Genomic DNA, 70,102 nt, shown 5'->3' with positions numbered 1-70,102 from the left:
AATCTAATGGGGTTTGATTGATCAATTACATCAAAAGCACATATTTTAGAAAATAGTTTTTTCTTTGAGTTCACATCTCCGCCCCACAACGTCCCTCCCCACAACACCCCACAACACATCCCTGCCGTGTATTGAGAGCATCTCCCGATGAAGACATCATCGGTTCTGGTACATCATTGGGAGACGTTCCCAATACACGACGGGGATGTGTTGTGGGGTGGAGATGCCATCTCTTTTTCTCTTACAAAAAGCAGTTTTCAACTTATCACAAATAGGAAAATTACGTAACTTGTTTTGAGTTTTTAAATATGAGTTTATTTACACTACCTAGAAATATAAGAGGAGAATATGGAGGCTTGCTACTGCGTAACACACGCGCACAATTCGATTTGCTACTGTCTCATGAGAGGTTTCTTCAGAAATTATTCGTCTCTCTCAATTTTGCTACTGTCTCACAAAAGATTTCTTCAGAAATCACTCTCTCAAATTTGCTATGGTCTCATAGAACAATTTTCAACACATTATGCCCAATTCTTAGGGTTGGGCTTGGGTTGATTACAAACTTAGCTTAACTCACCCGACTTACACCATGATTTGTACCTGATAAATCAGCACCCAACCCATCCCAAGCACAAGCCCAATTGAATTGCATTAAATTTCGTTGTGGGCTAGACCCTGGTTGGACATATTGGGTTTAACCTCAAGTTTGGTCTGGGCTTGGGCCTTAGGTCTAATTCCTAGATTTACGCTTGGGTTGACAATAAACTAGGCTTAACCTACCCAACTCGCTTCCCTATTCGCTTAGCCTACCCAACCTGCTTGTACAGGTCCTTGCATATCCTCCTTCCCCACACCCTCCCCCTCCCCCCCACCCCCCCCCCCCCAACAAAAAAAGGGAAAAGTATGGAAATACACGATGCAGAATTCTGAATTCCAGCCCCACCCTACAACTAGCCCTTTCCCCCCCTATAAACCACGTCCTGCCCATGAATTTGACATCAATTCACGGTCAGGATGCATTCCCCCTGTACTTTGGGCCTAGTAAATTTTGATCTGGGCTGATTGGTACTTCTCCCAAAAAAAAAACTACTTCTACTTAAATATTCCTTATTAGATAGCCCCACTTAACATCCTTTATTCATGAAACATTTTGGGTCTTTTATGATGTTTAATATTTCATAAAAAATAAAAGAATAGGATCTTGACCATATATTTAATGATTTGACCCCTCTTTAATTGGTGGGCAAAGCTCATCAAGAAAGATGATCTTGAGAAAAGCATGATTATGGAACCATGACACATCTGGAAGAATAGAAATCAAAAAACTTTCATAAATAGTTCGTTCCCTCCCTAAATAAATAATTTTGGATGGAGCTGTAAAGTCCCTTTTAGAGTTCTTTTCTCTAAATGAGAACTCAGATAAAAGTTGGAAGTTTATTACGTGGCACCACCCAGACCCTGGAACCATAAAAATAAACTTTGATGCTTCTTGTTTGAGTGATGGGATGTGTTCGATGGCTGCCATTGCAAGAAACCACCTTCGGAAAATTGTGGATTACAAAGGATACTCTCTTGGATTCACTACAAAAAATGCTGCTGAAGCATGAGCAACGTGGAAGCTTTAAATTTCAGAGGTCTTCTGAACATAATAGAAGGGGACTCAAAGCTTGTCATCTCCTGTCTCAATGGCCAGGTCACCCCTCAATGTATCTTTAGGAACGTAGTTCATGACTGCTTGTGGATGAAGGATCAGTTTGAGCATGGAGTTTGGTACAGACATGTTCTTAGTGAAGCAAACCAAGTGGCTAACCAGCTCGCAAGTGAAGCTATGTCTTTTCCTTCAATTGCTACATCCCTTAACCTTTGTAATCTCCCATGGGCTTTAGATTTTATTTGTTTGAATGATTTGTGGGTCGTGCTACCCCCATCTTGTGGAGCACCTCCTGGCTTCTATAAAAAAATGTTCTAATTTTGTCCCCATTTTTATTGAGCTCTAGCTTGAACATTAACAGATTTTCTTCTCTGTATCACTACAACCAATTGGTTAGCTAATTGTAGAAGGACCCACAACAATATTAATAGTCACAACTTGATGTGGGTTGAGCCATTTCAATTTGGTGGTTGTTGGATGCAAGGTTCAAAGCATTGGAAACGCCAAGTGTATTGGAAAGGCAATTTTAAGAGACGTCGGGATATGCCTTGGATACACATGTGTATCAGAGAAAAGCTAAGATATACATAGATACGCTTGGAAATAGTATAAATACTTTAATAAATCATAAACATATATCAATATACTTAACTATAAATTAATATATTTTAATGGTTTTATGAAGAAATATATTTTAGTTAATTATAATTTCATTAAAAATCCTATGCTTAACTATAATTTATAAATTATAATTCTTAAGTTTTAATATTTTACAGGATGGGAAAAACCCAACTCTCCTATCAAACCATAAAACATGCATTGGCACAACTTCTAGGTGAAAATATAATTAATAATTATTTATTTTCAAAAATTATAAAAAATAAATAAATATTATATAATATATTCAAAAAATAGTTACGAAAGAATAAATTTCAATTGCTTTGTGTGTATGATAGATCATCCATAGAATTATAATATATTCAACCATTGTGATCAAATAATAAAATGTAATTAATTAATTTTTAAATTTAAAAATATAAAAAAAATTATTAAAGAAGAAATTTCAATTTCTATGTGTATATGTTAGATAAATCCATAGATCTAAAATATATTTAGTCTTTATAGGCAGAGAAAAAAATACTATTTTCAAATTTTTTGTTAATTTATATTTTCCCCGATATCTTCATGAAATTTCCATAAATCTACTGATAACAAATAAAAATTGTGATTTTGAAAGTAAGAAATGTAGATCAACATAAATTTAGACATTCAAGAAAAAAAAAAGAAATCACATGGTATTATAAAAAATTGAAAAAAACCTATTTTTCCATATATTTTCAAAATTAAAAAAACTCTTCAAAAAAAATTAATGAGTCACACATGTTTCTTACAAATTTTTGCAAATCTAGTACTCTAGGAATGAGTTTTTGAGTTTTAGAGTCATTTGGGGGTGAAAGAAGACTTATTTCAGGGAAAAAAGTTTATTTTCCCCATTTATTTATTTTTTTGTTTTTAGTCGTATCTTTTTCGTCGATACGCTATCAATATGCCCGATACGGGTCTGATACGCATGAAAAAAGACAAAACACTCGATTTCCATGCATATCCTGTATTTATTTTTCAAAGATACAACACGATACACCCCGTATCGTATCGAAATTTTAAACCTTGGTTGGATGGAACCATGATCTATGAAGTTTTATGTTTCCATTCCCTTGTGTAGGTATAGATGTATCAAACTCCATAATTACTACTATTAACTATTAGTTTAAATTGTCTTACAAAATAAAAATCCAAGATGTATCAACTCCATAATTATTATTGTTATTAACTATTAGTTTAAATTGTTTTACAAAATAAAAATCCAAGTATGTTGCACGGTGCATTTTGAATAGGTACCAAATCCATAATTACTATTATTAACTATTGGTTTAAATGATTATAGAAAATAAAAGTCCAACTATATTGCATGGTGCATTTTGAATATTTACTATAAGTTAAATTAAATTTTCAATCAATTATGCAAAAGACATTATTTACTTTTTACTAGTTAATTAACATTTCATAAGATGTACTTACTAATGATGCACAGATTCGTCTACTATGGCTCAAACGAAGCGTGTTGAGGTCGAGTCCCTTTTAAAGGATAGTTGTTTAGTCAGAGTGTCTTGGGGTTTAGACCCAAGGTGAGCACTTCAATGCTTAGCTCAGCCAAGCTAGTTGAAAGAAGAGAGAAAGAGAATGAGAGCTGGTTTGCACTTAGTTGTGCATACCTTGTAAAGGATGATCGAGTCCCTTTTATAGGCTTCGGGGGTCCAAATCTTGTGTGCAAGATATTTAGGGACGTTGGGCCTTACCGGCCCATTATCTTTGGGGCGTGTCTCTTCCGCGTTGATGGGGTCCTCATCCAATTTCTTCAAGTTGTACATAGACTGGAATTATCCATTTCGAATGGACGACGTGCTACCGCCTAACTCAAAACTAATAGGTGCGTCACTCCAGTAAAGGTTAGCCCGCCACGTAGGTTGTCAGGTTGGTACCCTAGAGGATAGTTGGTTGCTTAGATCGTTAGCTGCTCGGGATGGAGTAGTGCAGGTCAGTCTTTGAGGTCCTCAATTTTCACTCTCGAGGTGGAAAATGCCGCCTTGTTGTGGGGTGTTTGATTTCTCTCCCTAGGTCAGAACACACATCCCATGTGGAGTCGAGGTGTCTCGAACAATTCGACATGCCATGTCACTTCGTGACAAGCCGGCCAAATCACCCTCCATCAATTGCCCCCCACTCCTGAGGTCGAGGTCGACGAACTCGAAGAGGGAGTAGTCTGATCCGAGGTAAATCCGATCAGAGTTTTGTCATAGGGTCTTCAAGAGACCACTGGTTCAAGGTCGGACCAATCCAGTTTGTGCTGGACCGTCTAACAGGTCACGTCCCAGGAACATGCATACGTCAAGAAAAAATTAAGCCGCACAGATGTCAAAAACATGCTCAACTGATTTGGCCTCGAAATATAAACTGTCGCAGTCTCTTGGCTGCCAAATCGTTCCAATCTCAGTCGTCCGTAGCTCGGCTTACCTGACTATAAATAGGTCCCTATTGGGGGTCCACTTGCACATGTTGAGAATTATGAGTGAATTTGGAGCACCTGAAGCATCGAGCAACTCGGTGTTCTCGTCCAGTCAAGTCGGTTTTAGTCACCCTTTTTCGGTTCGGTGAGTCCTCTGTGCTTCCTTTTTCTCCTTTCTTTTAATTTCATTTTGTCGGGTGGTTCATCTCAGGGAGAGGACTGGAGGGGCACCCATGCCAAGGAAGGGTCCTCGGTGTTGGAATGGTAGGGTTCCCACAAAGGGGCCTTGACCTCTCACAGGCAACCCTAGACAAGGTCGAAGTTCGGTCCCATTGAGCTTACGAGCGGCAACGTCCTTAGCTTAGCTCACCTCTCTAGAATTCCGGACGAGTTCAACCTCATACTTCCTAGTGATGACCAACTCCCCTAGAACCATAGGAAGAACGAGATTTGTGTCTTTTAGGAGGCCTTGGTGATAGGTCCCAGGTTCCCCCTTCACCCATTCATCCCCAAGGTTCTCGATTATTACTGAGTCACCCTTGGTCAATTCACCCCAAATTCTATTAGAACTCTGGTCAGGACCATCCCCTTTTACCACCATTTTCGAATTCTCCTTGAACCTAGAAACCTTCTCTGAAATGAAAAAAAAAAAAGGCCGATGAGCAATACCGCTTTTATCTATCCTACGGATCTGGCTGTAGGCTGCTAAACGACTTCCCTTCTAAAGTGACTGCACGGAAGAAGAAATTTTTCTTCTTGGCCAATGATGGCGGGTGGCCTCTCAATATAGAGTGGAGGTAGAGTATTAGGAACATCGGGGAGTCGGACCTGGACAAATGCCTACGAAGACGGTCTATGAATTTCTAGCTAAGGAGATGTTGATCCGCGTCGGACTCAGTAGGTCATCGTCACAACGCCTAGGTCACTTTTTTTTATTTTACATCATTTATCTTGACACTTTGGCTAACCTCGTATTTTCCTTGTAGGAAAAGATATGGCTGAATGTAAACATTGCTGGGTTCTTCGCGAAGATACAGAGCAAGAAAAGAAAGACTTCCGAGAAGGATGCCCTTCGAGCAAAGGCCCAAGAGACGACTTGGGCAGCCGATGAGGAGGGGAGCCCGGTTGGGACGAGTCTGGAAGGGAGCCCCATGGAGGGCCAAACACCAAAGGACCATCATACTGCTCCACCGAGCAGGGAGCCTACCATCCCTGGGACCGGGACTACCGTACTACATTAGTGGGTCAAAACTAATGCATTATGAGCAACCTAAGAGAGATTATTCTAATTTGAGCAATTTAGAAATAATAGATTTAAGCTAGCCAATGACCTTCAAATGAAAAATTAAGGTCGACCTGGAGTCACTTCTACGTGAAGAAATGGTGGGACTGATGTGGCCATGGGATTAACTAGACACAAGTAAACTTGAAGATGAATTGAAACCACTTGATGGATTGGAGTTAAAGAGTGAGCTTAGAAATGAAAAGCTGAACCTATATCATGATACTATCCATACCTAAACAACTTAAAGACAATTAACCAAAACCATCTTGGTATCACATGCACCCAAGCCAACCAAAAGATACAATGAACCCTTTCTTGGACGTCTACTCAAACTACTACGAATTGGGTCATCAAAAAGGGCTAAAGTCAACATGAGGGTCATCAAGCTCGAGAACACTAGAATCATTAAGACAATAAACAAGCTACGAGCTGGGTCATTCACTTTTGAAATGAAGCAGAGGGAAAAGACTGTTAGTTTAAGTCTGAAAATTGTGCTTGAAGACCCTAAGTGTTCTAATTAAGACTGAAGTCACTCCAACTGGCAACTTTGATTTCTTTTTATTTGATTTGGACTTTTGCCTTTTAATCCTTCTTCTTTTATCACCATTTTTTTTTAATTCATGTCAATTGAATCATCCTACAGGAGCATTCAACAGTTCTAGTTTCTAAAAGCAAATCTCTAGGTCGTGAGGGACAGACCTATTATATATAACTATGCTCTTGTATCAATGAGCAGACTATGAATATTCTTAAGTAGTTCCCGCTTAAAACTGGATCTGTTTCTTACGAGTTTAAGGTTGAGGCAAGGAGCAATCAAAGCTCGGAATAAGTCTTTTAGAAGGCGGGTACATCTAGGGAGTGATGGACTAATAATTCCGCACTAGGTCCGACTTCAAACCGAACAACCTAAATTGCTGCAATGGACCAACCCAGATTTAATTTACTTCAAACTAATCCTCCCTGTAAGTGGTTGGTCTCTTCTATTAAGGCTGTATTTGGATGCGATGTAAATCAAGAACCGATGTAAAATTTACATCGGGTTGCTTTTGTTTGCGTTTGGTAAACAAATGTAATCATTATAGATGTAAAATTACACTCCGGTTCAGTTTTTCGTGCATTTGGATAGAGTGTAGTTTTACATCAATGATAGATATAAAACCTCATCACATTTAAAGTTTTACATCGATAATTGATGTGAAAACTACATCGATTTTATTGATGTAAAACTTAAACAAATTTTTACATTGATTTCAAAATACAACGGTCATACATATTTAAGGTTTAATGTAAAACGCCATTAGTGTATTTTTACACTGCTGATGTTTTACACCTTTTCCAAATGCAGCGTAAAGGTATAGATTCTTGACAAATGAAACAACAAACCAATCCTCCTACCTATCATAGGATGACAATTGTTTACGGAGAAACAAATCAGACCACCTATAAGAATGGATCAGTCCTATTTAACAGTGAGAGCATAGCTTCCGCCCACTACCTTATAGTATGTAAGGCAGCACCGAGAACGGAAAACTTTGTTTTCTATATTTAGCTTTAACAAGTATTTATAATTACAAACATAGGCAGTTGCGGTGTAACAACCTAGCTAACCAATTGGACTGAAAGTGGGCTAAGTGGTTAAATTGCACGTGGGCCCAAGACTTTAATCCTAACACCCCCTTCAAGTTGAAGCATCAAAAGGCATCAAAATGCTCAACTTAGAGTGGAGGTGGTGATTTTTTTTTTTTTGGGAGAAGAGCCTTTGTGAGAAGATGAGCTGGTTGAGAAGAGCACAACAAGTGATGAGTCCATAAGAGCCATTTTGCACTTGTTCATGAACGAAGTGATAGTCAATTTCAATGTGTTTCGTTCTTTCATGAAAAATTGGATTGGCTGCTATGTGAAGTGCTGCCTTGCTGTCACAATGTAGTTGCTTAGATGACGAAAGTTGAATAGTGAGATCAACTAAGAGACGTCAAAGCCAAACTATTCAGTTGTGACAACGGTCATTGCCCGGTATTCCACCTTTGCCGAGGAGCGAGAAACAATCGGTTGCTTCTTGGTTTTCCAAGATAGAGGAGACGAGTTGAGTAAGGTAATGTAGCCAGTGGTTGATCATTGGGTGACGGGACAACTAGCCCAGTCAAAATCAATGTACCCATTGAGAACAAGACTACTGTTGCTCGAAAGGTATATGGCATGCAATGTAGTGCCTTTGAGATACCGAACAACACATAAGGCAACATCAAGGTGCTCTTGACGAGGTTCATGCATGTGTTGACTAAGGCAATTTACAACAAATGAGAGGTCAGGCCTGGTGACTGAGGTAAACTAAGCGGCCCACCAGTCTTCGACATAGTGATGGATCAGATAGGATGGAGCTAGAGGTTTCATCAAAATGGCATTGGGCCTCCATGGGTGTTGGTGAAAGTTTTCAGTCTTGCATCCCAGTATCAAAAAGAATATCAGCTATGTATTTATATTGACTGAGAAAGATGCCCTCAACAGAACGGTGGACTGCAAGGCCCAAAAAATATTTTAGGGGGCCAAGATCTTTGATTTTAAACTTGTTATCCATGATCTTCTTGAGAGTTGTGATGCATATAGAATCGTTTCCAACAATGAGAATGTCATTAACATAGACTAGTGCAGCTATGAAGGAGTCACCCGATATCAATGTAAAGAGAGAATAGTCGGCATGAGATTGCTTGAAGCCCAAAGAGAGAAGAGCTTGAGTAAAATTTTCAAACCACATGTGCGAGGCTTGTTTAAGACCATAGAGGGATGGTCATTGAAGTTCACCATGTAAAAAAGCATTATTAACATTGAATTCATAAATTTCCTAATTTTTTTTATTCCAGCCATTGCCAAGAGACACTGTACTGTAACTAATTTCGCTACTAGGGCAAAAGTGTCATGGTAATCCAATCCTTTAACCTAGGTATAGCCCTTGGCAACAAGAAGAGCTTTGAACCTCTCGATGGAGTCATTCACTTTGTATTTGATTTTATAGATCCATTTTGAATCAATTGGTCGCTTTCCTAGAGGTAAGTCCAATCCAAGTATTGTTGTACTCTAAGGTTGAGATTTCATCAGCCATGGCTTGATGCCATTGGGGATCACTATTGGCTTGAGTAAATGTGGTCGGTTCAGATTCTATCTATGGAGAGACAGCCTTGGTCCTGTAAATAGAAGTGGACTGATGTGCCAAAGAAGGTGGTAGGGTAATGACATAGTCTTGGAGGTGGGCGGGGGGCTTGGTTGAACGCTTGGGCCGGACAATGCGCCTATGGTATCATGCTGAATGTTTAATAGTATTAAGCAGTGCAGCAGATGGTTGATTGCTAGTTATGCATTGAGGATCAATGGATAATGGACTAGGTAGTGAAATGGGCTATGTTTGGTCAAATGGTTTCATGATAGTGGACTGGAGCTTAGTTTGTAGAGGTGGCGGAACAACTGTATTGTCAAATGTGAGGTTAGGAGATGGGAAAAGGCATGGTTCAAGGATGGTGATGGGAGGTTGTAGGTTCTTGAGAGGGAACTGAGACTCATAAAAGATGATGTCTCATGCAGTAAATAGTTGGTGTGGCTCAAGGTAATATAATTTGTATCCCTTTTGGCCACAAGGATATCCTATAAAGGCACATCTAGAGGTGTAAACTGTCGCCCTCCCTAGTGAAAATTCTAGGGTTTGGCCCAACACAGCCCATGGCCCAAGCCCGTGCGAGCTTGTGCCATGCCGCGAGCCTGGGTCGAGCCATGCTGTAGGCCATGCCGTGGGCTTGGGCCTTGGAACTAGGCCGAACCAGGCTAGAGTGAATGGATATTAGGATATGAATAATAACAAATTTACAATTACCCAAAAAATAAATAAATAAAAGTATAAAACAATTCAAATAGAAATTTCATTTCATTTAAATTTGAATGAATAATGACCCAAATTACAAAGCAAAGCATACAAATATTGAAATTATGAAATATACAATGGTTGGATACTTCATACTTCATACTTGGATGAATGAAATATGAAAGTGGAATAAATTAATAAAATATAAAAAGTACAATATAGTTACAAATTGAAAATACAAAATTACATTAATAGCAAATAAATTAAATAAAATTAAAACAAATTTTACAATAATTTGAAAAAAAAATTGTGGGTTATTTTTAAAATTTACAATTTAAACAAAATTTACATATACATTAACCATTATGGTGAAAGCATTCACACACACTTTCATCATCTACTTCAGGTGAGAAGTGAAATATCTAGTGTATGTAGTAGCACCATGCCCTCCTTTGTCTTGTAATTGTAAAGTTGTAATCTATATTCTGCATGATGATTCATCACTACATCTAGCCAACCCTGGTATAGTGGTACCTACACCTGTAGGTCCTGCACTAAAACAACTAAACAAGACTCTGATGGAACTGTAGCCTGTAGACACCATAGGGGGGTTAGTAGATCACAGATCACATGCCATGGCAGAATGGCAACGAGAAATGTTCTTCGACTTCTCCCAATATTTTTAAAATATATTTTCCATTATTTCAAAAATTCATTTAAATTGTGGGTTATTTCTTCTTCCTTCTCATGTGTGAGAAAATGTCTGGTCAAATGGCTAGTACCACCCATGCTACAATAGCTAAAGTCTTTTCTACATTTTTGGCAAACTACTCTTCTCCCCTTCCCCTCAACATCCTCTATTTTAAATATTCTCCAAATTAGGCTACTAAACTTGGGGTTTTAGGAAGAGTTAGCCATTTTTTTTCAAATTCTAACAACATAAAATTAATTTAATTGGACTTAGCCCGGATTGCCGATTCAGAATCCCAACTTGATTTCAATGGTTAAAGCCTTTCAACGTGACAACGTCCAAGGCTCCAAGCCTCCAGAATTGCTAACTTGGAGAATCAGACAATCAGCTAATCAGACTATGAGACATTGAGACTATCAGAGTTCACTCAGATTAGACTAAGAGAGGGAAGGAAGATTGAAGAGATTAAGAGAATAACTTAATAAGAAAATTGTTGAATGTTGATTGTTGAATTGGTGTGATGACAAGAATGGGGGAGGATAGGGTTATTTATAGGAATTGAAAATAATTTAATTGCCCAAAATACCCTAAAAACTAATTGTTTTTAGTTGTTGGGAGGGGTATTTTGGTTACTATAAAGTTATTTATGGCATTACCCAAAAAGCTCCCCTAAACTAGTTGTTATATGATGGTGCACGATCTAAACACTCCTAGCTGGAAGACAACTCGAACTTTGGTTGGGCGGTGAGCTGGACCGATCTGCAGAATAGTAGATTAGAGAACTCGAGGTAGCTGACCCGGCAAGGTCGCTTTGATGCTTAAGTCAATACTTTTACTATAAATGCGAGCTAAATCTTGAGTGCTTGAATGCTAGTGAGTAAAATAATTACACGTACCTTTGCCTTGAGGTTTCTTGTCCTTATATAATGGATTAGTCATGGGCCCTACGAAAGATCTCTAGGATCTCCGGGCTGTGCAGATAAGGTTTGTTTTGTTTTTGAAAGAGAGTAATATGTTGACAAGGTTTATCGTTTACCTCCAATTCAGGCGGAGCCAAGATGAGTTCTCATTGTGATCTCAAGAAATTCGGGGTCTGTTGGGGAGGCCTTTAGAGTTGGTTATGTGGCATTTCGGCTCATTAGCACTGAGCTGGCACTTTGATTCTTTATTCCTGAACTGTATTGGGTGTCGAGGTGTCTCCACACCAAGGTGGTTTTTTAGGACGAGGTGACTGGATACCCGAGCTTCGAATGTTGCAAAATGGGTACGTTTGGCTGAGTTGTCAACCCTCGAGCAGGTCGCGTCTACGTGTCCCCTTCTTACTAGGTCGTGCCAAATCACCCCTCATCAATTGCCCCCTACTCCTCGTACTAGGGGTCCTAACTTGGTGTGGGGAGTTCATGACGAGTCCAGGTGGATTTGGCACGAAGTCTAGTCACTTTAGCGGGTGAACCGTTGGTCGGGCCTGTTTAACCATTTTGTTCAACCACAAAATTACCCAGGTCATGTCTCGAGCATGCACGAACATCACACTGTTTATAAATTTCGTAGACGACAAAGGACACGCTCAACCGATTTCGTCATTGGGTAGCATGCAACCGGTTTTCATGGGAGCCATTGGATCGTACAAGTCTTAGTCATTGATTGCCGAATGTGGTGGACTATAAATAGAGGGCCAAAGGGCCCATTACCTTCGCCATAAATCTTGTAATTGAGCTCTCTTGAGATCGCATCAAAGTCCTTAAGCTCGCCATTCTTCCATTTGTGTCCGAGGTCATTGTCATCTTTTTGGTGAGTTCGTCTTCCTTCATTAGTTGTTCCACTTTCCTTTTCCTGTCCAATATGTCTAGTGCTAGCATAGATAGGTTACTTAGCGATTCTAGTGAGTCTGAGGGTGCCGAGGTGCGGTCATCGACTCCTGCTAGTGAGGCCAGCTCTTCGCTAGAGAGCTCCTCTTTACACCTTTTAGGGGAAACGCCTTTACCTGACGTTGGGCCATCTCAGCCTGAGGAACTTGAACCTTAGGTAGAGCGACCGACCTCCAGAGAGGGGGTCCCATCTTCTTCTTGAGGTAAGGATCCAAACAACTTTGGTCCTTCCATGATGATCTCAGACAGATTGTTGTCCTTGGTGGCTCGTTACCGTCTCCCCGACACCCTTGTCTTCAGTACCCCTTTGGGTCAATACCCTTGGTTTCACGGTCATCATGAGCTTGCGGTTTTTGAGGAACAACTCGTAGCTGGGTTGCGCTTCCCGCTCCACCCTTTCATCATAGAAATCATTAAGTTTTTCAACATCACCATTGACTAGTTACACCTAAACTCCATCCAAACCATTGTTGGTACGATCCCACTTTTCCACGAGTATAATCAACCTCTTACCCTAGATTTCTTTAGTTCGATTTGCTCCATCAAGAAGAACTCTTCTTGCCTGCACGGGGACACCCGGTAGAGCTATTATATCTATCCTCGCTCTGGGTTCAAGGTTTTGTTCGGTAACCCGAACAAAGTATCGGCCCGAAAGAGGAGGTATTCTTTGTTCGAAATCTTGAGGGATGGCCATTCCCGACTCAGTGGTGAGTGGCCATTAAGGACCCCGGGGTGAGGCTGGATGCTGAGACTAGGGCGGCCATTAATTCTTGGAGGGACCTCAGCCTTGAAACGAAATATTTCCTGGCTAAGGAAAAGCTTGTACGAGCTGGGCTGAGTCCTCCTGGTAGGCCTCCGCCTTGGCACACACATCACCTTTCCTTTTTCCTTTTTGCACTTACTTTGTGGGTAATTCTTTTTCTTCTCTTGTAGAAGCAATGACGGGTGTTGACACTGCCAACCTTCTGAGGAGTGTTTAGAAGAGAAAGAAGAGAAAGGCCTGGAAGAGGTCCCATCGAGAGGAGGCTGGTTCTTTGGTTCCTGCCCAACCCGAGGTCGCTACGCCAGAGCTGATCTCGGCTGAGCTTCCGGGGGAGGAGGTTTGCCCCCAACCTCCATTTGTCGACCTGGACGAGGACCAGGATGAGGGGGCCCCACCTCGCAAGCCAGAGGGTACTCTGGTGCCCGAGCCTTAGCCCCCTTCAGCAAAGGAGAGCATAATGACTCTGGGGCTCGGGCTTCTTAAGAGCAAGGATGTCATGTTTCCTACAGAGGTTGTGGAATGGGCTAACATGCCAACTAGTCAACTCGAGGGAAGAGCGGCTAGTTACTGTATGGTGGTGAGTAACCTACCCCTTTGTTTACTTTCTTATTCTTCTGTTAATGGTACTTACGCTTGCTTTCTATTTGCTAGGTGAACTCCGCTATCCACACACTCGTCTACCAGTCCGACATCCGCTTGAAGCGAGCTTGGGAGGTTGAAGAAAATGCTCGTAATCTTTACCATGAGCTGAATTTAGCTTGGGGTAAGGTTCTTCGAGCCAAGAAAGGAACTCAGAGCTAGGAGGAGTTAATCCTTATGCTAATGAGGAGAAGAAGAAGCTCAAAGGGGAGAAGGAGGCTCTCTTCCGGGAGAATGAGAACCTCGAAGCGATGATCAAGGAGCGCACCAAGATCTTCGACACCACCATCCAAGAGGCGCGGGTTCAAGAGAGAGATCATGTCATCGAGGAGTTCAAGGAGTCCCCTGAGTTTCACAAACTCTAGGTCGAGTATGGCTTTAGCTCGTACCGGTCGGGCTTCAAGCTTTGCAAGTGGTTGATGCGGCAGAAGTTCCCCAAGCTCGACTTCAGATCTATTTCCATGTCCACCATCACTCCTGAGAAGGCGAAGGAGGCTGACGAGGAACCTGACTACTCCAAAGGGGAAAGTGATGATGAAATTCTCAAGGAGAGGCTGTCAGGGGAGGCAGGCCGAGACGATGTGGAGAAGGACCACATATATACTTAGACGTGCCTCTTTTCTTGGACCCCCTATATACAATGTATATCCCGAGCCTCTGAGCTCGGTTGTAGTAGTTTTTTTTTTTGTACTTGGAACTTTTGTTAATGAAACACAATACTTCAAAAATTTTCATGTGTGTAAGTACAACAAAATCTTTTTTGAGTAAAATTTTTCTAAGTGTTGGTTACCTCAAAGTGTCGAGCTAACGAGCTGGACTCCAAGTAGGAATAACCTCTTATCGTTGTACGCCGAGGTGGTCAGACATTATAGGGTATATATCCGAGTAGTCTACGCATGGGCTACTCACTTGCTTAAGTGTTGGTTATCCATTAGTGCCGAGCTAATGAGTTGGACTCAAGGTGGGATTAACCTTACATTGTTGTACGCCGAGGTGGATAGACACCGTAAGGTTTGTACCCGAGTTATCTATGTCTCATAGGCGAGTAGCACTTGTCTGCCTATGCCGAAGAGGTGACTAGGACTTATCATAGTGCCGAGGTCTTTTGTTAGTTCGGTACCATAGCCCATAGGCTCCTGGGAGTGACTCGCGGTCCTCTCTCCAGTCAATCGTTTTTATCGACTAGTTCGGTATTCAAAGATACTTAGAGAGATTTTGCCCTGAAGTCATGGGATCGTAAGTAATACCTTCTTAGGTTATTGATATTCCATGCTTGTGGTATTTGCCTCCCTTACAAAGTCTCAATCTCATATGTGCCTTCCCCGAATACTCGTTTTACATGGTAGGGACCTTCCCAGTTTGGTCTGAGCTTACCTACATCAAGCTCAGGTACCATAACTTTCTGAAGAACCAGGTCGCCGACACGGAACTATCATTTTCTGACCCAAGCATTATAGTACCGAGCTACTCTTTGTTGGTAGGCTACGGTCCAAATGTAGGCCAGGTCTTGTACCTCCTCTACTAGGTCCAGGTTGGTAAGGAGCTCGTCATCGTTCGCTTCCTCATCGTAAGCCTCCAATCGTAATGTGGGTACCTTGATTTCCATTGGTATCACCGCTTCTGTTCCATACGTGAGGTTGAAAGGGATTTCACCTGTGGCAGTCTTAATAGTAGTTCAGTAAGCCCAATGGACACTGGGCAGCTCGTCCACCCACAATCCCTTGGCTCGAGCTAAGCGATCTTTCAATCCGCGAAGCATTGCCCTGTTAGTTACTTCTACTTGCCCGTTTGCCTGGGGGTGTGCCACTGAGGCAAAGTTTTGTTGAATCCCCATCTTGAAGCACCAATCCACATCTTCGAACTACTTCCCATTATCGGATATTAGCACTCAAGATAGTCCAAAGCAGCATACTATGCTTTTCCAGAAGAAATTATGTATGTTGTGGGATATGATCGTTACCAAGGGTTCGACTTCCACCAACTTTGTAAAATAATATACTACTATAACCAAGAACCTCCTTTGCCTTGTTGCTGGCGAGAAAGGACCAAGAATGTCAATTCCCCACTGCACAAAGGACCACGGGCTGGTGAGGTATTTCAAATCAGCAGCAGGTTGCTGGTGGATGTTGGCATGCCTTTGGCACTTGTCACACCTTTTTGACGAGCTCGAGTGCATTTGTTTTTATCATGGGCCAATAACAGCCTTGCCGCATCACTTTCTGTGCGAGGGCTATGCCCCCCAAGTGTCCATCGCACAAGCTTTCATGGGTATCATGAAGTACATGCTCAGCCTCTGAGGGTTGCAAGTAGTGCAGGTAAGGGAGCGTGAAGGATCTTCTGTACAACTGTCCATCTATGAGGACGTACTTGGCTAACTGGCGCTCTACCCTCCGAGTTGTATTGCGTTCCATAGGTAGGGTCCCGTGTAGCAGATAACTTGTGAGTGGGCCAATCCAGCTCGGTTCCGCTTGTGAAACGGGAGCGACCTCTTCTACCCCCCCGAGAATGCTGAGCTGAGGTAAGTCCTCAATGTACACAATTTGCATGGTGTTGCTGTTAAACAGTTGTATGCCCTTAGCTCTAATCAGAATGATGTACATTATGACATTTATTGTAAATGAAAAAAGTACATATTTGATTCATGTTCTTGTGGTGTGTTTCTGTGTAATACCCTTAAACTGGACACTTATGAGACTCATGTTAGTTTAGAATGTTCACAGCCGTTGGATAAGTCTGGGGAGATTTATCCTGCTAAGACTAACACTGATGTGCCACCAAGTGTTGGGGTGGCCTGTCTCAACTGCCAAGGTGAGACCTGAGGTACATGCAATGTAGGTTTACATGAAACCCTGAACCGGACCAGATTTCCAGTATTGCCCTGGACCTTGGAGATTAGTGGGCAAAATTGGAAAGTTACACCTGACCCCTAGACTTGATTATGATACTACACTAGGTGTCGGATTGGGTTGTCTTTGATATGCCAATCAGTGAGATCCTTAGAGGGGGTCAAAACCTAGGTATGTTGGGACAGTCCGAGAATTCATCTGAGTGGGTGATCATAGTGGCATGATCAGCCCCTTTGTTGGACAAAGGTAATGATCGGGGATGCACTCTCTCTGATGGAAACCAAGACTGATGGCAACCGATTTCAGTCGTTGAGATTTGTTTTGCAAAATATATTTTATATACGAATATAAATATATATATATATATATATATATATATATATATTATATATATATGTTACGGTTTCAAATTGTTTGCAAAAAGGTTTTAATTCCCGGGATCCATGTGAGTAGAGAGTGCAACACTATTCCTTGCAGCCGAGGGAGAGGTCCTCTCTTGTCGGGTAGTGTTTGATCATTATGGGCTGAGAGGTTAAGTGTAAGGCCATTTAGGGTAATACCTAAAGGGTTAATCTTGCATCTGCCCATAGTCCCTGGTTGTTACAAGGTGGTTTGGCACAGGGATCACTTAGTGTAAGTGTTGGGCCCATAGAGTCCATGTGATGGGCTTAGGGGGTTCACTGGGCTTTCTAGTGAATTCGACTAGGCCTTGTAACAAAGGCTGGGCCGAACCCTTGTGGCTGATGTGTAGATCAATGTTTGGGTCCCACGCCATACAAGAAAGCCCAACTGGGCAGTAGTTTGGAAGGCTTAGTGAGCACATATACTAATTGGGCCTAAAGCCCATTTCGAACTGGGCTGATTTGATCAGTTAAAGAAGAGGGCGGATCTGAATACAGATTCAGATCTAGAAACCCCCTAATGAGATTAGGAACTGGTCCCTTTAAGGTTAGAAAAGGAAGAAGGGGCGGCAGCCTTTAGAAGATCACATTCTCACCTACAGAGAAGAGATTACAAAAGAGAGAAAACAGCTTCTAGTAAGACTGCGCTGATTTCTCCCTGCTACCTCCTTCTTACCGCCATCGCCATTGCCAGTGCATCTCCACGACAGTAGGAGTGATCAAGATTGGATCTTCATATCAGTCTTTTGTGAAAGGGCTGATTGGAAGTCATGCTCACGTGTCGTCCAGCTAATTCTTGTGAAGGATCTAGTTCTTTGAAAGAACACTGCTGATTCTACTCCATCCTACACTGTGCCATCTTCAGTGGGAGCAGTCTTTGGTTCCTACCTTGGGCGTGAACACCTCCATTGGGAGATATTGTTTCTCCGTATCAGGTATATCCCTCTCTTGCTTCTGTTTTCAAATCTGGTTCGTTTTAGGGTTCAAGATTGATCCATGAAAATGCAGATTTTCTAAAACAGGTAATGTGATTCCCAGATGAGGGGAAAGAAAATTTTTGAAATTTCGCCTAACCTACCTGCAGGGTTCGGCCATCCATATGATGGATCTCTCATCCCTTCAGTTGCTGCTCGTGCTAACTAGTCATGACAAGGTGTCGGCCTCAGTGTTCTCAGACCTCAGAATTTGTCTGATAAAGCAGGAGACGAAGCTGCACAGGATCCCTCTGACTTTGTCCAAGTAAGCTGCCATAGTGGGGTCACGGGCTTCGTACTCACCAGTGACTTGGTTAACCACTAGTTGTGAGTCACTACATACGATGAGGTGCTTTGCTTTCATTTCCTTTGCTAAGGTTAGCCCGGCGACCAGTGCTTCATATTTTGCCTCCTTGTTCGATGCCTCGAACCCAAACCAGAGAGCATACTCCAACTTTACCTCTTTTGGGCCGTATAGTATAAGTCCTACACCACTTTCCTACTGGTTGAACCAACCATCGGCGTGGAGGATCCAGGGCTCCTCGTCCTAGGCCGGTTCCACTTTGACTGGAATTGGTGCCGCATTGGTTGAAGTTCCCGTCGTGTGAGCGAGCTCAGTCAACTCGGGAGTCGTTGTGCTGAACGTGCACTCTGCTACAAAATTGGCCAAGACTTAAGCTTTGACTGCTAGCCGAGGCTCATACCGGATATCGTATTCACTCTGCTCGATGAACCACTTCGTTAATTTCCCAGACATCTCGGGCTTGAGCAGAATTTACCTCAGGGATTTGTTGGTGAGAACGACAATAGTATGGGCCTAGAAGTACGGGTGAAGTTTTCGAGCTTCTATGATTAGTGCGTATGATAATTTCTCATCTTTGAATATCTAGTTTCTGCATCCTACAAAATTTTGCTAACATAATAGATGGGTTGTTGGACCCGATCTACTTCTTTGATCAGTACCAAACTATCCACTTCATCGCTCGTAGAGAGGTATAGCTTTAACATGTCCCCTTCTTTGGGTCGAGTTAAAATTGGGGCGGTACCTAACTATCTTTTCAGCTTGTCAAAAGTGAGTTGGCATTCTTCAGTCCATTCGAAGTCCTTACTCTTTTTTATAGCTTTAAAATAGGGTAAGCACCGATCTTCTGAATCGCACATGAAGCGGCTCAGAGCGGCCATCTGGCCTGTTAGCCTCTGGACCTCTTTTATTTTCTGGGGTGGTTTCATATCTAAAATTGCTTTTATTTTGTCCAGGTTGGCCTCAATGCCACATCGGTTGACTATATAGCCTAGAAATTTACCCGAAGTGACTCTGAAGATGCATTTATTCGGATTCAACTTCATGTTATATCTTCGTAAAATTTGAAAAACATCTTTTAAATCATTCGACAAAGAATTTGAAAATTGGGTCTTCACGACCATGTCATCAACATAACATTCTACTTTATTGCCAATTAACGGCTCAAAAATCTTATTTACAAGGTGCTCGAATGTTGCCCCAGCATTTTTCAATCCGAAGGGCATGACCTTGTAACAATATAAGTCGAGCTCAGTTATGAAAGTGGTATTCTCTTCGTCGGTAGGATCCATCATAATCTGGTTGTAACCGGAATAGGCGACCAGGAAGCTCAGCAACTCATGCCCTAAGGTCGCGTCAACTAGGTGGTCGATCTTGGGTAGTGGGAAGCAATCTTTTGGGTAGGCTTTGTTCAGGTCAGTGTAGCCAATGCACATGTGCCACTTTCCATTGGTTTTTTAACCATAACTGGATTAGCCACCCAACTCGGGTAATGGACTTCCCTGACGAAGTCTGTCGTGAGGAGCTTCCTAACCTCTTCATCGACTACCCTCCAACGTTCCAGGGCGAGATTGCATTTCTTCTACCTTACTGGCCTGACTAAAGGGTTGGTATTAAGTTTGTGAGTTATAATTTTTTGATCAATTTCGGGAATTTCTATTACGGACCAAGCAAAAATATCTAAATTTTTAAGTAAGAAACTTACTAGTTGGATTCAGATTGGTTGGTTGATCGTGGCACCGATCTGAAGGGTCTTGATTGGTTCGATGAAAGAGACTGATATGTGGACCGTCTCTTCTTTTGGGGCAGCTCATTCGTCAGGATACACCACCGATAACTCAAGCTCAACATCCTCTGCTAGCTTTGCTTTCCCTTTCAAGGCAGCCACGTAGCACTTGCGGAATTCAAGCTAGTCACCTCGCACTACTCCCACTCCGTAGTCAGTTGGGAATTTCATCGCTAAATAGTAAGTGGATACTATCGCATGTAAAACATGCGTGATAGGCCGACCTACTATGATGTTGTAGGGGGAGGGAGTTGCAACTACAAGGAATGTGTGCTCGAATCGCACGATGTTTGGCCACGTACCGGCTTCCATGGGTACAGTGATTCGACCAAGAGGTCTAACCTCCTCGTTGCTAAACCCTATCAGAGGTGTATCCGCCGGTTTCAGGTCGCTCTGCTATAACTGTAGTTTGTTAAAGGTCTCCTTGAAGAGTATATATGCGAAGTTTCTAGAGTCTACCAAGATGCGTTTTACCTCGAAGTCATTAATTTTGAGCTTCACTACTAGGGCATCAACGTGAGGGTACTGGATCATGTGTGCATCGTCCTCCGTGAAGTATATCGGTTCTTCAAGCCGAGGTCGCTTTGGTGGGTTTTCCTCTTCATTCTCCAGTTCGTAGAACGAGGTCCTCCCAGCTGCCGATGTGCACCCGACGATGATGGACCCACCAGTGATCATGTTAATTATCCCACGGACTGGTCTTTCCTCTGGCAACTGTCATGGTGGTTGTTCATTTTGCCTACTGACCTCGGGGTCATTCCTCCTCTGGTCCCCCTGTCGATCTGCCTACCGGTCTGCTTGTCCCCTCTCTTCTCGCAATATGAAGTTCTTCAGGTACCCGCGGTAGATAAGTTCCTCGATCTCATCACGGAGATTCCTGCAATTCTCTGTGTTGTGTCCATGATCTCAGTGGAAATGGAAGTAGACATTCGGGTTTCTTGTTTCCGGGTCTCCCCTTAACATGGGAGGCCATTTGACGAAGGAGGAATCCTTAATAGCCATTAAGATCTCCCCTCGCTTAGCATTCAACTCGTTCTCTCCACCGGTGGGGTCCTAGAGCGCCAACCTGACTTGCGGGTGCACGAGCAGGACCGACTTCTTGACTTACTTCTTCCCTTGCTCGGGGACTTGCTTTTCTTTCTTTTCTGCCCACCATTGCTCATTCCTTCATTTTCTCTCTTCCTCTTTTCCGACGGTACATTATCGATCTTTTGGTTGATTTCCTCCTCAGTACTGATGAACTGATCTACCAACCTGAGGAATTCAGTGATATCTTTTGGTTTGTTAGCTACCATGTGCCACTTGAACTCTTTATGGGTAATTCCTTTCTTTGCCACAGTAAGTCACACCACTAGATCAAGGTCCGGTATTTGCAAGCAAGTATCGTTGAAGCGCTTTATATAGCTTCAAATTGGTTTTCCTTTCCTCTGAACCACGTTCAGAAGGCTTTCTTGCGACTTTGGGCACTTCTTACTAGTAATGAAGTGCGTAGTAAATAGGTCGGCAAATTGGGACCAGCTTTTGATGGAGCCCGGTGCAAGGTTTCGATACAAAGTTCGGACTACCCCCCTAAACATAGTGGAGAAGGCCACACACATACATGACTCATCAGCCCCAGCTAGGTGCATCTGAGACTGGAAAGAATCCACATGGTCATTGGGGTTGAATGACCCGTCATATTTGTCTAACGGGGGCACCTTGAAATCTTTCAGCATCAGAGTTGCCAAGAGCTCGGGAGACAGTGAGGATGAGTGGAAAAGTAGTGGAGGCACAGTCTTCGTAGCCACTGAGCTTACTTCTTCCTTTTCTTTGGCTTGTTGTGCTTGCTAGCCTGGCTTCACCGGCGAGCTGTTCCTACCCGAGGGGTGGCGTGTCTTGTGACGTCACCACTGTTGCTTCTTCAACGGCTCGACATTGGTGCCGCTGACTTTAGTCTAGTCTGGTACTTCAGCATTATCACGAGGTGGATCCTGGTTCCATCTCACTAGGTTCTCCTGGCTGTAAGGTTCGGATTGGCTATCGCGAGGGACGGGGGGTCCTGCCTCGAGTTCGCGCCCCGAACTCCACTGGTTATTATGTCCTCACGAGCCATCATTTTCCTACTGGGAGAGTCGAGGTGGATTGGTCCTGTTGAGCGGACTATCCTTGGACCTAATCCTAAAATTTCCCTACGAGACTGGAGGAGTGTGCTGACCGTTTCTCTTCCCACGGGACGAGACCTGACCCCTGGGAGGAATCGGTACTTGCAAGGTCCCCTCACCCCAATGAGGGGATCGGTTGACATTCTAGGTGGTTCCAAGTCGATTCGGGTTCTGGCCTTGGCGCAGTTCTGTGTGCCGAGGTGGAATCGGCTGCTGCTACAATGGTGGGAACTGGTGCTGATACTACTGGTACAAATAGTACTGCTGAAATTGTTGGACCTACTGCATCTGGATCTATATTGCCTGGACGCACTGGACGAGGTCATGGAATTGGAAGTGCCCAATTCCAGGAGGGACCACAGATGGCTCAGAGAAAGTCGCGTCCATTGGGGAAAGCGGGATGCTCACTTGCATAGCGCCCTACGGCATAGACAATGATGGGACTCCGGACACGATAAGAGGAATAGTGAACTGGCCAATGCATACCGTAGGGCTTTGGGGGAAGGTTGATTGCTGATCCTGCCCCCCGGTAACGTTCATCTCAATGCTTTTTCCGATGTTGCTGGAAGAGTCCATTGGGATAGATAAAACTACGACTGAGGTTGGGATGACCTTTTGATCGATTCCCACAAACAGCGCCATTTGATGGTGTGCGATCTATATACTCTTAGCTGGAAGATGACCTGAACTCTAGTTGAGTGGCAAGCTGGACCGATCTGCAAAATAGTAGATCAAAGAACCTGGGGTAGTTGACCCGGCGAGGTCATCCCGATGCTTAAGTCAGTACTTTTACTATAAATGCGAGTTGAATCTTGAGTGCTTGAATGCTAGTGAGTAAAATAATCATGCATACCTTTGCCTTGAGGTTTCTTGTCCTTATATAATGGAGTAGTCATGGGCCTTACGAAAGAGCTCTAGGATCTCTGGGCTGTGCAAATAAGGTTTGTTCTATTTTTGAAGGAGAGTAATATGTTGATATGGTTTATCGTTTACCTCCGATTCAGGCGGAGCCAGGACGAGTTCTCATCATGATCTCGAGAAATTCAGGGTTTGTTGGGGAGGCCTTTGGAGTCGATTATGTGGCATTTCGACTCATTAGCTCCAAGCTAGCACTTCAATTCTTTATTCCCAAACTGTAATGAGTGTCGAGGTGTCTCCACACCGAGGTAGTTTTTTAGGACGAGGTGACTGGATACCCGAGCTCCAAATGTTGTGAAATGGGTTTGTTTGGCTGAGTTGTCACCCCTCGAGCAGGTCATGTCTACATGTTCCCTTCTTACTAGGTCATGCCAAATCACCCTTCATCATTATATAATAGTTGTTGGGGGGAATTTGCATCATTTTTTCCCCTCCATAAGCAAAATACATAAATACCTTCCCTATATAGCTATTTATAGATGTTAGAGGGTATTTATGTAAAAAAAAAACCCAAAAGGATGAAACTAGCCATTGGGGGGGAGGGGGCAACTGTTATTTTTTGGATGGGCCAAGCACGGCCCGCTACGGGCCCAATGGGCCCAACGGGCTGTGTTGTGCCCGCCCGTGACATGCTGTGTTACAGGTCGTGCCCAACATGGCACGGACCATTGTGTCGGGCCTGGCATGGCTCGTGGACTGTCATGCCATGCCGGGCCGTACGTTGAATGGCTCTACTAGCAAATTTATCATGAGTTTTGGGGTGAAATTGTGGATAGCAGAGACAACCAAAAGATTTCATGTGATCATAACAAGGTGGTTTTTTTAACAAGACTTCATAGGGTGACACTTGTTTCAGAGCAAAGGGGTCAGTAAGTGGTTGGTAATATAAATTGTGGTTTGTTATCACTCCCCAAAATGATATAGGCTTGTCGGCATGGAAGCGGAGTTATTTGGCAACTTCTAGTAAGTGGTGATGCTTCCGTTCAACAACGCCATTTTGCTGAGGCGTGTGAAATTCAATCACTTATTTAACAAAAAGCTCTTGCAAGGGACATGAACAGAATTCAGACCTATTATCTGAACAAAGAACTTGGTGTATCCAAGCTACCGAGGGACCATTGCACAAAATAAAAGTAGAAAAGATACAAGATCTGACTTATTACAAACCAGATAAACCTAAGTAAATTTTCTAATGTCATCGACCAATGTGAGAAAGTATCGGGCTCCACTATGAGATGGTGTCTTATAGCCTCCCCATATGTCGCAATGGACTAATTGAAATGGCTAAGAAGACTTGGATTGGCTGATAGGAAATGGTAGCTGAGTTTGCTTGGCTCTGTGGCAAGTGTCACAACAATGCTTTGAAGAGACAAGAGGTATCCCAGAAATGAGTGACATGCATTTGTGAGATGCATGTCCTAGGCAATGGTACCATGTTGTGGAATTTAGGGTGGAAGTGATGTGAACAAATGAGTGTTGAGTCTTTGTGAATGAGAATCAGTAGAGTCCATCACACAAACTCCCCACCCCAATCACCGTCTTGCAAGCTAAGTCCTAGGTAATGCAAGACGAAGGAGAGAAAATCATAGCATTTTATTAATCAAAGATCCTAAGGATATTGATCCTTGCATCATGGCTGGAACCAATAGTCCATTTTGTAGTTGAACTGGTCTAGCAATATCTGTGGTGGTGTGATCAATAAAATGACATGGTGACAAGATCATATGATCTGAAGCACCACTGTCAACTATCCACTTAATATTGGAGGTGGTCTTACCGGCAACATTAGCAAATATAGCATTAGTTGATTCTTTGTTCATGAGGGAGAGAAGTTGATTATATTGTTGAAGAGAAATGCCAAATAATGAAAGATTGCGAGAAGGAGTCCTGCTAAGAACATGATCTGTGGTTTCTGAAATTGCACATGAGCTTTATTATTGGTTCCCTTTCTCGTTCTGCCGATTTGAATGAGATTTATCCTCGTCGGGTGGATATCCTACCAATTCGTAGCAGTGATCCTTGGTGTGGCCATTGCATTTGTAGTGTTCACAATAATACTTTGATCTTGGTTGTTGGTTTGGTCCCATGGCATTTGAACGAGGCCCTTGTTGAGAGGAGATAGACATGGTCATTGTTTCTGGTGCAGATCCTTTCAAAATATACATCACTAGGTGGTGTTCTTGAAAAATTAGAGCATAAGCCTTATTCAAGGATGGCAAGGGTTCAAATCCAAGTATATTTGAGCAGATGGTGTTGTACAAGTCATTGAGCCCCATCGGGAATTGATGGAGTCATTCCTTTTCTTGTTTAGCAATGAAGCTTTTGGTTGCGCCTCCACAAGAACACTCAAGCAAGCTAGTGACTGTAACCAATTCATCCCAAATTATTTTTAATTTGGTGAAGAAGGTTATTACCATAAGATCCACTTGATTGAGCATTGCCAAATCATGCTTGAGTTGGTGTATTCAAGGAATATTTTTCTAAGAAAATCGTTCTGTAATTCCGACCAAATTTTCGATGTAAATTCAATGAAAGTGACACTGTCATAAAGTTCCTTTGAAATAAAGTTGAAGATCCAAGAAACAGCCATCGCGTTGCATTTGGATCGAGCACCTTCTTCCGACGATAATCTTGTTGGTCGGGGCAATGATCCATCGACAAAACATATCTTATTCTTCACTCAAAGTTTTGTTTTCATCGCTTGCTGCCATATTGGGTAATTTTCTCCGATGAACAAATAGGATACCAAAACCATTCCCAGATTGTCTGAGGCATGCTTAAAATACTGGGAGCTAGGATCCAAGAACTGGGCTGCCATGGAGTTGACGCTGGTTTCTGACACCATGACAATCCTTACAACTTGAATGAGATCAGTCTTTACCCCTTTGATACCATGTAAGGCGGCACAGAGAACGAAAAACTCTGTTTTCTGTATTGAGCTTTAACAAGTATTTATAATTACAAATATAGGTAGTTGTGGTGTAACAACCCAGCTAACCGACTGGACTGCAAGTAGGCCAAGTGGTTAAACTGCATGTGGGCCCAAGACTGTAATCCTAACATAGTAAACGAAACAATCAACAATTGGCCTCCCTATGAAGTGAAATTATGACCTTTAGGCTTTTTGCTCGAACCTGAACTTTAAACTAAATCTTCCGAAACTGGAACTGTTTGAAGAGATGAAAAAGTGACCTCCTACCACTAAACAACCCAAACCCATGTGAAATTATAGCTTCTTGGTAAAATCCAAGGAAGAAATGATTAACTTAGGCCAATGCTTAATTACTTCAAAGATAAATGACAAATGCCACATTCAAGGTTTGTTTAACACATTGTGAGTTTGTCACAAAGTGGGTTTTCTAAACGCTACCCAAATCAGCATGAGATAGCATTTTACATGAATGCCTTAGGAGAAAACGTGATTCACATTGAGATTCAAATAAAGAAAAAAAATCAACAAAAAGAATTCAAATTCAATGACTAAATTCATATTTAGTTTGAGCTAACCATTATCACACAATTTTGTTATCAACATAAGCATGGTAATAGAAATCATTCTACTGAACAATCACATTATATGCATTAATTCTATTGAAATATGTACTATATGCCACAGGGGCATTTTTGTCTTTTCCTCTTTTATCTTTTTTGTTTTTTTTTTTGTCTTGGGTCACCCTAACAAATAAATGCTAAATCCGGTGCTGCCAAAGGTGACGACTTCTTTTTGGCTCTCACTTTTTTTTTTCTTCTTCTTCTTCTCTTCTCCTTGCTGAAAACATGGTATCAGAGCGAGACAATGCTCTGTAAATTTTTTCCTACTATTTGAAGATCTTCCTTGATCCTCAAAACTGCGAATGGAAGAGACAGGTGCGAGATTCATCTGAAGACTGTTCGATTCCAGTTCCTACCCGTTTCTTGGACTGCAATTGTTTTGTACGGCACCCAGAGACCAGTGGATGACTGATTGAAATTCCTTAAGAGGTCAGTGTTCTCATTTTGTGTTTGTTTCCCTGCTTCTGCACTGGAATCGATAGAAACCCCTGGACTGAATAAGGACAAAAGTCAAAATCTTTTTTGTTTTTGTTCTTGATGTTGAAACCTTGACCGAATGGTATAAAGGGAGTTTGTCCCTCTTTGTGGGTGTGAAGACCCAATAATCTTCATGTTTAAGGAACCTTTGTAGGTCATAAGTGACTTAGTTCGACTGACAGAATGCAGCAGCCTTCCTTAAATGTGTTTCTGTAGTTCTTATTGCCTTAATAAGGGGCTTATCAAATCTGTGAATACCTGTGACAGCAAGGCCTATGCTCCGATCTAGCAGTTTTTTGTGTTAGCTTAGATGGGAAAAGACTTGAATAATCTTTGTGTGTACTGCCTTCATTTGACTCCGATGAATTTTGAAGATTCTGCAACTTTGGGAACCACCTCACATCAAGGAGGAATGACTGGTGGTACATTAAGGTTGGATATATAAATGGGAAAACTATGGGACCTAAGGCTGGTACTGCTGATTATGATATCTGGGACCAAGAAAATTGCATGATAATGTCTTGGTTTTTGACCACAATGCTGCCATCTCATGTGGGCTGAGACAATAAAGGAAATTTGGGATCAAGCCAAGGCAACATACTTAGAATAGAGACACTATGCCAGGATTTATCAGTTACAAGCAAAATCTTCGACATGTAAGCAAGGAGAAAGGAACTTATCGTCATATTATTCTGCCCTCACTTCAGTTTGGAAAGAACTTGATTAGTACCAGAACATTGAATGGGAAAGTGAAAAAGATGCTAAAGCATATAAAAAGTTCATTTCTCAACAAAGGGTGTTCGCTTTCCTTCTGGGTTTGAATCCTGTGTATGAACCTATTCGTGTTCAGATTTTAGGCAGCAAGGATTTTCCATCTGTCCAAGAGGTTATGCACTTGTTCAGTCTGAAGAGAGTAGGAAGTCTGCCATGAATCCTCTTGAGGGGGGACTATTGCTCTTGCTGTAAGGGGTAACACTGGGGCACCGATAAAAGGGGAAATCAGAAAAAAATGGATGATAAAGACAAAATGTTGTGTACTCTTTGCCAAAAACCTAGGAACACCCGTGAAACCTATTGAGAATTAAATAGAAAACCAAAATGGGCACAGGAATTGGGAAAAAAATCAATACAAGAACCAAGCAAGAAGTCATACCAGAAGAAGTTTAATTTGGATCACTTAGCATCTAATGAACATCAGAGTACTTCTCAGGACTATCTCCCTTGTTCTGACCCAAAGGAAGATATTATCAATTCCTTCTGTGACCATTTAGAGCAATATGGTAGGGCTCTCCACAAAGCTAACTCTGGACCCACACCTTCTACTTCTTTTGCCTCCTCTTCAGGTAATTCTGCTTCAGCTTTCCATGTGTCTACTGATAACCTGGAATGCTCATGGGTCATTGATTCCAGCACATCCAACCACATGACTGGTAAGTCAATCTTGTTTCAAACATATTCTCTTCTCTCTAGGAGAGATAAAGTGAGACTAACAAATGGATCATTCTCCTCCATTGCAGGTCAAGGATCTATATCTCTACCTTTAGGCCTCTCCTTATCTAATGTCCTACATGTTCTCAAGTTACCTATTAATCTGTTATCCATTAGTAGTATTACTCATACATTGAATTGCTTAGTAACATTTATTCCCCATTCTTTTGTTTTTAGGATTTGGCTACTGGAAGGACGATTGGTAGAGGGGACATGGTGGATGGTTTCTACGTGCTGGAGAACAAAGTCAGTCTTACAGTTTTAGAGTCTTTGACTCCGTTGAGTAAGAGTCATATTATTTTGTGGCACCATTGTTTGGGTTATGTGTCTTTTAAGCCTTTGAAATTTTTGTTCCCAGAGTTGTTTAAGTCTTTGTCTGTTAGTGATTTTCAGTGTCAAGTGTGTCAACTGAGTAAACATTGTAGAATATCATTCCCTTTATGTAATAAAAGATCAGAATTTCCTTTTCACATTGTGTATTCAGATGTGTAGGGACCTGTTAATATTCCTATTGAGTATGGTTACAAGTATTTTATTTCTTTTGTTAATGACTTCTCTCACTACACTTGGGTTTATCCTATGCATTCACGGCTCTCAACACAGGAGTTCGTGTGCCAAAACCCCATAACAAAATGGGGTTGCAGAAAGATTTTGGGTGGATGTTGTTCTGACCGTTGCCTATGTCATCAATAGAACACCATCTCAAGTATTATAATATAGGTCCCCTCGTCAACTCCTTTTCCCTAAAGCTTTTTTGTTTCCTATCTCTATGCGAGTCTTTGGATGTAAGTGTTTTGTTCATAATCTCTCTCCTACTCATGGTAAGCTTGATCCAAAAGCTATTGTGTGCATTTTTCTTGGTTATCCCCTTGCTCAGAAAGGTCATCTTTGTTTTGACCATGTGTCTAAAAAATACTTTTCCTTTATGGATGTCTCTTTCTCTGAAGATATTCCCTACTTTCCTGTTTCTCCTCAAGGAGAGAGTAGAGTTGAGGAGAAACAGAGTCTGACTCAAGTTTCATTGCCGTCTATTCCTAATCCCCCTCCATTTCGTGTCTTTCGGAGATTGCACTACAAAAATTAAGGCCAACAAGTTCAATCGCCATAGAGCCACCAGAAACCATTCCACCAATGCCATTAGAATCTCAAGCGTTGGATCCTTCACCCCACCTAAATACTATTGTTGCAAAAAGGAAGGGTGTCAGATCATGCACCACACACCACCCTATATCTCATTTTTTGTCCTATGAGAATGTTTCATCTTATTTTCATGCTTTTCTATCTGCCATTGATAGTGTTCCCCTTTCCAAGAGTGTTGTGAAGGCCTTACTTGTTCTTGAGTGGATAGATGCAATGAAATAAAAGATCAATGTTCTTCACAAAAATGGCACGTGGGAATTGGTAGATCTTCCTAAGGGAAAGAAACCTGTAGGATGCAAATGGGTATTCTCTATAAAGATGGATCTGTGGAAAGGTATAAGGCTCGGCTAATTGCAAAAGGTTTCACACAAGTGCATAGAATTGATTATGCCGAGACTTTTGCTCCGGTTGAAAAAATGAACTCTATTCAGGTTCTCCTATCTCTAGTTGCAAATCTTGATTGGGAGCTTCACCAACTTGACATAAAGAATGCCTTCCTAAATAGTGATTTGGAAGATAAAATGTATATGACTCAATCCCCTGATTTTTGTGCTAAATGAAGTGAACAAAAAGTTTGCAAATTGAAGAAATCTTTGTATAGTCAAAAGCAATCTCCGAGAGCTTGGTTAAGCAAGTTTCACCCAACAGTTCAACAGATGGGGTTTAAGTAGTGCCAATCTGATCACACACTTTTTGTAAAGAGGGAACAAGGAAAAACAACAGCCTTGGTTGTTTATGTAGATGATATTGTCATCACTAGAGATTGGATCTCAGAGATTCAGAGATTAAAGAAATTCCTCGCTACACAGTTTGAGGTAAAGGACCTAGGGCACTTGCACTACTTCCTTGGTATTGAGGTTGCTAGCTCTCAGCAAGGCATCTTCATTTCCCAAAGGAAGTACACCCTAGATCTCCTAAAGGGTACAGGAAAGCTAGGAGCTAAATTAGCTGATACACCTATAGATGTAAATCACAAACTTAGGGATTGCAGTGGTGAGTTCTTGAAAGATCCAAGGTAGTACCAAAGACTTGTGGCAAGCTTCTCTACCTATCCATGACTAGGCCTGACATAGCATATGTTGTGGGTGTCCTCAGTCAATTCATGCATGCACCCAAGGAGGCACACCTAGAGGCAGCATACAGAATTATTTGGTACTTGAAGAAATTCCCAAGGACAGGTTTACTCTTTAAGAAACATGGGCACATAAGAGTAGATGTGTACAAAAATGCAGATTGGGCTGGCTCAATGGATGATAGAAAATCCACCAGAGGATATTGTACCTTTGTTGGTGGAAACCTTATGACTTGGAGAAGCAAAAAACAGAGTATGGTGGCCAGGTCAAGTGTGGAGGCAGAATATAGGGCTATCTCACATGGAGTTGTAGAGTGACTGTGGATCAAGAACCTATTGAGTGAATTAGGATTTCCTTTTGATGATCCTATGTCATTCTATTGTGATAAAGCTGCCATCAACATCGCAGCCAACCCAATTCTCCATGATAGGACCAAGCATATTGAGGTTGCCAAACATTTCATCAGAGAGAAAATTGAGAAGGGGCAAGTGTGCACTCCCTACATTAGCTCTGATGAATAGCTTGCAGATGTTCTTACTAAAGGGTTATGCTCACTACGACATTACAATCTTTGTGACAAGTTGGGAATGTTTGACATCTTTGCCCCAACTTGAGGGCGAGTATTGAATATGTACTATATGTTGTAGGGGCATTTTTGTCTTTTGTCTTTTATTTTTTGACTTGAGTTGCCCTAACATATAAATACTAAATCTGGTGCCGCCAGAGGTGATTCCTTTTTGGCTCCCATGTTTCTTCTTCTTCTTCTTCTTCTTCTTCTTCTTCTTCTTCTTCTTCTTCTTCTTCTTCTTCTTCTTCTTGCTAAAAACAAATTCCGAAGGCACAAAAATAAAAAGAGCAATAAGCATGCACTTTCCTTAGACAACTCCAACCAACACCTAGAAAACTATCATCAGCCCAACAATTTAAAAGAGCAAATAGAGGAGATTCCCAAAACTTCAAAAGCCCAAAATTCCCAACTGTCTAAACCCAGAATTGGTGACCAACTGATGATAAACCCTATGAATTTAGAAAAAGATAAACCACTACAAATTACCGCAACTAAAAATAGAAAGGGAAATAACATTCACACTACTCCTAGGAACTCCCTACTGGAGTTACCAATCTGTGGGCACCGAAAAGTGACTCACTTCGTGGCTAAATTATTGGAGTCGCCACCCATCATGGCAGAGGAAAAAGGGAGTGATGGGACTCCCATTAAATTGAATAATTTTGACCTATAGTGACCCTGTTATCGGGATAAAGCAATCTGGGTAAGTTGGGGAGAAGAGAGGGAAGGGGAGTTTCAACGAACATAATAACTCATTCCAATGAGTGCAAACTGAGTTCGAGGCCTCCTCGAACTCTGGCAAGCTTCATAAATGTGCAAGAATACACACACTCGACATGCAATCACTAGGTTTTCTCACATTGTCAATTCTCTTATTATTATTATACCTTATTTTGGGTTTAGCAGCAGCTCTAGCAACAACACATGGATTACTATTTTCTACTGACACTAAATTTTTTAATGGGAGTTCAAAGAAAAACAAACAAATGAATAAAAAACATGTTGTTCAATCCAGTTACAGAACCAGACAAAATCCAAGCTTCTCTGTTCACAGCCCAAGATTCGGATTGGAATCCAATAAATGGGGCGTTACTGGGATTTCCCTTCTTCAAGCCCTTCATTGGAACCAACCATTACTCGAGAAGGTCCAAAGGGACCCCAGTTAGATTGGTTGTGAATAGAGATAGACCTGAAGCTTGAACCAAAAAAGCAAGGAGGAACCTGAAACTCGAATGAAAGAATGCGAGGGGTGGGTGAGGTTGCTTGTGTCCAATCCCTTTATACCTCGTGCCTACAATAGTTTCCCCTCTCACTCTTTCATTCTAAGCTCCTATAATTACAGCAAGGGGAAGAATCTACCTCTGCGTCTAAGGCGACTTAGAAGCCTGTGCTCATCAAATGGCGACAATTGCACAGCTGGTGGCGTCTCTTCCTTACCTTTGGGTTCTGGGACTGATTCAAGTGAAAGGGGAGGTTGTGATCCTCTACTACCTCAATCCTGGAATGACCTGGGCGACTGAATCATTGGGTAGAAATTCCATCAAATGGCTTAGAGGCAACCCAACCGAAGGGTTCAGAAGGAAGCCCCCGTGCACGTCAAGGATGTTGTCACAGAAACTTTAGGTGGGAGACAGAGAGGTTCTGATTTGGAGAGAGATTTCGGAGGGTGTCGGAATTCGCCTATGGAAGCTTCTCCTCTCGCTGGCAAACACTGACTTTGTTCCTTGTTTAAGTATGGGAGGTGGAGGGAAGATGAAGGACTCGAAATCGAGTACCCCCTTTGACCCTTTTTGGGTAAGAAAAGAAAGAAACTTAGGGTAAATTTCTTAAACTACCCTTATGGTTTAGTTAATTGACTAAGTGTACCTTTACTGTTTAAAAATTAATTAACACTACCCCTATTGTTTCTAACAGTTGACTAATTCTTCTTAAGCATTAATGCCTGTCAACAGAAATATGAAAAAGAATGTTTTACCCTCTACTATAAATTACTCGGATCTCTCCTTCTCCCTCTCATTTTCTTCACCGATAATGGTCGGATATGGGTTCCTTGCAGATCTGAGAGATACTCAGATATGGTTTGTCCTCATATGCGGCAAGAAGCCACATGGCTAGTAACACTAAACTGGGCATTGTTCTTGAAGGCTTCACAAAGACATTAGTCCATTGCAACACTATCCCTATGGCTTCACAAATACATAGGGCTAGTAACACTAAACTGGGCATTGTTCAAACGATGATGCCTCCAGTCCTTGTACTCATCCTCTTAACTGTCATAACTAGTAGAATGAAGGCCAAAGGCAAAATCGAAGCTCCCCAACCTCTTTAACTGTCATAACCAGTGAAACAATCAGAGTGTCGACCTCTGCATTTGCCGAAATTCCAAAGAAGAGAACAAGATGAGCGTTGACCTCTGCAGTTGCAGCGGTTCTAGAGAAGAAAACGAGAGGGCTGCCGACCTTTGCGATTCCGGAGAAGAGTAGTGATTACAGAGAAGACAATATATTGCTAGACTTGATGTCACGGTGCAGCACCACCTGGTCCCACCCATGACGCAGGTAATTCAAGCCTTCTGCTACATGGACGAGCACCCTTCGTCGTCCCTCCCACCCCAACAATTGGTTCAACTTGTCAAAGATCCAACTGCTGAGGCTGCATTAGGCATGTAATCGTAGACCAACATCAACTCGTTGCCTTTCCTGCACCACCCTCTCATGTGGACTAAGTTCTTGTGTTGCAGCCCGCCCATGCTTGAGATCTCGGCCATGAAATCTCTCAATCCCTACTTGGAATCATGGTTGATGCATTTGATTGCAACCTCTGTGTTGTTGGGTAGAGCTCCTCTGTATACTTTGCGAAAACCACTAAACCCTAGAAGATTTTCTTTTGAAAATTGATTTGTTGCTTCATTAAGCTCTTGGAAGGAGAACCAGTGGAGCTAGTACTCAAGCTCCCATTCTTCAATGTTGTCCTCCTCTTCGCTTTTCCTCTTCCTTCACCAAAACCAATAAAATAAGAACCAGAAAGATTAAAATTGTAACGGTGAAAGAAGAAATAGCGATTCCTAATATAGCTTCCACAGAATATGACGGCTGCAAATGTGGAAGATGCGGCGTAAAACTTGGCAATTTCATTGTATTTATGTCGACGAAGAGTCAAATCCTTTATTACTAAAGCTCCAAGCTAACATCCTCTATGCTTCTCCTAAAGTGTCCTTTGATGCAGAGAACCCAACAAACATCTCGTTGGATATGTATTCACCTATTTCATTGGCATAATAATTGAACAGAGTTTTAGATGGTCGAGAAATACTTGCAGGAGCAAAATGTTTGCATCCGACCTATGCAACTCCGGTGGTTCCAGTGATTCCAGAGAAGAAAACGAGAGGGAAAAGGAAGAGGGGGAAGGTCGTAATTGCAATTCCCCTATAGCATTCGACCTTTGCAGTTCTGGCAGTTCTTGAGAAGAGAAAGAGAGAAAATGGGAGAGATCAAAGATCAGAGATCTACAGTGAAAGAGGGAGAGGTCGGAGGTGGAGGGTAAAATGAAAGAGGGCGAGGTCGGTGGTGGAGGGTTAAATTGGGTTTTTAAAAAACTACATGTCCTATGCCTATGAGTTTTGACATAATATTAACAGAATCTAATGATAAGGGTAGAGTTAGTCAATTGTCAGAAACAGTAAGGGTAGTGTTAGTCAATTTTCAAATAATAAGGGCATCCCCTATTTATAAGAAGGGGTGCCAAATAAGAAGGGAACCTGGGTTCCCCCCACCATCCCCTATTTATAGGGTTCAAGTTGGGGTAGTTTGGGCATTTTTTATTTTTATGGGGGTAGAAAGGTCCAAAAGAAGGAAGTTTGGGGGCACTTTAGCTATAAAGGTGTATGGGGATATTTTGGGTATTTTGAGTCTTTAGAGGTAAGGTAGTCCAAAATGTGAGTTTGGGGGTATTCTGAGAGGGAAGGTGTTGTGAGTGCATTTTGGGTATTTTGAGGGTTTTCAAGGGTAAAATGGTGCAAATGAGAGAAATAATATTTTGGGAAGAAAGATATGTGGGGGTATTTTAGATATTTTGATAGTTTTCAAGGGTAAAGAGGTCTAGATGAGGTAAATTTGGGGGGGCTTCTTGGAAGAAGGGTGTGGGGAGTATTTTGGGTATTTTGATGGTTTTTCAAGGGTAAAAATGTTTAAACAAGGTAAACTTGGGGGGGGGGGGGGGGGGGGGGGAGGGGGGAATTCTAGGAAGGAAGATGTGTGAAGGGGAGTGCGGGTTATTTTGAAGTTTTGGAGGAGGTTCTAACAAAAGTTGTAACAAGGGAATATTCTGATCCAAGGGTAAACAACTTTTGGGTAGTCAGGATTTACTTAGGGAGGGTTGGTGTGTTGAAGCTATATCTTGAGAGAGTTGTGCAAACAAATGACAGCTTGTGAAATAGAATCTTGCTTGGTTGGAAGGCTTGGAATGGATTTTTTTTAAGTGAAATTTGGTGGGTAAGGTTTTCGAGGGTTCTAGACTCGTTGGTAGAGTCAAATGGGTCTGAAGAAGTCTGCATCTAGGGGATTTATGGATCATGGTTCTTGAATAATTAGGATGACTAAAAAAGAAATCTTTCTTCATCAAGGGGCAAATGATGGAGCATTGAGATGAAATTCGATAGGCGAGTTTTAGGGTACTTGGAGTCTCTGAGGGGTGTACAAGGGGCTAATATCCACTTTTTGGGTGCTGACACTGACTGGCCGGCCAAATCACCCTCCATCACCTACTATTAACAGTATTAGAGATTCAACTGTGACTTGTCACCTTACTATTGGTTCAAGTGGTGCTTTAAAAAAACAAAATATTTCATCATGCTATTCCAAAAATATGCCATTAAATACTTTAATCATTTTGGGAAGAAGGGTATAAGTATGGTGCAACAAATTAAGACTGCATTTGGCCTGGGATTTGTTTAATTTGAAAGACAGTAAGAGGGAAACAAAAAACCAGGAGAAAGTTCTTTGTGGCCAGTTTGGTAAAAGCTCCAGCAGGGACAGGGATTCAAATTCTATTACCACCCAATTTGTTGGGGAGGGGCTATAAGTGTAGTGCAGTACTACTCAAACGGCCCTATGGAGAATTTGGGGGTATTACCAAATAAAAAAAAAAAGTGATTAATTCCTTCTAATTCTTCAAATGATGCCTTATATGCTAAGGTTATTCATAAAATACGTGTAAAACTGGTTTAGACGCGAAAACTGAGTAACAATTGGGAAGAAGAATGAAGTCCCGATTTCATTGAATGAGGTCTTTATAAATACAATTGGAGGAGAAGAGTAACCGACTAACATTTGACACCTAAGCCTAGAGTCCGTTGTAACAAATGACAGCTATACAACTAACTTACAGCTGTAATATCTCTAACACACACCCAGCATGGAGTAGTAAAATGCCCAACTTGGATAAAAGGTGATGAAATTGATCAGAGTTAAGAGCTTTAGTAAATAAGTCAGCCGACTGATTGTAGCTAAGTAAATGTTGTGGACGAATGGCTCCTTGCTGTACATGATCTCTAACAAAGTGACAATCGATCTTGACTGTCATTGCACGATACTCAACTTCAACAGAAGAGTATGAAACGGTATATTGCTTTTTTGTTTTCCAAGATATGCGAGAGTTACCAAGCATGGTAATGTAACCTGTAGTGGAGGGTCGTATTAGTAGACAGTTGAACCAATCTGAGTCACAAAATCCTTGAAGAATGATGTCATTCTGAGCTGCCATGAAGATGTCAGAAGAGAAAGTGCCTTTGAGATAGCGAACAACACGCAAAGCAACATTGAGATGGTCATGCAGAAACTGACTTAAGCAGTTGACAGCAAAGCAGAGGTTCGGTCAGTGAAGTACACTAGTCGGCCAATAAGCCGACGATATTGTGCTGGATCAGTCAGAGAAGGACTGGAAGAGTCAGTGAAGTGTCTTTGACACTCCATGCGTGTTGGTGCAGGCTTAAAGTCTATCATCCCTGTGTCTTGAAGTATATATGCCTGAATCAGTGCGAGTTACCTCAAAACCCAAGAAAAAACTGGGTGGTCCAACATCGTTCCTAGCAAGTCTAGGGAAAAAAGTGCTTGGGTCAATTTATGAAACCAACTGCCAGAAGCTTGTTTGAACCCATAAAGAAATTTCTGCAAATTGCATACTCCACAGTCAACTTGTTAGGCAAATTCGGGAGGGATACTCATATAGACTTCTTCATCAAGATCTTTTATTCACATCAACATCTCAATGTAACTAGTTTTGCTACAGGTGCAAATGTGCCTTCCACTTGATTGTTTCCTTTAGCTATTAAACGTGCTTTGCAAGAGTCCTAAGTCTTGTTATTTTCCAAAGCTGTAATTTCATCATCCATTGCTTGTTTCCATATGTAGAGGGTCAGAGGCTGCTTGAGCATATGTAGTGGGTTCAACCTCTAATCTTGTAGTCGGGCTGGGACTTTGTGAGACCGTTGTGGTCATGTGGTGATGGTGGTTGGGGTCTGTTGCATTGTGGGTGAAAGAGGCCCAATGTTGGGTTCAGGATCATCGAGTTTTGAGTGGATTCAGCAATGATTTCATTTGTGGGTTGGAGAGCAGTATCAATGTGGGTGGAATGACGGGGGACGGTTGGGTTTTCTGAGTTTGGGAGAAGGGGAAGATGTGCTAATAGAAACTTAGATCCCGAGAAACAAATATACGACTAGTGGTTAGGTCGAATGTGCGGTATCCTTTCTTGCCCATGTGGGTAGCCAACAAAGATTCCTTTTAACAGCCCCTGCAAATTTATCAAGGGGTCGGGGATGACTTGAGCATAAATGTTCATAAGATGGTGGTGAATGAAATAGTGATTTATAGAGTGAGCGTCCAGATAACACCGATGTGGAGAGAAGGTTGATGATGTAAGTGGTTGTCAGTAAATATTCCCCCCAAAAGCACGAGCTACTTCCGGCAAATGTCGATGTGACATTTTGCTGGGTAAGTATTCTTGCAGTTGCCGTGACATGAATTGAACGCCATTGTCTGATATGAAACAATTGAATTGTCTATGCACCATGTTGCAAAAATATATGAGGGAAGGGACCGCCTTTGATTTATTTCGTAACAGATATACCCAAGTACATCGGGTGTTATCATCTACAATTGTTAGAAAAAAATGAGCCCCAGAATGTGAAGGAGCTCGATAGCCTCCCCATGTATTGCAGTGAAGAAGCTTGAATGGTTGAGAAACACGAGTTGTTCTGATTGGAAATGGAACCCGTGCATGTTTGGCGTGGTGGCAAGCATCACAACAAGTGTTTTGGGAGCTAGTTTGAACACCAAGAATAGAAGAAATGCTATTGTTGGAAGCATGGCCAAGTCGCCTATGCCATGTGGTGCAATTCTCTTCAGAGACAGCCAAATGAGTAGATGTGGGTGTCTGATCGACAAACTTGAAGTGGTACAGACCAAGGTGGAGTTTACCCACTCCAATCACCATCTTGGAAACAAGGTCCAGGAGGAAACAAAAGGTTGGAAAGAATAATACCACGCATTTTAATTGAGTAGTAAACTTACTAACGGACAGTAAATTGCATTTGAATTGTGGCATGTAAAGCACATTATGAAGGATAGTCCCCTTACCCAATGAAACAGAGCCTTGTTGGCTTGCTGGAATTATGTCACCAGTGGGTAGATAAACTGGTTTAGTGAGGTTGTTGTGTGTGACAAAATTCAGGTCTGAAGTAACCATGTGGTCGGAAGCACTACTATTTAAGATCCAAGAAATAGGAGAGAAGTCATCACCAGATGCATTTGCTGCTGCAAACTTAGGGGAGCTTACACTCAACAAAGAGAGCAGCTGTGTATATTGCTGCATGGTAAGCCCATTGATTGGAGAGGTTTCAGTGGTGTTGCAAGGCTGCGAAGGAATGGATTCAGTTCCAGCTGCACAAGAACTCGATCCATTGCTAGGTCTGGTGCCTTGTGGCCTTGACGGCCATATTTTCCTTTTCCCTAGTTGGGAGGATATCCGATTAATTGGTAGCATTTGTCTCGTGTATGCCCCTGTCGTTGGCAATGATCGCACCGAATCTTGGTTCGACCTGGTCCATTGGAAGCCCGAGGTGGTGGTTGAAACGAGGCTTGCAGTGCCGATGCTTCAGGAACTGGCGGGCCACGAAGAGAAATAAACTGCTGATGGCGTTCTTCTTGAAGTATCAAAGAATACGCCTTGGGCAATGGATCTGACCCAAGGATGCTGGACCGTATGGTGTTGTAGTTTTCATGCAGGCCCATGAGAAATTGATACAATTTTTCCTTCTCTCGTTCAGCCGCAAGTATCTTTGCAGCAGCGCCACATGCGCATTCTGGATATGAGGTCAAAATGCCAAGCTCATCCCAAAGTGTTTTTAATCTGGTGAAGTAGCTGGTGATAGAGAGATCGGCTTGCTGTAGCATGGCCAGATCCCGTTTTAATTGATGGATTCTTGGAATGTCACTCTGCGAGTATCGGACTTCCAGTTCTTTCCACACATCAGAGGCTGAATCTACGAATGCCACACTGTCGTAGATTTCTTTATCATTGAATTGAGGATCCAAGCCACAACCATGGCATTGCATTTCTCCCAAGCAGTCCATTCCGACGAGGTAGGGTCAGGACGTGACAAAGATCCGTCTATGAAATAGATCTTGTTCTTGGCACGAAGAGCGTTTTTCATAGCCCTCTGCCAAGTTGGATAGTTGTCGCCGGTGAGCAACTATGAAACCAGGACACTTTCTGGACTGTCGGAGGGGAACAAGAAGAAAGGAGAGGCCGGATCAATGGATGCCGTTAAATTGCTGGTGGACGATGAAGTCGTCATTTCTTTTATCCCGTGAGACACAATAAGAAAAGAGTTGTAGACGATGAAAAAGAGACAGAAACAAGTCGGCAGATCACCGCTGCAGTAAGTAGTTGATGGCGATGGCCTCGGATCGAAAGATTATTCCAACCTTGCTCTGATACCATGTAAAACTGGTTCAGACACGAAAATATAGCAATAATTGGGGAGAAGAATGAAGTCCCGATTTCAATGAATGAGGTCTTTATAAATACAATTGGAGGAGAAGAGTAACCGACTAACAATTGACACTAAGCCTGGAGTTCGTTGTAACAGATGACAGCTGTACAACTAACTTACAGCTGTAATATCTCTAACAATACGTGTGGTGGCAAGCATGTTCTTTTATGATGTAGAACTACAAGTGTGAAACTGTAAACTAGATTTCAATTACCCAAATAAAAGGGAGGACGAGTCTTTCTCCTTTTTCAGTCAATAATTTCAAAAACATGGAGAATCTTGTTATTCACTCTAACGAGAAGAAATTGGTTAAAGTATGACCAGGGAAAATTTGTCTATCTAAAAAGCAACCAAACATCGGTTGTTAAGCTTTTCCGGTCCTCTTTTAAACTTGCAAATTTGCAAGTAAATATTCATATGAACCTAATCCAACGGGGCGGGCTTTGGCCTTAGGAAGGGAAAGTTTTCTAGTTTGCTTTAAAAAAAAAAATATCCAATTGGGCAGATTCAGAGGGCTAGGGTTTTATAAATTTTAGATCCTATGCACCTCCCTAAACCTATCAACCTGTATCCTCCCTCCAATTCATAGTGGGTTGGGTTTTCAAGATCCAAACCCTTCCTGCATATGAAAATACAACACCCTCTCTGACTCTATCTTTTACCTATGTCCTTTTATTTTCCAAGTAAAAAATAAATTACCATTTTAGCCATTATTAAAAGGGGCATTTTTGTCCCATTCAAGTGTTGGAAACTTTCTCCCCCATGGGAAAGTTATTTATCCACCTAGGAGATGGGTATACCCAGAAAAATAAACTTTCCCTCGTCCCCACATTAATTTGAAAAAAGAACACGGGGTTCTTGGTCAATGGGAACCAAAATCTCATTGACCAACTTCCCCCATCTCAAAATCCAAAAAAAGAACACCCCCCTCAATTGTGTCTTGCTATCTAGAGTCTGGACAGTGATAGAATGAAACAGATAACTTGTTGGATTGAGAGCAGGCCCACCTCAATCCATGCATTGTTCGGACTAGAGTCGAAGAACTAGGGGCCCATTTGGTACTTAAGAATAGGGGTATAGTATGGAATCAGAGTTGGAATGGACCACTCTGATTCCAACAGTTTGATTGGACGGAATCGAAATCTCATTCCCACTCTTGGTGGAATGGCATTCCCACATTTGAGGGAATGGTCATTCCCTCCTCTTCCCTTGAGAATAAAATTTCATTCTAATTTATTCCAATTCTCATACGGATTCCTGTCTGAACCAAATAAATTATGGGAATAGATCATTCTAATTCCAATTCTGACTACAAACCAAATAGACCCTAGATACGTTAAATGAGATGATAGCCGGATCTCTCATCATAATCACATAATCACATTTAGGTATACAAACCAAATAGACCCTATATCTACACATTTAGGTCGATCGGATTCTGGATCTGAGTCACATAATCACATTAATTAAGGCACAAACTGACAAACAGTTTCTTATTTGATCTCGAAACCTCTCTACCATTTACGTGAGCATTTCATTCACTTTTATAATAAGAAATCTTTATATCATATTTCTCAATTGTATGATACAAAAAATGAATTAGAAATTTTGTATCGATACCCAAAAGAAAAAAAAAAACGTTCGTACGAAAGGTTTCCCAATCTCTTCCTAACTAAGTAACTAGTCGAGGCAGGGAAACATCAATGGACAAAGCTGAACAGCCAATGTTGCTGCTGTGCTCTCACTATAAGAAAGGCCTACCCGGCTCCATCACTACGTATGTATCAGAGTCAGAGACAATATTCTCCTTGGCGAGTTGGAATAACTGGCGTCCCGCAAGACTCAACTCATCGTTTCCTCTACATTTCCTTCATTTGAATTCTGAACAACACCTACAAGAATTACAAATTAAAGACAGAAAACTAATTAAGAATAGAACAAGACTACAAGAGAGTAATTCGTTTCTGAAATTGCACCTAGCTAGCTAGACCCTGGGGCTGCAAACGATGAATCGATCCAAATCAAATTTGATGAATAATCTAAGGTATATCCTAAATTTGATGCAATCCATGATTGCACCAACCCAATTAATTAAAATATTTAAATATTGAAATCAAACCCTTTACTAGTTCAATAAATCGGAATTATATATGGTTACCTGTCCTTAATTAAGGTTGTATTGTTGTTGTGACTTGTGACGATTCATTGATTCCAGTCGCTGAAGCCTTATCTGCTCGTAGAAATTGGTGATAAATTCTTCAGCCTTGGCATCAATCATTTCGTCTCCATCGTCAACATCGTCTTCGCTATTATCAAGCTCTTGGAGATTCTGGGCCGAAGTATATCGGCTTAGGCTTTGATAGGAGCTCGAAGGGGATAAATAAGTTGACTGCGGTGCCTGTACTAGTGCCGGAGGTGGCTGAAAAGATTCCTCCTCCGGCCGGGTAGTGTGGTCTGCAGGCGTAATGGGCAACTGTGGGGACTGGTGATGGAGGCGTAAAAGGCTCATTGTCCCCAAAATTCCCTTCCATACACCCTTGGTTTCAACGCCGACATGGGCAGATTTAGACTTCCCGGACGATCGGCGGCCCAGCTTTAGCAGCGCTGCCTTGATCAGTCGTAGCGTGCCACGCTTCTTGGTCGACGGCAGGCGGGGGACTGAAGTTTTGTCCATGTTGTACTGCTATTATGCACGTCGGAGGTGGGCTTCTTTCTCCACCCCACGACGAGAGATCAGAGAAGAAAGAGGCTGCCTCCACCCCCTCGCTTTGTGAATGCACGCGTTGAGGTCGAGGCGGTATCCCAAGCTACTCTGTTCTCATTTTAAAGCAGAAGAGCGAGAAAGAGGGGAGAGAAGATGGTCGTACATATGTTCTATCTATACTCTATAGCATATTGTTACAGAATATGATCCGGCCGGCGAGTTCACCGGGGACAAGTGGTGGTGTCAAGGCCAAGTTCGATGGGGTTGGTTGCGGGTCTACTACTACTACTATAATTAAGGAGGGAGAATCGGGAACGACTGGTGCTGGTGGTGGGTCATCGTCATGAAATCGGTTCTTGATGCGGAAATCGCTCGCGGCAGAGAAGAAAGCAGTAAGCCTTCGTTTCTGCTAGAGCCAGGCCAGCACCCTTATTACCCACGGAAGTCGGGTTCCAGCAAACAGGTTTTCGTGTAACCTATAACCTATACATAAATGATCAGATCAGCAGATCAGAGAAGACATCAAAATCATCCACATATATTCGGTGGTGATTCCATTGATGTAAGTTGGTGTTTCCTCAACGCAACCGATTGGCTGTTACTGTTAGGTATAGGTAATCTCGTGGATCGATCAGGAGAATTCTTACTCCTCCTCGATTGATCGTATCGGAATTCATTCCAATTGGATGATGTATCAACCATCAACTACTACTAGGAGACAAGACATATTGAAGTAATGAAGTTGAAGACATCTTTTCAGGAATTCCACCACCACCTTGTCCTTTCTCTCTCCTGGGGCCGGGGTCGGACGAGGCGAAGAATGTGTAAGGGTTGCATAAAGCCGATGTTTGTAGAGAAAATTAGAATTAGACCTGGCAATTGGGTTGGTGGGTCGGTTCGGGTTGGGTCAAGACATTTTGGGTCGGGTTGAATTTCGGATTGGGTTATCATATGCTACCCTAACCCTAAATGTTCGGGTTAGGGTTGATCCATCAGTCAATTCGAGTCACTCTAAAAAATAACTGAAATTTAAAAAAAAATTACATGAAAAATGTCAAAATTTAAAGATTAACATTAAAATTTTACATATAAATTTAAAAAAAAATGAACATTTAACAATTGAAAGAATAAATAATAAAAAATAAGGACTAAATAAAAATAGAAATTTCTGACAATGCATAAATAGTCTCGATTAGAATGGATCAAACATGACATAAGCTTGCTGGGAATGAATGAAAGCTGCTGACTTCAGTTGCTTGTATATTTCAATCAATCAAGATATACAGAGAGAGAGAGAGAGTTTTACTTGGTCCCCACGCAGCAAAGTGAAAGTGAAGTGAGGCGTGAAAGTTTCAAATTACACAGTCCATGCCTCTAGCGTGAACCAGAACTCTTGAAGTTAGAAGTTGTAATGCAAACGGGCCCACTTGAAGGGTGTCACCAGACTCACCGCTCTCAGTAGGAGTGTAAGCAGGCCCAATCAACTTGGCTCGAGTAGCTTGTCTAATAAAATATTATTTTTTAATATACTTTTATTTATAAACATTTTAAATATTAATTTATTTATAATTTTTAATATATATTTATTTATAATTGGCTCAAGCCGATTCGTTTTGAGTTCGAATAACTCACGAGTATTGACTCGAGTTGAACTTGGCTGGATTACACTCCCTACTCACAAGTCACCAGATTCACCACCAAGTCTTTCTTGGGTTTACATTGCCCAAGTAACCTCGTATGTGGGTCGACTTGGGTTAAGCAATTTTTAAAATTTAAATGGGCCCAACGCAGTCCAATCTCATTCAAAACCTTCAAATACGGCAACCTAATGTACACTCCTGTGGCCATGGAGTCTAGACTCTAGATTCAATGTTAAAAGCGAGACATGCAATACGTCAGTAATCCCTACCCTTATCAAACATGTTCATTTGTGGTTTTGGGGTGTGGCCCGTGTTACACACCTAGTTTTTTACCAGATTTGGAATATTCTTATTCACAGCTGGTCATGTCTAGTTAGAACTGTAAAGTGGGTCATGTCACGAGCGAGCTGACATGATATGGCATGAAAAAGTGGGCTGTGCTGGCATTAGATCTGTTCATGGGCCGGGTTAGGCCGGGTTGGGCTTGGGCTGGGCTTTGACTCTTTATTAACAGAAAAATGTTAGGCCTGAGCCCGAGCCCGGCCCGACCAATGGGCCTACAATTTGGGCCTGAGCCTGGCCCTGATAAAAAGCCTGAAGCCCAAGCCCGAGACCGAAGCCTGATCTAATAAAAGAAATTCGAATTTTTCCCTATTCAAATGGACATCACATAGGGTTTTTACTTAGGTTTAACTATAGGTCGGGCCGGGTTTACTTAGGTTTAACTATAGGTCGGGTCGGGCTGGGCTCGGGCCGGGTTATTTTAGCAAAGCCCGAGCCCGGCTCCAATTTTATGTGGGTCGGGCTTTTTGGCCCGAGGTTAAGCCCGCGGGCCAAAAAGCCTGTTCAAGCCCGTCCGGGGGTCGGGCCACTTGGCCCATGAACAGGTCTAGCTGGCACAATCTCATGGCCCAGCCCGGTACGGCTTGCTACAGGCCACTTTGGTTGCTAAAAATATGGCCGTTGGGGGTCCCCAATGGCAATTTTTAGCTTTTTAGGGGTTTTTACATAAATACCCTCTCTAATGGCCATAAACAGCTATTTAGGGGGGGTATTTGTGTGCTTTAATTTGGTGAGGAAAATGATAATAATGTCCCCCCAATAGCTATATAACACTTAGTTTGGGAACATTTTGATAAAGTGATAATTACCTTTATGAAAGACCAAAATACCCTAAACAACTATAAAATGGCTAGTTTTAAAAGTATTTCAGTCAATTGAATTAATCCCAACTCCTATAAATACCCTTACTCTCCATCATTCTCATCACACCAATTCTCATACTCTCATATACTCTTTTATGCACACTTTTTATATTCTCTCTCTCTTACACACACTTTCATACTCTCTTAATCTCTTGCTCCTTAGTCCCTAATTCTCAACTTTATTTAAGTTTCAACAAGAAGGATTTCTCAAGTTAGCAATTTGAGAAGCTTAGAAGCTTCATCAATTGAAATCAAATTGGGATTTGTGACCAGTTGATCAGGTAAGTTGCAATTAATACTCATTTTTTAGGGTTTTAATATTATAATTTTTTAAATATAACTAGTTCCTCTCAAAATCAATTTTCCAACATGTTCAGCTTTGAAGATGTACAATCACAGTATGACAACACCAATATGGGTGTTAGTTGTTCTATGGGTGATGTTATGAGAGTCATCCCTAGTATTGTCTACACTAAGTGTGAGAGTGATTTTAGTCATAGCAGCAAAGGTGGTACTAAGACATATGACCACTCATCCAAAAAATAATGATAGTCAAAATCAACCACAAATTGGGCGTGATTTTTTTGGTAATTTTCAATACTTTTAAGAAAAATGAAACAAGAATTAGCTAACTATGTTATACATACAATCATTTTTATTAACTAAAGGCCCTGAGCTAGAAAAATTTTTACAACAATTAGTAAATCCCCAATGTTAAAAAAATGTTTCTAGAACTACACTTAGAGCATGTTTCTTAAAAAAAATGTATTCATACAAACAAATTTTAATTTCAACTTTTCCAATTCTTAATTTTAAAATTGTACTTACATCTGTTATTTGGACTTCCAAATAAAATATAAGTTATATTTGTGTTATAGGGCATTTTATTGATAAACATTGGCTTTTACTTAAAGATTTTCAAGATTTACAAGACTTAAATGGCCACATACTGACCCAACAATTGTTGCAAGTATATTAAAGACTTTATATACTTATAGAATTGAAAATAAAGTTTTTTCTATTAGCTTTTATAATGCCAATAATTATGATTTAACAATAAATATTTTAAAATCTTAAATAAAACCGTGTTTAAATGGTAAGTTATTTCATATTATGTCACATCTTAAATTTATGTGTTCAAGATGTTTCAAATATTATTTTTCATCATATTTATAAAATTAGAAATTGTATTATGTATTTTAGAAGTTCTAGTACAAGAAAACAAGAATTTAAATATTTATGTCAAAAGTATGGTCTAAAATATAGAAATTTTGTATCAAATGCTCAGTATAGGTGGAATCCACCTATTCTATGTAAGAGAGTTGTATTTCATACAAAGATATTCTTACTAATTTTTATAATGATAAAATGCCCCATGATTTTATAACCAATGATGATTAGGGAATTGTAGTTTGTATAAAATATTTTTTATAAATTTTTTATGATACAACTAGTGAATTTTCGGGTGTTTATTATCCAACTTCTTGTATTTTAGTTAATCATTTATTTATGATTAGTGAATGTTTTTCATAATATAGAAGTAATTTAAATTTTCATAATATATATATATTAGAAAATATTTCTCATCTATATTGCTTAACTACAACATTAAATCCTAGGATTAGAAAAGATGATCTAGATGTTTTACTTGAATCTTATTATAAAATATGGTAGCTGAAATTGAAATAAAAAAAAAAATGAAATTAATAATTTATTATTTGAAATACATAATTTATATGAATCTCAATTATTGGGATACAAGAGAACTTGTACAGGTACGACCTCTACCATTGAAACATCTAGTTTTAGTAGTAGAAGAGAAATTTTTTTATCTTTAATAAATAAAAGCAAAAATCAACTGCCACTTCATTATCAAGATCATTTATTGAACTTAATATTTATTTATAAGCTAATTTTACTAATTTAATTGACTCCTTAACTCAAAGAAATGAAATAATTTTGCTAATTCAGTTTGGTGGAGTGAACATGAAAAAAAAAATTATTCAATTCTTGTCGCTATGTCAGGTAATCTACTAACCCGGCTAGTGTCTATAGTTCCATCGGAGTCTTGATTTAATACAGGTATTAGAGTACTAGACAACAAGAAAAGTTACATGAACAATGAAAGCTTAGAGATATGCATTTGCTTAAAGGATTGGTTGGATGCCAAGGATAAACTACAAGATCAAGGAGGGCATGACACTTCACCTAATGTTTCACCAGACACAGATGATGTAGATCAAGGTCAAGGAGATGGAGGTGAAATTTGAAGAAAATAATGAAGTCAATATTTTTTTTGTATACTCAATAATTGTATAGTATGTTTAAAATTATTGTAAATTTTGTTTTTCTATTTTATTTAAAAGTTGTTGCTTATTTGTTATTTTTTCCATACCACTGTAAAATTTTATTTTCAATTTTATTATATTATGTTTATATTTTATTATAATTCCAATACTCCATAGTATTTTTAAATTTAATTTTTTACTTTGTATTTATTAAATTCAAATGAAATAAAATTTCTAAAATTTTCTTTTCAATATGTTGTTTATTTTCCCCAAAGTTTATATCATCTTTAGATTTTACTTAGCATAAAATAAAAAAAAAATAACAAAAAAAAAAGACAGCCCGGCTCGACCCAAGCCCACAGCCCGCCTGGGCTCATGCCATGGGCCGTGCCAAGCCTAACCTTTTAGGGGTTCCAAGCCAGGTAGGCATGGCCTACTTAGGTCCACATGTCAGAAAGGCACTGCCCACTTTACACCTCCGTGTCTAGGTCAGGTTCAGAGCTTAAAGGCTTAAACCGTATTCTTTGCCTTATTGCCCAAACTATACAATGTGGCCCAATTCCTCCTAGCTAGCAAACTGTCTAAAATGGAGGCACAGAGTTCTTGGTGTTGTGAATTAACATCAGTGTTCTAACGTGAGAGTCTGGAAGAAACCAAGAGAACGACTGATGGATATTTCAAGCTTGATGCTCATGAGCAGAAAGTATATCTTCTTGCACTAGTACTGTATTCTTCAATCTTCTTGGACAAAGGTTAGAAAGCTCTTGAGTGATTTAACATAATTAAACCGGCTAAAATTGCTAGGTATTTTGATATCAGTGGTCCTAATTGTGATTAGACCATGAATCAGAGAATGTGTAGGCTAGATTAAGATCAAGGATTGGCCTAATTACATCATCTAATATATTGTCCTAATATTAAAGTACAAAGCTTATAAGAAGCTCTGTGGCCTGTGGGCAATTAATGTTCCTAGAGTTGCCACGTGTAAAGTTGGAATGGCAGAGCTCATGGGGTCGACCAACCAAACCACCCAAAATGAGTCCGAGTGGTACCCCAGTGAGATGATGCAGCCTACAACTACATATACGTTAATTGTTTATTATCTGTCACTTTGACTCCAAGAAAGATTTTAAACGTTAAAAGAATTTTAAGAGTATAATTGTTAAAAATAAAATAATAGAGCGAACGTTCATCAAAGTACAGCTCTCTCTCTCTTTATTTCTTTGTGGTTGTTGGGAAACTAAGGATTCATGTGCCCTTGTTCATTTCACGGAAAGTGGGGAATATAATAAGTTAATAACCAAACAAACCGACCAACAGCTAAGTTTACCTGAAAGCTGAAACAACGAGGATGTACGAATTCTTTGAAGTTTCCTTCTTTCTCAGTCATACACTTTTTCTCTATTTATTTAAGGAACAGTAATGAAGGAGGAGAGAAGAGATAAAGAGAAATTACACCAAACTCAAGTGCATGTCATATGGATCGTTCGGTCCACTATTTACATGTACCCTCCAACCAATTGTTGTCACGTAATCTCATAATTTTCATGAGACTTAACAGCCGTTATGGTTCACCGTTTTCCTGTCTCTCTTCTTCCCCAACCTTCCCTTCGAACAAAAATCCATTGCATGGAGCTTGGGTTTCTTCTTTCTTTCTTTCTTTATCTATCTATTTATCTGAGAAACACACAAACAATTTTACGCCTCTAAACTTGATTTTCAAGAAAAACAATCAATTCCATGGAAAGAACAAAATCCTCTAATCTCTTAAGACTCAGTTTGGAAGGAGTACAAATGCAAATATATAGAGTGCAAAATTATGTACTTTGTATGTATTTGTATTCCTTCCAAACTGAGTCATAGAGTGCAAAACCTGGTATTTTGTATTATTTTGTATCTATTTGTACTGTATATATCTGTATTGTACTCTTTCCAAACTGAGCCTAAAGAAATTTGCTTTTAAAGAACACTCATTATAGATCATGAGCTAAACCCTCCACCGATTTCTGACCTAGGTTGATAAATCTTTGATTTTTGCTTTGTTACTCGTGAGAATTTTGATTTGTGTTGTCAGATTTTCATTTCCGCATTGTTATGTGCTTGGCCAATAGGCCAAAAGCTTTAAGATTGATGGAACGTGTCAAGCCAAGCACTTAACCATTTAGGATTGTAACATACCATCATGCTTACGTAGCGGACGTCTCAGCGGCTTCACTCTAGGCAGCTCTCACTGTTACAGTAGGTATCCCTCTTCATGACGGCTCTCAATCTGGCAATAGGTAGCCCTTTCTGTGACGATTTTCACTCTACTCCAAGTAGCCATTTCTGTGATAGATTTCACTCTATTCTAGGTAGCCCTTCTCTCAGGTAGCCCTCTCTGTGATTCGAATTTGGGATGTGATGATAGGCTTTGATACCAAATGTAGTGTACTTAACCAATACACCAAAAACCTTAAGACTAATGGAATGCATCAACCAAGCACTTTAACCATTTAGGACCACAACAAGATCAAACCCAAGAAAAACAGAACTATAGAAGGTTAACAAAACCATAACTACAAGTCAAGAAATCTTATTAGGATTGATAGCAAGACCTTCCATTTTTAAAGAAGATTGATGCCATGAACACAACAATGCAGGTAGATTATCGTAGATAGCACCTCATCTCTCTCTCTCCATGTCATCAATACCACTGATTTTATCGCTTTTTTGTTCACCAACAACATAGGAGAAAAGGAAGAGAAAATAGAAGAAAAAGAAAGAACGGAGAGACAGAGAAGGTGAGGTAATAGTGGGCTCTCATTTTGTTGGTGGTGCTCATAGCCACCGTTTAAGGCGGCTTAACTTTGGCTGTTGGGGCCCAACATCATAGGCTGTTGAGGTAGTTTCTGGGTTGGACATGTTCTGGATAGTTTACCTATTCACACCCATGCTTTTGTTTTTAGTCAAAATAAATTAAGTTATAATTACTAATTTAACAATTCTCATGGTATTGTCAGAAATTCTCTCAAGAGCATAGATTGTTGGCCCCCAACAGGTAAAGTTTTTCCGTTTAAGGCAATGTTGGAGAGTGGTGAAACCACGCCACACCTTATTCCGGGTTTTGTTATGCTGTGATGTAGCCAAAACCCAATATATCGTGGTGTGATCTACACCACCCCCTAAATATCTACCACAGTATTTTATAAGGGACTATATAATCCCCTCGTGAGATATACTTTGCATTTGGGAGTTTACAAATAATAATAATAATAATAATTATTATTATTATTATTATTATACTTTTTAGTTATATATACCATTACCACTGTTATTACATTGGATATTAAAAGTAGAAATTTTACTTTTTTATGCTTTTTATTAGTTCTCTTATACTTTTAATTTTTTAATCATTATTAATTTTTTCAGTTCAGCCAATAATTTTTTTACTAATTCATATTATCATGGTTAACAATTAACCACAAGTTAAATTAATTCCTATAATTAATTTGTGTTTTGCTTAAAAAGGCCAATAAAAAAATAGCATTACACTTTATCAACAACAGAGATTATCTAAGATACATCTCAAAACACAAGGTGTGGCTTAAACCACACCACACCCTGCGAAACACTAATATGGTGGTGTGGTTCAGGCTATCCATTTTTCACTACAATAATGTTTATTCTGCTGTGGCATGGTCAGTTCTCGATCACATCGCACTTATGGTGTGATTGAAAATACACCCACCCAATTTTTCAATGAAATGACAAAAATTAATTAAACGGTCCACCTAAAGGATGGACCGAAGGGTTAACAGAGAATGTGACACCCTCCCACCCTTGTTCCCCTCCCAGCCGCAATCTAACAAAAAAAAAGAAAAAAAAAAAAAAGTCTTCTTCCATGAAAGCGACATAGACATAATACATGGAAATTAAACACCCCAACTTGAAGCTCCGCGTAAAGCCCTGTCTTCGCCAGATCCCACCGCGTCTCTCTCTCTCTGAATTTAAAACCGCGGGATAACAGATAAGTAAGTCCTTGTATGTATAAATAGCAGCCATTAATAAGTTTGTTCTCAGAATCCAAGATACAGGCTTTTTTAAGTAAATTCTTGAAGAAAGCAGTTACATACATTCACAACTGCTGCTGCTACTTCTGTAGGCACTACTGAAACCACTTCTGCGACGAATTTGAAAATCATTAATGGCGAAGAAGAAAACGGATTTGGGTCGCAGAGCGTGGAATCTACTGCGTCTTGTATTGTTATGGGCAAGAAAAGGTGGAATTATCAAGCGAGGACTCATGATGGACCTTCGACGACTCCTGCCCAACCACATCAAGAACCTATGCAACGCCGATCGGGACTCCATTCGTCCTTACGGGGAGAGGGAGCTCTCTTTCGACAAGACGCCTCTCTTCCACTTCAAAATGCATCGCCCCCCTTCGCTGAGATTTCAAATTCCATGTTTAAATCCACCCCATGTCGATTTCGATTTCAAGGGCGACTACTTGGACGATATAGATGGAATCTGCAACCAAGGCGGCAGGAACAGTTTTCTCACCAAAGCTGATGATGATGAAAAGGAAGAAGACTATGGGGGTGACTGGGATGATAAACAAACCTCTGAAATGTTTCCATGCCAAGAAGAGGAAGGGAATATTGATCTCAAGGCTGAGAAGTTTATAGCTAACTTCTATGAACAAATTAAGTTGCAGAGACAGATTTCATATCTACAATACAATGAGATGCTAACAAGAGGCGCAAGTTAATGAAAAAAGAATACTGTTGATAGTGATGAGTTCCCTGTATTTTTTCAGATTTTGCTGCCTTCTTTTGTTCTTTTTCCATATAAGAGTTCTTGCGGCGTTGTTGTAAATACAGTGTGGAGGCTCGGCTTTCAAGTATCAACCGGAACCGAGTGTTTACAGTGCCAGAATAAGTGTTGTATTAACAATATGAATGGATTGACAGAACGGAATCACAGAATCACTGTCTGTTTGTGAGATGTTAAAGGTCAATATACTTTGTGATTACTGATTTTGAGGTACAGAACTTACGGACATGACATACCAAATGCCTCAAAGCGACTCTAGATCGGATCCAAGTTAGTTTCATACAACCGTCCCACAACCAGATCAACTTAACCAGCAGGGAGATCTGCCTGTTGTAAATGTAAACCCAATTTGGATCTCAGACCTCTCACCCTTCAACTTCAATTCATCGGTTCCTTGCACTTCAAACCCACTTTGGATGGATAGTGACAAAGTTGGGAAGCTTGCAAACCACATATAGTATCGGCCCACACAGATACAGGCCGCTCGTTATTTGCAAGGTTTAAGCGCTTCAAGCACCTGAACGACAAGGGTATCTGATCTGATGTCAAGAAAACAAGAAGTTACTGCCCTTCTTCAATAACCCAATCTCGTCCTATTCTCGAAAGGTGGTCAACCCAATTGCTAGTCGTTAAGGAAGAGCACTACCATTAAAATATTCTCAATGTTTCGTGGGATCCAACCCTAGAGAGCTTTTGTCAATGGATCGGATTAGGGTCTGCTACAGTCATTATTCAGGTTTAAGGTTGGACTAGGGTTTTGATTCTTTAACACGAATCAAGTTCGGGTTTTGTCTGAACCCCCCCCCCCCCAATCGGGTCATGATACCCCTCTATATATACAGGGGTATTGTAATTCTCTAGTGATGAAGCTTAGGATTTGTTTTAATGTTGATAAAAAAAATGATGCCTTAAAACCTACAAAACAATCCCAACTACTCGAAAAAAAATCTAACTTACATTAATAATTTTTGGGAAATTGTCCAAATCCTAACATCACTTTTTATGAATTCTCTTAAACTTATCATAACTTTTAAAAACATCCAAAACTCACCATCTCAATGAGATAAGGGTAACTTGACTAATAAGCATCGCTAATTTACAATTTTACCCTTCATTATCTACTGCTTTGCTTTCTTCCTCTTCGATGGCTTCTCCCTTCGCTCTGCCACCTTCCACCCTATTCTTATCTCCTCCCATCTATCATCTCTCTCCTTGTCTACCAGCAATTCAATTCAAGATTCAACCTTGGGATTGCCTTCCTTTAGAATGGAGGATCGAGTCTTATTCCCTTACCTGAGTTTCTAAGTTTTATCGCATTACTACAACTTCACTTCACTCTCTTGTCCCTACCACAATGACTCACCATGGTCGTCCTTTCCCCACTTCTGGTTTGAGTTTATATACATATCTTCTTCTCTTTCCCTCCTTTCTTTCTCTATCCATCTATTGTCTTCAAAATCCCCTCGTATCTCTCTCTCTCTCTCTCTCTCTCTGTGTGTGTGTGTGTGGCACTCACATACACAGAAACATAGATTCCACTCACATAGACAGAAATTTCAAAAATTTATTTTCTCCCTTTTGGGAATCATATTCACAGTTTTAGAAAAATTACATTTTTCAAGAATTGTTCTTTATCCAAACCGGACCAGATTTGAAACCAAAAGAAAATGAGAGCAATACCCGATATGGAATCCACACGTGTAGCTCCCAAAGTAGGCGTTCACGTCCAAAGAGGGTACCAAAACCCGCTTCCACTAAAGATGGCATAGCTTGAGATGAAGCAACTTCAGCAATGCAGTCCTTCAGCAAGAATTGCAATCCAATAGCTTGGATCGAGCAAGGGAGGTGAGCATGAAATTAGATCTGATTTTTCTTACAAAAATCAGAATCAGAACCAATCTCTATCAATTCAAGAATGGAGGTCTAATTAGGGATAGGGCGACAAGAGCAGAATGAGAGGGAGAACTGAGAGCAGTGTGCAAACTTGGAGCAATTCGCCCTCCTCCTTTTATATAGATCTTAAAGAGATGATCTCCTAATCTAATTAGGAGTTTCCTAATCCAAATCTTTATTTGGATTTAGACTCTTTAAATGGATAAGACTTATCCTCTTATCCTTATTTGCTACTCCAAACCCATATCAATACTCAAATTTGCCCATATCGATTAATCCAATTAACTTTTGGGCTTTAGGCCCATTAAGCAGGTGGCTCACATCCCTTTATTAATTGCTGGTTAACTTGGCTCTCTTTGTATGGCGTGGGATCTTAACATTGACCTCACAAAATCCATATGGGTTTAGCCTATCTTCTATGACAAAGCTTGGCCGAATTCACTGCTAAGCATAGTGAACCCCTGAGCCCATCAGTATGGACTCTTAATGGGCCCAACATTTATACTAAATGGTCCTTGAGTCCAGCAACCTTATGAAGGCCCAATGACTATAATCTCAAGTGAGATTAGCCCATCAGGTATAAAAGCCCAAAATGATCTTACACTTAACCTTTCAGCCCTTAATAATCAAACATTGTCCGCACAAATCTGGTGGTCGCAGTCTCTGACCTCGATTGTACAGACTTTGTCAAAGCAGATACAAAACTATTCGGTGTCACTGGCATGCATGAGATGATTTTTTTTCCTGAGTGAATTAGACTGCAATTTGCAAGTGCATCGATTACTTGGGTTTCAGCTTCTTGACTTCTTCTCTCTTTTGACGTCCTTGAAGTTAAATTTCACAGAAAGGCAAGAGCCAAGGGTTTATCTTACCAAACTTTTATCTTACTTAGTATTTACTAGAGACCCAACACAGTTGCTCTGCTCCATAAATCTCCAACTGAGCAATTCTCCTATGGATTTGCTAATTCCTGCCAAACATTCAAGCGGGGAAGAGTGATTCATGCATGACCATATATATAGGCAACTAGGCAAGTGATTGATGTTGATGGGTATCAACATGGGCTCTTATTACGAGACGAAGGGAGATTCCAAATAGTTGTATGACTGTAGTGTGTGAGTTTATCGATATATAAACAAATCTTGAAATCCAAATTGAATACATGTTCAAATGAATGATGGATTTGGTTAAATTGAAGAGTTTCTTTTGAAGAACAGCTATCTGTCTTCCATTAATACACTTTGTCAGTGTTTGATAACTTTGAATATGAGAGTTTTGAATAGCTTCAATGACGTCTCACCCCTCCTGTCAGAGAGAATGTGGAGAGAGCTGCGATTTCAGGTTCCGATGGCGGTGAAGATTCAGACACTCGTAGGGGCGATTTGGTGCTGTGCAGGGACAGTGGGGAGGGAGGAGAATGAGAAGAGAAGAGAGAGGGAATAAAAAGAGAGAAAGAAGTTGGAGCATTAATTGGATTTCATAAAACTTTGGAGTCAGAAAAAAATTGTCGGTTTGAAAGGTAACAGGGAGAGGGTAGCGTGTTCCATTTTAATTGGATGAGCCAGAAAAAAAATTGTCTCCTGGAGACAGATGATGGGAGCTCAGTTTCTTCAGCATAAAGCCATTTTTGGAACAAAGCATCTAACACTATTTCCGATAAGTACCAAAATGCTCTCAACTCTCAGAAAAGAATAATAGGAAAGAGAAAGTGCATATAAAACTAACCTACACAGCTGAACTCATAACTGTTACGTAAACTGCAGACAGATGCTTTCTTGACTCAAAGCCCAAAAAAGTGATCACATACCAACAAAATCAAATGTAGGCTTTTTCCAGATGTAATTCTACATTGCACCTCGTTAAGAATAAAAGGTTACAAACATAGATGTAAAAAGGGTATGTAGGCTTTCCAGATGTAGTTCTACAATGCACCTTGCTGAGAATGTAGTTTTGCTTCTTCCAACCAAGATCCACATGCATCATTACACATGCTATAGAGGAGCTCCACAGCATTTTCCCTGCAGTAAGGCCCTGGATGTAAGTGTAAACCCAGAAACAAGATTGCTCTCCCAAAGATGAATTTCCTCTATTGATTCTCAGAACTAGCTGATTTCTCAACTGCACTTGTATACCTTTGTAAAATGGTTAGTTGCGTTTGGAAAGAGGACCAATTGCCATGTTAACTTCCTTACTAATGCTTCCCAAGGTATGCGTCCAGCTGTCCTGTTGCTGCTAGTATTAGACCTAAAATGACAACAAAGTCATTCATTGGTGGTTTCTACATCAAAGGTTATAAAGGTGTATAAACACTCAGAACTCAAATCAACAGAAATCCTAGACATTAAGGCTCCGTTTGCTTTTTGGTAAGTTACTTACCCAGGTAACTACCTGGGTAAGTTTTTCCTGGGAAACACTTACCCAAGTAAGTGCATTTACCCATGTTCTTTTATTTTTCATGTAAATAAGGCAATGACAATTTTAGCCATAAAAATCCCATATTAAAAGGGGCATTTTTGTCCCATTCAAGTGTTGGCAACTTTCCCCCTAGGTGGGAAAGTTATTTACCCCTAGGAAATGGGTATCACATACCTGGGTAAGTGATATCCAGGAAAATAAACTTTCCCTGGTCCCTACATAAATCTGAAAAAAAGAACATGGAATTCTTGGTCAATGGAAACCAAAATCCCATTGACCAACTTTCCCCCCTCTCAAAATCCGAAAAAAAGAACGCCCCCTAAGTGACAGAACAGTAAAAAATAATATTCTTCCAAAGAAAGAAAATCGAATATCATAGCTAGTTGAAAATATATAATAAGACACGTCTAATTAGCAATATAAAATAGAGTAAAATCATAGCAGAAACATATGAGAAGGTTAAAACCTGGCATAAACACCATAAAATGGCTGGCTTTGAATGAGAATAGTCTTTTTAAAAAAATCAGTTATTCTTTTGATAGTTCTATCTAATAGAGGTTCAGTTGCTTTTACTTGTACCTAGAAATGGAGCTGAAGGTCGCCCTGGCCTAGACTTGAATTCTGGATGAAACTGGACTCCCACGTAGAATGGATGAGAAGGAAGTTCCAAAATCTGTTTGAAATTAATCAAGGCAATTCACATCTCAGTGATACAGTGGATCATAAACATGCTATTTTTATTTAGCATATGAAAAAGATTACCTCCATTCTTCTTTCACTTTCATCCTTTCCAACAAATTTTAGGCCACATTCTTCCAGTTTGCCAATTACGTCAGGGTTCACCTATAACATAGATTTTTATATTCTATGAACAATCCTGGATTATAAATATTTATAGGAAAATGATATTCCATGCATATTTCAACTATTTCTATTGGAGCATTCCATCTTAATGGAAGAAATCAGTTGTCAGAAGTCACTGAAATTGAATTCATTTCCCCAGAAATACCAAAAAGTAGCAGCCTGACGCAGTAACATCAGACAAAGTATAATGCCTCCTTTCTAGGGAAAAGGTAACATCATAATACCTCCACAAAGAGAAACATATCATGATGACATAGTTTGAACACTAACCTCATATCTATGTCGATGGCGTTCCTCCACATACTCTGAGTTGTGGTATCTAAAGTTAAGTTGAAAGGGGAAAACCACTCATTTAGCCAAGGGTATACAAGCAGAAGAATGCAAGTAACTTGAATACTACACATGCAGTTGGAGGATATCCAAAATATCCATTAATCAGAGGAAACTCTATCAACATGAACTGGTTGACATTCCAGGAAGATACAAGTTTACACAGAATCCAAGCCTTTCAATATATTTTCTTTCAATTTAAGATTTTCATCCAAAAGAGTTCACTCAGATTGTACGAATAGACTAAATTATTCTTGGCTAATTTACAGAAATGAATACTTATGCTTAGAAATAGGTCCAACAGATCTTATCACATACAGCTTTGATGTAATGCAATCAAGTGTCTGAAAAACTGTCCTTCGAGATCCTAATCTCATTGTACTTCCCATATGTGTTCTCGAGCCCTGCATGTGGATTGGAGTGAGGAAAAATGCAGAACATATGATCATTTATTTATCTCAGCAAAACACTTAAAACTACTAGGGCTCACTATATACCTCTGGCATAAAAATTACAACAGGGTCAGGTGTACTGTTGTCAAACTCTGTGCTATTTGCTCTGCTCAGACCCAAAACCTAGACAAGCTCAAAACCAAAGAAAGGAGAAGAGAGAAGTATTAATTTTAGGTTAAATTACAGGGACCCCCAGTACTTTAGGAGGTCTGACACTAAGCCCCCTGTACCATTTTTTACAACATTAGCTCCCTGAAATTTCATATAATGTTGACACTCTTGATGATGCTAATGGCAAATGAGAAATTACCCAATTACCCATATGCCATTTTTGGGCCTTTAAAGAAAAAACCACAACTGGGCGATGTTTGATGTTGGCCATTGGTAGAGGTTATATGTTGCCATATGAAAACTCTGGCAAATTCCTTAGATGGCTCAGATCCATTGATTTATTCATGGATACCATTTTGATGAACCAAACCTTTGGTTTAGCTTAATACACAACTTGGATGGATGAGATCATTGCTAGGAGACCATTTTGATGGCCTTGATTCCCAGGATTATATGGTACTTTATTGGATAGTCTAGATTGGTTGAAATCTTGGTATCACTTAAAGGTGATTATTTCTAGCCTGGTGCAGCCTGTAATATATTTATATATATTACCTATGTATTTATTTTACATTATACGACATATTATAATTAAAACTATTATAAAATGATACATAATATATTCTATAAAATTTATTTGTATAAAGTATAACATATATTTTATAAGTATATATTATATGTCCTATAATATAAAGTATTATATGTAGTACAAATACAATATTTAATGATATAAGCCCTAAGCCCAGCTCGGGCCGCATCTGACCCATGATTACCTCAAATCACTTGGATGGTTGAGATATCCATTGATGGAGACCACTTCAATGGCTTAGATCTGTGAATCTTGACCATCGAAGCAATTTACCAAAATTTCAATTAATCTCAGGCATCCAATTAAATCACCAAAGTTTCTAAAAAAAATCTATGTCAAATAAAGTAACGTATATTGTATAAAATATGCCAAAGATCTGGACCATCAAAATAGCCTCTTAGGTTCAGTCAATTGATCTCAGCCATCCAAATTATGTACCAAGGTTTCAATTAATTTTCCCCATCTAAATGAGGTACCAAATCAACAGGTCTAAGTCATTAAAGTAGTCTGGATGGTTGAGATTAGTGCACTGATCTTAAGACACCACTTTGATGGCTTAAATCTTTGGGTTGATTGGAAACACCATTTTGAGGGGTTAGATTAGATGAAATCTTGGCACATATTTGGATAGTTGGAATTTCATCTAATTAGTCACCTCCACTACCCCCCCCCCCGAAAAAAAAAGTAAAGGGGGTCCCTGTATTACCCTTGGTACTAATGCATCTAAAAAAATAAATTTTTAAGAAAAAATATATCACAGACAGATCTAGCAAACTCAATCACGGAAATCTGCATCCCCAAGCAAATCCCGAGATAGGGAACATGATTCTCCCGAGCATATTTTGCAGCTAATATCATTCCCTCCACACCACGATCTCCAAATCCACCAGGAACCAAGACGCATGCTGCACTCTGGAAATTTAGGATTCATAAATTATGATGTGTAATCAACAAAAACCACTTTTTATAAGAAAGCTACAAGGCTAACAATGTTGTATTGAACAAAGTAAAAAGACCAAAAAGGATAGAATTAAAAAAAAAAAAAGTGCATTAATGTGAAGCTAATGGTAGTTTTAATATGAAACAAAATGATGGAAAGCAGACTAGGGGTGCACAGAAGACCATCTATTACTCCATTAAAGAGCAAATGTAGGTTGAGGGCCCAGAAAGAACTAGGAGAAGGCCAAAAAAGGACATGGTCGAGATGGTTAGAAAAGATTTGCTTTGCAATTTACCAGTAGATATATTCAGCTGATGCACATAATTCAGATAAGGATTATTTGACCTTGAGTATGAGTAACCTGCTAGGGTAAATAAAATAAGGATCAAAGAGCCTAACTTGTTCCTGTCAAATACTCCATTTCTGTTGAGTTGTATGTTATATTAACTTATGGTTAGTACTATTTTTAACTTGTCAAACTGTGAATGACACGTCACTTTAATCTCAGGTTGGCTGTACCAGAGGATGCATAATATAATAATACAAGCTTTCTTTTAGAAGACACACATGTTACGAAACAATCAAGTGCAAGTCTTACCCTTAACGTTTCCCATGCAGCAGCATGAGCTTCTGGTGTCTGTATTGACAAAACAGTATTTAGGTTAAAGGACATCCATTAGAGAAATGTGGTACAAATCCCTAAGGTAACTTCCAGTGGTCATACCAGTTTTGCACTATCATTTTCAAGGTCAGAAGCTGCAATCCAGTCAACTGATGGCTTCAAAGAACATGCAATACAAGCATGCAGAAGGGCCTGCAAGATAAAAGCCGAGCACAACGCCACAACCATTGAAGAGGCATAAGTTCTGAGTATCTAGTAATCCTCTAATTATTTAAATAAGTGAGTGAATCACAGTCACTGTTTCTAAAAGGACTACACAATTCATTTTACCATAGAAAAAAGAGAAAAAGTAAGATATCAGGCAAGCAGATCAATAATTAGAAAAATCAGGAGACAACAAAAACTCAGCAATTCTGCCAAACTTCTGAGAATATGCAGACGCGCTGTACTTTCAATAAGGTTGCTCATTTGGATAGTATAGCCATTTTTTCTAGATACCAAGAAATGCTCCATGCATTTGCACTTATGTAATAATTGTAAATTTCCAACAAATTCTTACATTAGTCATTTGTCCAATGGGGCCTTCAGTTTCAAACATCACATAGGGGGGCCTTCAGTTCCCTAGGTTTAGTAATCAGCAGTAATCTTTAACTAATAATTACCATAATCCTCATCAAATAAGTTTAAAATCTGTATCAAAACATAGAAAATCAACATATTTATGAGAAGAAAAGAAGAAAGAAAAGAAAATATAGAGGAAAAGAAACTAGTAGAAGAATTATAAAAATATTATGAAGTCACAAAATGAATAATATATTATAATAATATCTATTGTAGTATTATAATATTATAAAATAAAAAATGAAAAAACATTATTCAGCACCTTAAACAAAAATTTTTAGGTGCTTAGGAGAGGTGACCCTCCAAAGGTGCCTTGTTGCCTAGGCATCACCTTGACAACTAAGCTTGGTTGGCAAAGAAAAAGTTCCATTAGAAATCCCATCCAACAAAGATATCATTACACTCTTTCTCTTCTCATAAATGAGGGTTTGGTAATATTCTCATGCTTTTTTTGGTAACTGCACTATTCTCATACCTTGACAACAGACAAATATGAATCTGTTAAGCCAACATACTTCCCAACCATAGCAATCCGCACCTGCACAAAGAAAATAGCCTCTTTTATATCATTATCAGCATTATCAGAAAGAAAATGTTTCAAAGAAGAGCATACGATGAAATAATACTAACAGAGTTTGTGAGATTATCATAGGTCTCCGCCCGTGTGGTCCATTCTTGTAAATCAGGAGATGTGGCAACGCTGAAAAACAAAATTCCCGGTGGATCAGGTAACATAGTTGACCACATCCAGTTTCTAAATGGTGCTTCCCACATTTAAACTGCAATGCCTCGACTAAGTCAGTAAGTCATATGAACACCCTCCACAGGATTTGCATACATGACTAAGATCTCAGCCAAACCACATGGATGCTGGCAGAGCGAAATTCATATAAACCAAACCACTCCAGACTATCCCAGATCTCAATTCATATGAACCCTGATGCCAAAACTTCAGCTTAGAGGTGGAGAAAATTAATATATATCAGTACTCACCTAAGGTAGTTTAGCTGTTTTAGAATGGCATAATGAGCATTTTGATTCTGGAATACAGTTGAACATCAAAAACTTAGGCAAAAAGCATCTAGAAATAGATGAAAATAATATAAAGAAAGCAGTCAAGCTTACAAGTAATAAAGTTCAACTCACCCGAAGCAAAAGAGGAACATGCCAAATGTTTGGAACATCATGTATATTGAGTATATTACTAGCCTATGAGAAAATTTAGAGGAATAGAATAAGAACCTTAAGAACATAAATTAGAACCCACAATGCAAACTTCAGCAACCACCCACCGGAACATGGCAAAATTGTGAAAGTTTCTCCTTTGTATTTTGCAATAAAGGCTGAAAAGAAACCACAAAAATAACATTAGGTATCCTGATTAAATTCTCGGTAACAACTATTGAAAAAAATAATGAATGTAAGCAATTGTTACATAAATTGGAAAAAAAATACACAAACCCCTATTATTTGCATCCCCCCTCTATATTTTGTCCATTTGCAACTTAAAATTCTGGCATCATGCTCATCAGAATAGCATTGCTCCTCTAATATCCATTAAATAAAGGGAAGCCCAGTGCATGAGGCTCCCACCAATGCAGGGTCTGGGGAGTGAATATGTACGCAGCCCTAAACCTAAACATACAAAGGGGCTCTTTCCAAGGTATGAACCCTGGTCACCCAGGTCACAATGGAGAAACCCAATCGTTGCACCAAGGCCCACCCTCTCTTGCCAGCATAGATAAATCATGAAAATCCAATTTCGGTGTTTAATGAACAAATATATAGAAATTGATACTGGAAAACTGAATATATTGGCATGAACTTCTATTTTGTATTATATGAGTTAATACTAATCATTTCTGAACTGAATATATCCTCTAATAATAAGATGTTCAACTAAGGTGAAGTTGACTAGAACAACGTTTTATAGTAAATCAAATGATCATTTGACAGGTCCCCATGTACAGTATTTGCAGACTAAAGCTGTTTATTTATTTCAGTCTCTTGCATGCATATAGATAGATGCAGTAATACCTGAGCTGAGCGACATGCTAGCAAATGAGGAGTCAAGCCTAATGCCCGCAATTCCCGCACACTGTGTTGTGTTGGCTTTGTTTTCTACATAAATAAAAGTAGCAATGAATAGCATTACCTTCATGGAAGAAAGCAATAACGGAAAAAATGCTGATCTGCTAAGTCAAAAATAAAGGGAAAGCAACAAAAACCTGGGAAAGCCTCCAAAAGAGTTCTAGAGAAAATAGAATAGAACAGGGTAGGGAATTACTTGTTCACCAACTACACCCAAAACTGGTATAAGGCTCACATGAATGAGACAGAAGTTGTCCTGTCCTGAAGGAGGAAAACAAATAAAATTGTTAAAGGTAAATACAATTTTCAATAGACTGAACATTACAAGACCACTATATTTATAAGTTAGAGCCATTTTCCTCTTGCATTTCTGTTTATTGGTATCATAGCCTCATATACCTTGAGTAACCACCAAGGTTCAAAGTATCGATACACCTCGATACACCGAAAGGGGTATATCAACACTTCGAACCCAACGGAGATCATTTTTTTAGTTGTTTTTTTTTTTCAAAAATATGTTTCGGGAATTCCTTAAAATCGGCAATTAGGGGTCCTACTGACACGATACAATACACCTGATACGGGACATATCATGTTAAAATTTTGAACCTCGGTAACCACATCGTCCAGTAAATGACATCATATCTTTTCTTGGTACACTTGGCAATTATATTATATGATCATAAGTCACATTGATAAAAAGATACTCATCTCGATTTACCTCTTAACCAACCATACAGTGATTAAAAGAAAAGGACGAAATACAGACTTACCAACTGAAAAAGATAGCTGCCGCAAGGCTTCAATGAATGGCATAGACTCAATATCACCTATTGTACACAATATCAGATCACCAATAACAGACGTTAAAAATAAAAATAAACGGTGGAACAACAATAACCAAAACCAATTTAGATTTTTATGACAACAAAGAAGAGAACATTCATGCCCAACTTCTCTTACCAACAGTCCCTCCCAACTCTATCACACAAACATCCGCTGGGCCCTCTTTTCCATCAACAGGAATGACAGCTACAGAATCAACCCAGTTCTTAATGGCATCTGTGATATGCGGGACCACCTGGAATCCACCTCAATATGGAATTTACAATATAATGCTTTTAGTATTTCAGTCAGCTATTCTTCTAATTTTATGTGCTTAAGGAATAAAAGTAAAGGATAAGTTTCTAATAAAAGCACCTGAACTGTCTTTCCAAGATAATCACCCCGTCTTTCCCTCTCAAGCACAGACTGAAGCCATAGAAACAGATTTATTATATTGAAGGGACTAAAAGAAGGCATATTGGCTTGAGAAGAGATATTAAAGTAGCAAGTATTCAAAAGAAAATGTGCACCTGATATATCTTCCCTGTGGTAATGTTGTTGTCTCTAGTAAGTGTCACATCCAAGAAGCGCTCATAATTACCAAGATCTAAATCAACCTTTATGAACAAGCAAACCAAGTAAATAGAGAGTAAATATCCAGAATTTGTGGGCCAGTTCAGTCAAGAAAGATAAAAGGTTAGTAGTGGTGAGCACGCTAATAATTTGTTTCGCATATGAAGTAAATTGTCATTTCCTCTTCATTTTTTTTTCTCTTCACATTTGAAGCTAAATGGCCATCACCTGAAATTGGTTCACCACAAACAAAAAAAAAAAAAAAAAACATTTTGAAAGATTGTCCCTCTTAGTGATCCTATGCTGGCTAACACATCCATAAGTGCAACAAAAAAAAAATAGTTGACTTCTGTTGGAGGCAAAGGACAGATGAATTACAGTGAACGGCAGTATCTCTGGCATCTAAATGCTACAGAGCACAGACAGATAACCAAAAGGAAATAAACTTCTTATCTATGTGGTTTCCACCAAATGATAAATTTGGCATTTTGCAGTTCAAACATTATATACACTATTGGTGTGGGGAACCTAATTGATGCGCCACCTCCAGACACTGAAGCCATAATCACTTATTAAATGCTTCTACCCACCCCAGTAGTGGGTAGATTTTACTTACCCAACCAATATGTTGAAAGCCCTAGACTGATGGAATGTGGCAAATCAAGATGTTTAACCAATAAGTTCAAAGCCCTGGGACCAATAAAATGCGGTAAAAAATCAGGCAATTTAACCTTTTAGGACCATAACAGTAGATATTGGGATAATTTGATTTTAGGAATATAAAATTGGTTTATCTGGGAGGCGGCCATTGCTGAGTAATAGTAGACATCAAATATTTGTCCGCATGGTGATTGGCCAATTGTTCTATGAAAAATAAAAGATGTTCCATCCACAGACAATAAGGACGGACGATTCTCCCAAGTCCTAACAAGATAGTGTGGAAAAAATGGCAAGGGATGGGAGATTGAGAGGCAAAGTAATTATAAGTAAATTAGAAAATGAATCCAAAAAATTGCTGTTAGAACACACAGCACACCACCAGATTCACACAGGATCTCAAACCAAAATTAATTAAAGAAAAGGTCAGTATAATTATACTTAGAAATTATGTAAATCAAGAAGATAGACTGAATTTTTACGGTTTACCAATAGACCTAACGTCCCTTTCAGTACTTCCACCATTTTTATAGATTAATGGAAGAAAAGAACGAACCTCTCCACCATCATCAAGGACAAAAACCTCCCCGTGTTCAAACGGTGACATGGTACCAGCATCCGTGTTCAAATAAGGATCTGCAATTATCACAGATGAAATACGGAAAAGGTGGGGAAGAATTGAGAAAAAAATTAAGAATTAATCCACATTACTGATAAAAATGCTAACGCAAACAAAACCAAGAAACATACCAAGAATCACAAGCAATAGTAAAAGTCAAGCGACATTTCGCGAATCCATTTAAAACTATTAAGTTAGAATCATTAAAAAGGGCACAAGAAAAAACCAAAACGAACCGAAAAGGAATCAATGATCAAGAAACCAAGTCTTAATTCAACGAGAAACCCAAAAAAACAAAATAAAATAAAATAGTGGAGAAATCAAACAAACAAATGTTGAACAATTTTTCTATCCTTGCAGGAAGTAGAAGTGAACAAAAGCAAGCAAAACTTCGAACAGAAACATCGGCAGAACAGAGTACGCGAGACATAAGATTCAAAATTCACGAATCTAGTAGTAAAGCTAAAACCTTGAACACATTTTTTAACAAGCACAAAATCTACATTTCGAACCAAAACCCATAATAAACAGAAGGAATACTTATTAACAGAAGAAATCGCGTAATATAACGAACCTATCTTGATGGAGGTAACGCGCAGGCCACATGCTTTAAGGACGACGCCTATGCTGCTCGCTGTCACGCCTTTGCCGAGTCCACTCACCACTCCCCCAGTCACCAACACGTACTTCATTCTCGCTCGCTCTCTCTCTCTCTCTCTCTCTCTCTCTGGTAGAACTGCTTTCGCACGCCAACTGCTTATGATAGCGTCCGAGCGGGAAACAGAGATACCTCCGTCGGCTGCGGTTTGGACTTCAGAGTCGCTTTCGTCCTTTCATTTCAAGTTTCTAACCACCGTGGCATAAACCCAGGATTGGAATATCTTACTATCAAAGTATATTGTGCAATGAGGTTGGAAGATTTCAAGTTGACCTTCTCCCTCTTCTTTCAAAACAGCATATATTTACAAAGACCCCCTTTGTACCAAGGGGTCAATGATAAATAGCCTTGAATTTTCATTTTTGCGATAAAAACCTCTTTGAACTTTCACTTTGCAATAAATACTCCCCGACCGGCTAATTCTTAATTGAATATGTTAAATTACCAATATGTCCACTAAATTCTTTTTTTTTCCTCCTTTTCTTTTAAATTTAATTCACCAAAAATACTTTCATTTTATCTAAATAAAACCTGCTAAAATAATAACAATAATTTCATAGAAAAAGTTGTTTTTTAATTCTTAATTCATTCTACTACTCACATGAATGCTTCTCTTCATCTTAAAATAAAATAAAAAAAACATCCACTCCTTATTCCAATAAATTAAGAAAAACCAAATGAAACTGTAAATTTATATATAATAGAAAGAAACCAAGGTTCAAAGTATTGATATAATGTGATACGTCAAATTGGACATATCAATCTTTATATTAACACATTTTTTTTTAGTTTTTCCAAACACTTTCAGGGGGATCGATTAAAAGCCTGACCACCCCTAAAATAGGTCTTACCCTGAAATCCCTCTATTTCACATAATGATACTTATCAACCTATACGAGCCAATACATGATAAAATTTTGAACCTTGATAGAAATCTCTACCATTTCATTTGAATATCAAATTCAACCAGAAATGTATAAGGATCTATTTGAGCAATTGAGAGGACTTCAATGTTATATTTAAAAATAATAATTAAATCACAAATCATTCAAATAAATAAGAAAAAGGTAGTTTAGAGGTTTGAAAGGAAAAAAAAATAACGAAAAAATACAAACAGGCCCAATGCAGATTTCTGAATTCCGTTCCACTATAGAGCTATAAACATTCAAAATGTCAAAAACCCCTATTCTGTACACCAATGCCTACCCGTAAATTGACATTAATTCCGAGCTGGCACCCACCCCAACTGTACTTTGGGCCTAAAAATTCTGACCCTGGGCTGAACCATCATTCTCCCAAAAAATAAAAAGGCAAATGAGAATCTTTTTGGAAGTAAACTTATAAAACTGTAAGGGAAGGGTGTTTGTGGCAAAGTAAAAGTTCAAAGAGATGTGATATCTGAACGATTCCAGAGAATGTGACTCTTTAGCTCAAAAATGAAAAATAGAAGGATCTTGACTGTAAAAAGAAAAAGTTGAGGGGGCAAGAAAGAGATAGACCAGAGAATGTACATGGTACATGCTGCATGAATATATATATATATATATATATATATATATATATATATAGACAGAATGACAGCAGCACACGTGGGTCTTGCATGCCTTTGATTCCAATTCCACATCCACCTTCTAAAGGAAGCCTCTTGGACTTGGATTCTTGTGACTGGGCCTGGGGCCCCAGCAACTCGTTACCACTAACCAGTCTCTTGGAAATAGGACCCACCATTGAATTATCCCACTTCACTTGAAACGAGTTGACTTTCCCTCCAGGGTAATGTTAAAAAAGCCACCTCATCTCATTTCAATGTATACAAATTTTAAAAAAACTCATTATCACCACTGGACCATTTTCTCTTCTTTAAATTAAAAGAATTAATCAAAAGGTTTTTCAACTAAGGCATTTGACATTGGTTATCTGGGTTTATACCATAAATAGAAATGAACAAGTAGACATTTTAGTTAAACTTCTCTTCACCATGGTACTAAAGTTGTAATTGAATCCAGTTTTAATCGAATAAAAAGCTTTTTAAAAAACATTTAATTGATTAGTTATCCGAATCCTGAACTTGATTAATAAAAAGTTTGTTAAAAAACTCATAGACTAACTCGATTAATGCATAATTATTTGTAGAATATAAAGATATATTTATAATATATATTAGGAAAAATATAAGTTTATATTATATATAATATAAAAATATATTGTATATTATAAAATGTTTATATATAATTAAAAATATATTCGTTTTTGAGCTTTGGAATCAAATTTCAGCTCATTGAATATTTAATCAAAATAAACTCAAACCAAGAAATAGAGTTTGAATTAAACTCAAACTCAAAATTAATAATATTTTAATCGAATTAAGTCAAAACATATATAATCTCGACATGAATTTATACTGATGCATGATAGTGCAAACGATTTGAGCGTAAATTGTGAATTATTTTTATTTTAAATTTAAGCTTATTTTATTCGATTGAAATACAAATGAAGTAAACTAAGCTTATTTTATTCATTGAATATTTAATCAAAGTAGACTAACTTGATTAATTACACTGCTACCAAACACAGCCTTGGGATATACTAGCCTATCAAAATTATTAAGTATTAGTTATACTAGCATGTGATAATCGGGGTATGGTAAAACCTCAGCCTCTCATTT

The 70,102-nt window shown here is 39.7% G+C and overlaps 2 protein-coding genes and 2 long non-coding RNA genes across 4 annotated transcripts; 2 read left to right on the top strand and 2 right to left on the bottom strand.

Annotated features, from left to right (window-relative positions):
- The first annotated feature begins 26,885 nt into the window (after positions 1-26,885).
- On the top strand, positions 26,886-29,159 carry LOC148861364 (uncharacterized). The gene is made up of 2 exons (XR_016112635.1): positions 26,886-28,634; positions 28,870-29,159. It is a non-coding gene; the product is annotated as an uncharacterized LOC148861364 (long non-coding RNA).
- A 12,908-nt stretch (positions 29,160-42,067) lies between these two features.
- On the bottom strand, positions 42,068-44,049 carry LOC148861363 (uncharacterized). The gene is made up of 2 exons (XR_016112784.1): positions 42,684-44,049; positions 42,068-42,417 (listed from the first exon to the last, which is right to left on the bottom strand). It is a non-coding gene; the product is annotated as an uncharacterized LOC148861363 (long non-coding RNA).
- An 8,496-nt stretch (positions 44,050-52,545) lies between these two features.
- On the top strand, positions 52,546-53,112 carry LOC148861362 (uncharacterized). Its single transcript, XM_088985034.1, has one exon. It carries the CDS (start codon positions 52,546-52,548, stop codon positions 53,110-53,112), a length of 567 nt encoding a protein of 188 aa, XP_088841160.1.
- A 3,706-nt stretch (positions 53,113-56,818) lies between these two features.
- LOC148861361 (uncharacterized) lies at positions 56,819-67,754 on the bottom strand. The gene is made up of 23 exons (XM_088941423.1): positions 67,354-67,754; positions 66,717-66,796; positions 65,461-65,547; positions 65,306-65,356; positions 65,069-65,186; positions 64,879-64,935; positions 64,302-64,366; positions 64,052-64,135; positions 63,307-63,357; positions 63,161-63,223; positions 63,008-63,054; positions 62,645-62,714; positions 62,490-62,552; positions 61,496-61,585; positions 61,370-61,408; positions 60,594-60,743; positions 59,177-59,254; positions 58,998-59,083; positions 58,620-58,668; positions 58,248-58,328; positions 58,065-58,158; positions 57,203-57,314; positions 56,819-57,088 (listed from the first exon to the last, which is right to left on the bottom strand). Exons 1-22 carry the CDS (start codon positions 67,469-67,471, stop codon positions 57,262-57,264), a joined length of 1,674 nt encoding a protein of 557 aa, XP_088797549.1. The 5' UTR covers positions 67,472-67,754; the 3' UTR covers positions 56,819-57,088; positions 57,203-57,261.
- Positions 67,755-70,102: the final 2,348 nt, after the last annotated feature.

Source organism: Nelumbo lutea, chromosome 4 (genome assembly GCF_056320005.1).
Source record: "Nelumbo lutea isolate HS-2025 chromosome 4, American lotus-T2T, whole genome shotgun sequence".
Lineage (NCBI taxonomy): Eukaryota > Viridiplantae > Streptophyta > Magnoliopsida > Proteales > Nelumbonaceae > Nelumbo > Nelumbo lutea.
This window is presented reverse-complemented; position numbering and strand designations above follow the sequence as displayed.

What these genes read in the sequence shown, in the direction of transcription:
- LOC148861362 (XM_088985034.1), top strand. Translation starts at nt 52,546, where the DNA reads ATGGCGAAGAAGAAAACGGATTTGGGTCGCAGAGCGTGGAATCTACTG.
- LOC148861361 (XM_088941423.1), bottom strand. Translation starts at nt 67,471, where the DNA reads ATGAAGTACGTGTTGGTGACTGGGGGAGTGGTGAGTGGACTCGGCAAA. An exon ending in TAGCATGTCGCTCAGCTCAG is followed by an intron (nt 63,358 to 64,051) that starts GTATTACTGCAT and finishes GTTTCTTTTCAG; the next exon opens with CCTTTATTGCAAAATACAAA. An exon ending in TGATTGAGTTTGCTAGATCT is followed by an intron (nt 59,255 to 60,593) that starts GTCTGTGATATA and finishes GAGCTTGTCTAG; the next exon opens with GTTTTGGGTCTGAGCAGAGC.